The following is a 72,089-nucleotide window of genomic DNA, read 5'->3' on the forward strand; positions in this document are numbered from 1 at the left end:
AGTCTTCTGTTTTCCAGGGCCAGTCATTTTGTTTTGACTTATTTTTAAAGTCCAAACAAGAAATGGGTCTATGTTTTAAAACAAGGTACCATTGTTATTAAATTTCTCTTATTTTCCACATATAGCTTAATGAAACAAAACAAAACAAAAATGTAGGGGAATAGGGTTTTTTAAAAAGATTTTTATTTATTTATTTGACAGAGAGAGAGAGCACAGCAGGGGGAGCGGCAGGCAGAGGGAGAGGGAGAAGCAGGCTTCCTGTTGAGCAAGGAGCCCAATGCAGGGCTCCATCCCAGGACCCTGGGATCATGACCTGAGCTGAAGGCAGATGCTTAACTGACTGAGCCACTCAGGCACCCCAGAGATAACTTTTTATATCAAAAAGACTTTTTTTTTTTTTTTTAAGAGAGAGAGCACGCAATCAGGGGAGGAGCAGAGGGAGAGAGAGAATCCTAAGCAGGCTCCATGCTCAGTGAAGAGCCCCATGTAGGGCTCTATCTCATGACCCTGAGATCATGATCTGATCTGCAATCAAGAGTCGGATGCTTAACTGACTGAGCCACCCAGGCGCCCCATCAAAAAGACTTATCTGCACAGCTTGGCAAACATCTGATCACCAAATGTTTGCTCTTCACATCTTCCTGTCAATTGTCTTCCTCCTCTTTGAAGCCCAGACCCCTACCCCCTTCTCCTTACCTCAAGATGGTATAGAAGCCTCAATTGCTTGACTGCCCAGGAGTTTCATGTCTGTGGGGCTCTTGTACATATGCAATTAAATGTATTTTTCTCCTTTAGTCTATGCTATATCAATATCATTATTAGACTAAACAACCTAGAAGGGACAATTCTTCTGTCCAAACACCCTCCTCCCTACTCTAGCCAAAAGATCTAGACCTCCAAAATGAAAGATGCTCAGTCTTTGAGTATGAGGGAATGGAAGGTGCAATTGATTTCTCTGTGTTCTGCTAAGCTCCATTTTATTTATTTTTATTTTTTTAAGTTTATTTATTTAAATAGTGTCTACATCCAACATGGGGTTCGAACTCACAACCTCAAGATTAAGCATCACATGCTCTTCCAACTGAGCCAGCCAGCCATCCCTGCTAAGCTCCATTTTAGTTCTCATTTTATTTTTTTATTTTTTATTTTTTTATTTTTTTAGTTCTTACTTTAGAGTACCAGTTTGGCCTGGATTTTTTCCAGTCTTATTTGCTCTTTGATATTTTTAAAGTGATGTTTTTAAATTTTTATCCAAAGTTTTGAGTTGTTTTTAGTGGGAAGACTCATCTAAATAATTACAGAATTTTTTTGCATGAAACAAAGGAACTATTAGCTCCTTTTCTGTGGAATTTAAAAACTCATACAAAATATTCTTGATATCCAAGGCTTCTGACCATATGAGGTGGGCCCTTTGTATTGAGGAAATGATTAGAAACAGTATTTCCTGCCAACCCAGAAAACCTCTCCACAAAAGAAGAGAAAGACAATAGTTTTATTATGAATATGCAATAAACCAAACTGCAATGTGTATCACAGGCACCAGCTAAAGTGACTACTAAGACAAAAGCCTTAGCATTTTATGTAGCCAAGCAGATACAATCCATTCTCTCTTGGAAGAGGAGAGAGAACTGGGAGACAGAAAGAGAGTCATTGATAGAGGCACCCCGGGACTCAGTGTTTTAGATGAGGAAGATCTGGCATCAGATTTTGCAGATCTGGCATCAGAGGGCAGACATCATCGTGTCATCATGGGATTGATGACCAAATCAGAGGTATCTCCGCAGAGGCCATTGTGTACAGAAAGTGCTGTGGACAAAATATAAAACCTAATATGGCAATATAAAGTATTCCACTATAGGAGAGGAAGAATAATTTTCCCTCTACCCTTCTATGTTCTTGACTGAGACACCTGTAATACAAGACAGATTAATGGGAGAAAAACAAACAGAAGTTTAATTACATGTATACCTCCTGTATACATTTGAGAGACCCAGGAAAACGGAGTAACTCTCCAAATGGCCCGAGCCATCATCTTAAATACTATCTCCAGTTAAAGACAAAAGATGTTGCTTGGGGGGGTGTGGAGCTAGTTATGGGAGGTTATCAGGAAAGCACATCAATCAAGGGAAAGTTTGTTATGCAGACTTAAGTCCATGCCTTCTCTACTGATAAAAGTTTCTAGAGACTGAGTCATTCTCTTTCTAGTACAGAGAGGGAGACACCGTTACAAATGGAAATTTCCCTTATATATATAAATTTATTTTACAAAAGGATAACTTCTCAGGTTTTAGAACTTTTCCTTTGTCTGTCTCTTAAAAATAATCAGCCTAGGGACGTCTGGATGGCGCGGTCGGTTGGGCGTCTGTCTTTGGCTGGCTCAGGTCATGATCCCGGGGTCCTGGGATTGAGCCCCGTGTGGGGCTCCTTGCTCAGAGGGGAGGCTGCTTCTCCCTCTTCCTGCCACTTCCCCTGCTTGTGCTTTCTCTCTCTCTCTCTCTGATAAATAAATAAAATCTTAAAAAAAAAAATTAGCCTAAAAAAATCCTTATGCCAAAGACGCATATTTTGAGATGGCAAAGCCTGCTCCCCCTTCACCATTCACAGTAAAAGTAACTCAGAGGGAAAAAGATGATAAAAGTGGAAATCCTGAATTTACTTACCAAATAATACTGAGAGAAATCAAGAAGCGGCTGAGTTTACCATAAGTGTTTATTTCCTTTCCTCAGCAAACTGGGAAATGGAAAGTAAAGTTTGCTAAAACGTAACACGTTACATGTTTGTACACGAGATCATGTAGCTTCAGTTAGTGCGGTGCGCTAAGTGGGGTCTCAATCAGAGTTTCCGAAGAATTTTTGTGCAGTGTATAGCTGCCTCAAGGACTAACACTAACCCTGGATGGGAAGGGGAATAAGTCAGCTTGAAGCCACACCTTTGACCTTGTGAGAGAAAGGAGATGGACTCCTAGAAGTCATTGCTGACTTGCAAACAATGGATTGTAATGAGACTGAGAGGCTGAGTGTAAGAATATTGCATAATCCATCATATCCCCTGGGCTGACACAGGAATGTCAGCATAAGGAAAAACAGTTATGGATGGCCATGGAAAAATATGAATGCTTCTATGTGAACTCTGAGCCACTCCTGCAAGTAATAAACTTCTTCTGAGAAAGGAAAAGGCGATTCTAGCTCAGTATAAGTGTGTCTAACAATAAGGGCTTCCTAGGAAGTGGGGGTCCACCCCTGAGCTAAAAAGCCAAATCAGTCGCAGGGTGGGGAATTAAAGGTTCTGGTCACAATCCAATGTGTGGGTGTGTGTCTGCTGGGGGGTTCCCCACACCGACAAGCAATTCTCAGACACCAGCTGAGCATCTTACAATTTAACTCAACTCTGACACTATCTGCCGGGAGCGTGTCAGATCCCACAGGTGAAGGGGTCAGTCTTACAAGATTCCCCACAGTTCACTTCAGATGCCAGTTGCAAGTTCAGGTTGTCACCTGTGATTCTGACTGACCCGTTCTAGACTGGAGCTTCCCACAACCTCCTCGGGTTCATATCATTTGCCAGCGTGGCTCATAGAACTCAGAGAAACATCTTACTTACTAGATCACTGGTTTATTATAGAAGGACAGAATGCAGGAGCAGGCAGATGGAAGAGATGCACAGGGCCAGGTATGTGGGAAGGGTGTGGGGCTTCCATGCCTTCTCCAGGCCCGCCACTCTCCCCACATCTCCACGTGTTTACGCATCTGAAGCCCTCTGAATTCTGTGCTTTTAGGTTTTTATGGAGGCTTCATTGTATAGGTGATTGATTCAATCACTGGCCACTGATGACTGATTTCAACCTCTAGCCGCTCTCCCCACCCTGGGGTCAGTGAGGGGAAAAAGGTCAGTGGGCATGAAAGTTCCAACCCTCTAGTAAGGGGCTGGTTACCAACCAGCTCCTATTCTTAGGTGCTTTCCAAAAGTTGCCTTATTAACATAACAAAAGACACCTTTTATGGGTCTCACCACTTAGAAATTTCCAAGGTTTTTTTTTTTTTTAAGATTTTATTTATTCATTTGACAGAGAGAGACACAGCGAGAGAGGGAACACAAACAGGGGGAGTGGGAAAGGGAGAAGCAGGCTTCCTGCCGAGCAGGGAGCCCGATGCGGGGCTCGATGCGGGGCTCGATCCCAGGACCCTGGGACCATGACCTGAGCTGAAGGCAGCCGCTTAACAACTGAGCCACCCAGGCGCCCCCCTCCCATTTCTAGCATAGAGCTCCTAAAACCTTTGGAAATTTATGGCGTGCCTGGGTGGCTCAGTCGTTAAGCATCTGCCTTAGGCTTAGGTCATGATCTCGGAGTCCTGGGATCGAGCCCCGCATCGAGGCCCGCATTGAGCCCCACATCGGGCTCCCTGTTCGGCAGGAAGCCTGCTTCTCCCTCTCCCGCTCCCCCTGCTTGTGTTCCCTCTCTCGCTGTGTCTCTCTCTGTCAAATGAATAAATAAAATCTTAAAAAAAAAAAAAAGAAATGGAAGACCAAATATATATATATATATTTATTATAAATTACAATATCACAGGAATTAGAGCATTTCCATGACAGCTGAAGCCCTCATTATAGCACAAGAATTCTATTCTGTTTTCTTTAAAAAATTAAAGCAAAACCAAAAAATTATGTAATAAACTATAACCATTAAGAAAACATGGCCAGTAATATGGAAGGTAAGGCAGGATTAGGAGGTTGCTGAGGCCCAAGAGATTTCAAGAGTAGGGTCACCCTATTACTGAGAGAGCCTGAGGGTTGTCCTTACCTATGTTTCTTTGGAGCTAGTTAATGCCAAAAGACAAACCATGACTTTCCTCTAAACAAGAAAGTATGGCCAGAGCTTTGTGTTGTGGAATAGGACCATTTTATGTGCACGTCCCAAACAAAGACAACACTCTATGCTGTTTTTGCAATGTTATTTAAGACCGAGCACTACTATCACCAGAATTAAAATTTCTTTGTGGAGGTAAGAGGAAGACAAAGCAGGCGCAGAGAAGATGCAGACTTCTGGGAGAAATAAATATCTACTCCCAATGGAAGAAGTGGAGAACATATCCTTCAATAGGAGTTGAAAATGGCACCCAGGATCTGGGTTACCTATATGATGGCAGTGAGCAAGAGTGTTACACGGTCTATATTTAAAATTCTACATACACACACCACACAGAGATGTACACCCATATATAACATGCCTATTATTTCTTTTTTTTTTTTTTTATTTGACAGAGACACAGTGAGAGAGGGAAAATAAGCAGGAGGAGTGGGAGAGGGAGAAGCAGGCTTCCGGCTGAGCAGGGAGCCCGATGCGGGGCTTGATCCCAGGACCCTGGGATCATGACCTGAGCCGAAGGCAGACGCTTAACAACTGAGCCACCCAGGCGCCCCAACATGCCTATTATTTCAATAGTTATTTCAAACACTAACTCGGGTCCAGATATCACACTGAAGAACAAGGCACAGTTTAAGCATGGTCGGCGGGCACTCAAGTAGGAAGTCCAGAGATAGCTACTTAAAGTGCTTCTGTTCCTTGTTTTTCAGTCAGGAAACTGCCAGAAATGGATTATTATTGGTGAAATAAGTGTGTTGCCTACAGCAGTGATTTTTGTAAATGGACTCTCAAAGAGAAGTAAAAAGTAGTTAAGGTTTATGGACTGGGTGAACCTAGTGCAAGAGGTACTGCCCACCTCCGCCCAAAGAGGTTTTAAGAATCTAATGAGGTTGGTAGACTTTACCCTTTGGAATGGAGGCCAAGGCGTGATTCCTAAACAGTTGTGTGGCCTGATACTGCTTCAGGAATACAGTTCTTAAACTTGGCTGCACATTAGATGGACTTGGAATGCTTTAGGAAGCTGCAAATGCTCAAGTCACACCTCAGGACAATAAAATGAGAATCCTTGGGGGAGTAGTCAAGGCATTAGTGCTTTTGAAAGCTTTTTAGGTAATTCCAGTGTGCAGCCAAGGTTGAAAACCAATAGTTTGAGAGGATATATAGTGGTAGTTATGATAACCCCTGAATAGGTTTTATGAACTGTTTCAGGTCTGCTTGATAATCAATGTTTGATTAACCTAGGTCTGTGTATGTGTCAGCATTTGTTCTAAGATTTAATTCTTTAATTCTGTCCTGACAGAACAGTTTATAGAGAAATTTCCAACTTTTGGGCAGCACTGTTTATCAAAAATAAACTAAGGATTATGTGAGACCATGTCGGCCTAAGTCAGATAACAGTGGGTGCTATGTATGTAATTTGCTATCCATCAAACCATGAGCAGTTTTGTGTAAGACAGTCACTATTTTAGGATGCTAAATTCTGGAGAGAGACTTAATTACCACATTCATCAAAGGGTAGAGTTATTAGGTAATCTGTAAATAGTTTGTTTCTAATCAGGAGAGCAAAATTGTCCTAGGTTGAGAAATATTTATTGGATACAGGCACCAACCACAGGAGGGCAAACAAGTCCCTATCTTTTGCCTCTGAAACTACATTTTGATCTTGAATTTTCATTTCAGCTCTGTGGTGGAAAATTTAATCTTCCAAATTGAAGGTACATTCAGTAAGTTCTGGTTTGAAATTCAATCTTTTAAAGTAGCACTCTCTTAATTCAGGAATTTCCTGTCACTTTTCTCCTTCTATAGGGGTCCAGGGCAGGCCGCCTCCAAATGTAACACAATGGCATACTGATTATTTTGAATTGAAGATACCTGGGAAACAATCGGTACAAGGACACTCAGATCCTCCTCTGTCTCCTTGAAAGCTGGAAACAAATCTCCCATATGAAAGGCACCCTCCTTTTCCTAAGAAGTAAAAAAGATACCCTCATCACCAGAGATAGGGACTTCAATGTTGAGAAAGGCTGTAGAAATAAACCTTGTTACTTTTTTACTAATCTACTACTTCAGCCCAAATTCTGCTTAGAATTCCTTTACCAATTAAAGCTCCCAAATACTTGTTTTATCTTGTCAAGTCCTCACAAAATTATTATCTCTTTGTCTAGAATGTATAAAACCTGCCTGGGTCATTTCTTTGGGACTCAATTTCATTTTGGGGCCTCCATGTACATGTAATAAAGTTTTGGCTTTTTCTCTTCTTAATCTGTCTCATATTAATTTAATTCCTAACCAGCTAGAAGAACCCTGGGAGGGGAGTGAGGGAATTTCTCCCTCCCCAACACTTCTATTTGTCCTGTTCCGGGAGGATTTACAAATCACTGGCATTTGGGATGGATGGAGAGATGGATGGATGAGACAGATTGATAATGTATAACTTAACATTGGAACCAAGAACCTGTGCTGGCTTTGACTGACATGTATCTTTCCTTTTTTTTAATTAAAAAAAAATGTTTTTAAGGAATCTCTATGCTCAGTGTGGGGCTCTAACTCATGACCCTGAGATCAGGAGTTGCATTCCCCACCCACTGAGCCAGTCAGACTCCCCTGACATGTATAATCTTAACTGATTTTATTGATTGACATCTATTCACTACTTCTGTGGTTCAAATGCCCATGTCCTTTCTGCTCTGTGATGCCCAGTTTATTGCAAACTAATGTGTATCTTCATTTTCCTATCATTTTGAGGTTTTTTTTTTTTTAAAAAAGATTTGAGAGAGAGAGGGAAAGAGAAAGAGAGCACGAGGTAGGCAAGGGCGGAGGGAGAGGGAGAAGCAGACACCCTGCTGAGCAGGGAGCCTGACAGTGGGGCTCCATCCCAGGACCTGAAGATCAGGACCCAAGCTGAAGGCAGATGCTTAACCAACCGAGCCACCCAGTGCCCCTTGAGGGTTCTTTGAGCCTCCAGCCCACTCTGAGTCATTTTTATATCCCTCTGAAGGGAATAGGCCACTTTTGGATGCTCCCCCACCAATCACGTTGAGGGATGTGCACTCACAACTTGCTAATCTAGATTTCAGAGGCCAAAATGGCTTTGGACTTCTCCAGGGGACTTTCACTAATCCTTCTTTATATTTGGGTCCCACTAATCCTGTCTAGATTTCTATCGCACACCAAACCCTAGAACATGATCCTGAGACATTTAATCTACAATTTAACTCCTTTGATCACCTCTGCCAAATATTTTGCTTTCCCTAAAGCAAATACATGGGTTCTTTACATGCCTAGGGTCAGGAAATTGTTCTCACATCCTCATATGGCCTTTTGAGTTAAATGCATATGGCATAAACTCTAGGTTTGCTTTCTTTGAGGTTGAGTTTACTGGAAGCCAGGTTTTTACAACTTTTGTTTGTCCAGGAGTTTAAAAAATCTACTCAGGAACTCATCTGATTTATTTACTCTCAGCTGAGCTAGCCCTCCCCTGACTCAAGGAATACCACTAACCCAATGGATGGAGTGTACAAGATCATCAAAAATAATTGGAGACAGATAAACCTTGGTTATTATCAAAATATTGCCTCCTGCCATACTTGTAACAAGGACTTGTGGCTAATTGGATGGCTGGGCATGGGATAACATTTTATCAGTTTATTTGTATTATCTGTTACAGATGTGAGAAAACCAAAGTTCTCATATGTTAAGTGACACGTCTGAGATCACAGTGCTAATTAATAGGAACTCTGGGTACAGAAAGTGTAGTGTTTTTCTGTTGCTGGAAACTCTAAACTTGATTTGGAGAAATAGAAAGTGGCTTCCCGCTAGCTCAATAGCAATGATTGACAAACAAGGCTGTCCATTAGACTCAACCACAGAGCTTTTGCAAAATACATAGGATTCTCCCATAGCAAGCATGCAGATTCACCAGGCCTTTATTAGGTTCCACGCCTCTGTATTTAATTATACACAGATAATTTCTATGCTTTATAAAATAAACAAAGCTGAAGAGCATGTGTAATGCACATGCAATCAGCCTCAAATGTTGCCTTCCCTGGGCGTCCTTCCAGCAGTTTTCCTGATCTCTTCCAGCCCCCAAAGACCAAATGGGAGGCGGCTAATGCAGGCATCAGCCCTGATGTATGCACAGCTTGAGGCAGTGGTTTTAACATCTCTGTGTGCTTCAGGATCCTCAAGGACACCTGTTAAAAATGTAATTATCAGATGCCACTCCCAAGCTGCATGAATTGCTTTATGAACACTTAAAAAAAGATAATTAATAAATGGATATATGCTAGAATTTGGTCTGAAGCTGGTGTTTATTATAACCTGGAAGTGAGGCATAATTCTTTGACTGCTCTTGTATATCTATCAAAAATAACTTAATAAACACGCGTGACCAAATTGATTTAGATCACAGGGCTTATTTACCTGAGTATTTGCCTTCTAATAGTTGAACCCTCCTTCCGTTGGGGGCTGCAAACAGTCTGTATCCTGGTCCTGCCTTTGCAACACAGCTTGGCAATGAGTAGGAAGTGAGCATATTTGTCTACTGGGGGATTTGGCAGGAAAGCACGTAAAAACATTTCCCAAAGTATTTCTGAGCCTGCCCATAGAAATACCAACATTCTTCCACACCTATAAAATGAGCTGTGATGTTTACTAAGTGTTGAATTTCAAAGTACCAAATTTGTTATAAATACCTGTTAGGAGAACAGAGAATGCCTGCCAGGAACAATCTGCCACCCAATAATTTTCAGGGAACACAGATGGCAAGAGTGTTTGGACCTTAAAAGCTCTGATGACCTAGAGAATTTGTTTCCAGTTTAATTACTTTGCAGGTAAAACAGGGGATAGATGTATCACACTGGATCTAGCAGTAGGATGAACCTAGGTATTGGCCCAAACCATCTCTTCTTGGCTCTTCACATGAATTCCTGGGAGTAGGAAGACAGGTGCGCATGAATCTGTGTGGTGAGCCCCAGCTCCTGGTCCTGGCCCACCAGACAAAGCAGGTGAGAAGGTTTAGGAGAAATGGCCCTGTCAGGATAATATTAGGGCAGCCTCCTTACCACTAGATTGACATATAATGAGAGAAAAGCCTGAGAGAGGGGGGAGAAAAACAGGGGAAATAAAATAGAATAACTGGAAGATGAAGTTGCAAAATTCAGCTTGATCCTGGCAAGACACTAAGGGGATCCTATGTCAGCCAAGGAGAGCCTACCTCCTGATTTGCTTTGCTGTCTGCTCCAGATCCAGAAAAGCCTAAAAAGAGTGTGGTTGTCAGAAAACGTAGAAGTGATACCTGAAGAACGCTGAAAGGAAACAACAGAAAACAGAAAAAAAAAAAACACGCTCTGATGGAAAAAATATCATCCTCATTGTGACTGATTTTATTCACTGAAGTGACAGCGATGTAATTGTCTTTTTTACCCTAATGGCACCCTGCAAACTGTGAACGGAGGCATGATGTGATATTTATTGTTCTGTCCCCGGCACAAAGTGTAACACTTACGAATGGTAGATGTTTAATACACATTTGTTGAAAGAATGAACACAACGAAAATGTCTCTGTTTCAGTGGAAGCGCGGAATGAGGCCAGGAGATGAGATATGAATTCTCCGGGCATATGTAATAACACTCATGTTTCTAAAATTGTATCCCTTTCTTATTTATCGTATCCTTCCTCTCCCCATTACTTCTTTATTTCCTTCCCTTCTCTTCACTTGCCATACTTCTTTCTTCTCCCCTCATTCATTTCCTCCCTCCCTCTCTCCCTTCTTCTCAAGCTGAGAGAGGTGAGGCCAAAAGGACTAGAGATGACCTTTCCAAGTTCCTCTGCTAAGTCGGTGGCAGAGCTGGGTCACAGACAACTTATTTCGTCACCCAAGCCAGGTGTCTTTTCTTTTCTTTTTTTTTTTATGTTGTATGTATTTTATTTTATTTTTTATTAACATATATTATTTGTTTCAGAGGTACAGGTCTGTGATTCATCAGTCTTACACAATTCACAGTGCTCACCATAGCACATACCCTCCCCAATGTCCATCATCCAGCCATCCTATCCCTCCAGCCCCCTCCACTCCAGCAACCGTCAGTTTGTTTCCTGAGATTAAGAGTCTCTTATGGTTTGTCTCACTCTCTGGTTTCTTCTTGTTTCATTTTTCCCTTTCTTCCCCTATGATCCTCTGTCTTGTTTCTCAAATTCTTTTTTTTTTTAAGAATTTATTTATTTATTTGACAGAGAGAGAAACAGCGAGAGAGGGAACATAAGCAGGGGGAGTGGGAGAGGGAGAAGCAGGTTTCCTGCTGAGCAGGGAGCCTGATATGGGGCTTGATCCCAAGACTCTGGGATCGTGACCTGAGCTGAAGGCAGAAGCTTAATGACTGAGCCACCCAGGCACCCCTTGTTTCTCAAATTCTTCATATCAGTGTGATCATAATTGTCTTTCTCTGATTGACTTATTTCGCTTAGCATAACACCCTTTAGTTCCATCCATGTCATTGCAAATGGCAAGATTTCATTTTTTTGATGGCTGAGTAATATTCCATTGTATATATGAACCACATCTTCTTTATCCATTCATCTGTTAACGGACATCTGGGTTCTTTCCATAGTTTGGCTATTGTGGACATTGCTGCTATAAACATTGGGGTGCGGGTGCCCCTTCGGATCACTACATTTGTATCTTTGGGGTAAATACCCAGTAGTGCATATTGCTAGTCATAGGGTAGCTCTCTTTTCAACTTTTTGAGGAACCTCCATACTGTTTTCCAGAGTGGCTGCACCAGCTTGCATTCCCACCAACAGTGTAGGCGGGTTCCCCTTTCTCCACATCCTCACCAACATCTGTCATTTCCTGACTTGTTAATTTTAGCCATTATGACTGGTGTGAGGTGGTATCTCATTGAGGTTTTGATTTATATTTCCCTGACATCACAAACACTCGCCCTAGTTTAGATGTTCGTGCAACGGAAGAGAGCCAAGCTGTCGCCATGACCCCAAATGAAGATCCTCATTATGCTCTATGCATTGCTCTGAAAGTACTACATCTAAAGAAATGAGGGGATCCTTCACACTCTGCCGTGTCTCAGGCGGAGGAAATGCCTGATGGTGATGGCCACTAAAAGGATGAACATGACTGACAGGAAACAAATTCTGCTAATATGTGTCCAAAATTACAGTATGTATGGATTATTTCTAAAGTCGACTGCTCTGCATTTCAGCTATGATCGTGGACTATGTCACACTTCAGCTGTATCTTCACAGCACCCAATTTAGAATGCAAATATGAAAAACCTGTCAGTTCACATTTGCTTGAGTATATCATTCCAGAAATGTGCATATAGTTTCTCCAGATAAATCAGTCTGTTATTTTGCTATCATGTAGACATATCCACAATTATCATTTTGTTTTTTGTATTGCTGAGTGATTATTTCAGCAAGGAGAAGACTGGAATACTCTTAAGACTTTGACAGCCTCTCAGTAACCTGGAAACAAGTTACTTAGCCACGGTCCTACCCGGGAATATTAAAACTAATAATAAATACCTGTAAAGTATTTCACAGAGGTAATGAGGGCAAATTAAGTGACATTCAATGCATAGGGGGAGTTTTTCAAAGACCAATACAAAGCATTATCCATTTAAGTGGAGAGAAATGGCAATATTTGCAAAGGGAATAGGAAGCATTATGAGGAACTGACCAACTCTATTTTCCCTTCTGCATATTCTTACTTTTCTCTAGAACTAATGAGCCCTGACAGTGGCAATAGTGAATAATAATGTCTGAAGTTCTACTCAAATTGTGCTGTATTGCTGATTTTTTTTCTCTTGCATTTGTACCTTTCATTTAAATTTGCTTTCTCATATATGCTGTGTTTATTAGAAATTGTGCTTTAAGGAACCTGTTTTAATTTACTACTTGATGCAATATAAATTTAAAGGATTGGAAGGGAAGAAGCTGTAGGCAGGAAGGGTTAATTTGGAGGCCACTAGTTTGTGAATCAGTTAAGTCCTTGGTGAGTGATAATCAAGAAAGTTATAAATTATAAACAAGAAACAATATTGTTTTTTAAAATTCTGGCCCAGAATTAGTCTTTATTGACTTTCTTTTTAAAGGTTTATTTATTTATTTTAGAGGGGAGGGGCAGTGCGAGGGGGAGAGAATATCAAGCATACTCCCCCACTGAGCACAGACCTGACACAGGGCTCAATCCCAGGACCCGGAGATCATGACCTGAGCCGAAACCAAGAGTCAGACCCTTAACCGACTGAGCCACCCAGGTGCCACTTACTGGCTTTTTAAAAACATCAGTATATTCTAAAACATCAGTGACATTTTCTAAAATATCAGTATTTCCTAACTACTGGAATTTTAGAACAAAAGTTATATCTGACAAAAATATCTGGTCAATGCCCTTCAGTCTTCTCTCCCATCCATAGGAAGTGTTGACCACAAAAACACCACCACAAAAAGAGAAAGCAAAACGAGTAATATAGAAAAAGTAGGTAGCTGAAGACAATTTATTCACATAAACTACCTTAGAAATTGTTCACATGACTTGCAATAAAGAGAATATATAGAAGTTGAATCTTGAGTATCAGGAGAGATACTCCACAGATTGAAAGGTGTTAGAAGACATTCCACGAACTGTGCATCATGGGAAAGTTGAACGAAAGATTAGTGAGAGGTGGATGGAATCAGTTTGTAGGGTTTTGCTGGTTTTCTGGGAGTCTAACATGACCTCCCGGGGGGGGGGGGGGAGCTAATTTGTCATAAATCTCTCTATTTGATTGGATATGGAAAATGACACCTGGAGCACGTCTGGAGGTTTCCTCTGACTAAAGAGATCTAGGGCTTGTTAATACACTTTAATCCAGGATTTCTTAATGTGCATCCAGCATTACTTCAGAGGCAGAACTATAATCCCATGCAGAAACTAGTAGAAACCCATTTCTCTTTGGATGATATACTTGCCAGGTTTAAATCAACTTGAAGCTAAACATTGTTCCTCCTTTAAAGTGAGAACTTCTGAAAATATACTGTACGTGTTATCATACTATGTTATTTAATGCTTTATTAGTTGTGACCTGTTTGGTTTTCTATAATGTTAAGCAATACAATTCGTGTTAACTCTATACTAAATCATCTTTTGGTTTCTGTTTTGCTTGTTTGTTTGTTTTTGACTTTTATCAAATCCTACAGTTTCGTATACCAAAGACTGACGCAACTTGTTAAACCCATAGACCATGGACTTAAATTGCTTTGTAAATCCCTCTCCTACTATTGACTAGAAAGGCACCCTTAGGCCACCTTGTTAAACTCTTTCCATTTTCTTATTTGGTAAATTAGGGGAGAGAAGTGGTATTTGGACTCCTTGTTGATATGGTTGTGAGAATTTCATTACATATCATAATAAGCATAGTGTCAAACTCGTAGTAAGCATTCAAGGTTAGCTACTATAATTATTCAGTATATAAAACTTATTTCTCTTCTCCCAGTGATTTGATCCTTATAAAACATGAATGGAGATTTAGAGGTAAAGTCAGCATGATGGTAGAATAGGAAACCTCAGACCTTATTCCCCACAGAGACACTGACTTAACAACAATATATGGTCCAGAGAGCCTTTGTGAGAATTTCAGAAACCAGTTAAGATGACTCAGCACCCCAGAAAAGGACAAAGCCAAGAAGAGCCTCATTGAAATGGGTAAAAAAAAAAGTTGCTGCATTTCACCCATCATGGGCCTTCCCTGAAGCCAACACAGCTTGTTGTGATTGGAAGAAAACACTCAACTCAGTGCTTCTTTCTTGGAAAGGAAAGAGAAGAAAGGAGCATACAACCAATGTTCCATCAGGGACTGGATCCTGTCACACCTGACTCGGAGGGCTAAAGTGGAACAAGCTGACCTTCCAAGTCTGCGGACCGCTGAGAGCAAAGATGACCTCAGTGGCCTGTTGTAGCGCCAAAGAACCTAGAGAACCGTAACAGACACCAGAAGGAACAAAAAATTCTAAGCTCCTGAAAAAGTACTTGGAAGATCTGTATAGTTGGGAAACTACATGAGCAAACACAGAGAAAACACATCCTCAGAAAATGTTTTAGAGCCCCCAGAATCTCTAGCCAGTCTTGTGTACAAAGCCAGTCCATAAAGACTGGAAGAGGTAGATGTTTTTTCAAATACCCAAATCTCAGCAAAAAAATAACAAGGCATATGAAGACTCAGAAATACAGCTCAAGGAAACAAATCTCCAGAAATTGACCCTGAAGAAACAGACTTCTATGAATTAACTGACAAAGAATCAAAATAATGGTCTTATAGAAGCTCAATGAGTTTCTATCAAAAAAAAAAAAAAGCCAGAAAATAGCATGTGATGGTGAGAATGTAGAGAAATCAGAACCCTTGTACACTATTGGTAGAAATGTAAAATGGGGCAGCTGCTATGGAAAACAGTATGGAGGCCCCTCTAACAACTAAAAACAGAACTATCATATGATCTAGGAATCCCACTTCTAGGTATATATTTAAAAGAATTGAAAACAGGATCTCCAAGAAATATCTGCATACCCATATTCATTGTAGCATTATTCTCAACTGCCATGAGGTGGAAGCAAGCTAAATATCCATCACAAATGAATGGATAAAGAAAATGTGGTATATGCACACAATGAAATATTTACCCTTAAAAAAAAGGTAGAAATCCTGTTATGTGCTACAATATGAATGAAACTTGAAGACGTTAAGTGAAAGAAGCTAATCACAAAATGACAATTAGTGCAAGATTCCACTTATAGGTGGTATCTGAATTAATCTCTGAGAAATAGAAAGCGGAATGGTAGTTGCCAGGAGCCACAGGGATAGAGAAAAGGGGAGTTGCCTTTCAAAGAGTATAGATTTTCAGTTTGCAAAATGAAAATTTTCTAGAGATCTGTTGCATAGCAATGTACTTACAGTTAACACTACTGCACTGTACACTTAAAAATGGTTAAGATTTTAAATTTTTTTGAGATTTATTTATTCAGAGAAAGAGAGTACGTGTACGAGTTGGGGGACAGCAGAGGGAGAGTACTTATACGAGTTGGGGGACAGCAGAGGGAGGAGAAAGAGAATCTCAAGCAGACTTTGTGCTGAGCATGGAGCCCAGTGTGGGGTTCCATCTCACAACCCCAAGTTCATGACTTGAGCTGAAATCAAGAGTTGGATGCTTAAATGACTGAGCCACCCAGGTGCCCCTAGATTTTTAATCTCTTATGTGCTTTTTAACACAACAAAAAAGCATTTCACTTCATATCAGTCTGGCTCTGAAGGCTCTTGTCCTCACAGCTTCACCATCAGAGAGGGGCTGAGCAGAGCTGAAGTCCCAGAGAGGCACTCTCTACACCCGCCATTGTGTCTTGGAAGGTGCACGACTGTGACTGGCAACCTCCACTAGAATCCCTTTGTTCCAGTTGAAGTGCAAATGACTGAACCGTGGGCATATGCTTTGAATAAGTATTTTGTTGGATCAAAATAAATTTCGAAGAAAGTCCGCTCCCCCAGGCCTTGCTAGTTAAGCAAAACAAAAAGGTGTGGATGGATTCTAATATTACTCCATGTGGCATTTCTCACAGTCATTTTTCACCCATGTATTATTTCCTTTCAAAGAGAGAGTTTAAAACAGCCTTGTTTGAAGTAAATACCTAGTTTTCTATCTGGAAGTGATCATTTTTTCCTTGAAACACTATTCATCTATAAGTCCTGGGTTTAAAATTACTGCCTGTACCCTGCCATTTTCTCCTCCTCCTAATCCTCCTTCTAATACATGGCTGAATTTTGCTTGTGATATTTTATGCCTCAGCATCTATTCAGGTAAATTTTGTTAACTTATTTCTCCACAGGAAGGAGAAAACTACATCCCCTCCTGGCACATGGGAGGATTTTATCTCATTTTATAGAATGTTTTATACAGCATTCATTTTAATCTTCCTTCATATGATGGATTGCAGATATCTCTCTTCTTATATAATGTCACTTTGGTGCAAAAGCAAAATGTGAACATTTACAGGTACCGTTTCAAAAGAATTACTTTCTGGGGGCGCCTGGCTGGCTCACTCAGTAGAGCATATGACTCTTGATCTTGGGGTAAATTTGAGTCCCACATTGGGTGTAGAGATTAGTTAAAAATAAAATCTAAAAAAAAAAAAAAAATTTTCCATTCACTCTAAAGCAATTAAAAAATCACTGGAGAATGTAGCAGGAGATGGGAGAAATCTTGATGGTGGGGAAAAATATCCCAGAAATAGCATTTTGGTTTGTTTGACCAGAGGGGGATGATCTGAAATGGTGAGCCGCACAGTGTGCGGAGGGATTTGCATGACAATACTGTGCACTAAAAAAGTAAACCTCCGCATGACAGGTGTTTGACCCAGGTCATCAAAGGCTGATGTAACGTGAGATACTGATTTCTGCATCCTGGAAACATCCTCCAGGAGCTTGTGCTGAGAAAACAATGCCATACAGGTCGAATCTGCAAATGCCTTACGATTTTCAACTCTGCCCTCTCGAAGTATAATCTCCTGCAGCCAAGGGACCCCTTTCTTCTCCCTGGTAATCCTAAGTGGTTTTACCAGTGAGGCTGTAACTTTACCCTTGATTTGCTACAGGTGGTTGTGAAAAGATGAGTCATTTGTGAGTGCCATGAGGAGATAAAGCTCGTGACTTCAGTGCGTGGTTTACTGATCACCACACATCAGGTACGGCAGCCCCCGGTAGCAAATGTCCCGGTGACCTTACGGGGAAACAGAGACAGCCCATTTCCTTCTCAGACTTGTAGATGTGACCCTATCTTCAGCTGCCAACCACCAGGCCGTTGATGCCTGGTTAGGGTGGGAATTGCTTGCTCATAAGAAGCAACTGATAAATGATAAGTCATAAGAACATCTCTGCAAAAACCTCCCCATAAATATGACCAGCAGGTAGGGCTCCCCACTGCTTTTCTTACAAAGAAATTTAACACTCTCTTCCTGGGGAATAAAATGGGATCTGGGCCCATCAATTCTAGCAATTTATGCTTTTGTGTAATCAAGCCTCCCCCACCCCCTTTTTTTTTCTGAAAAGGGTATAGAAGTTTAGTGGACTATCCCAAGCACATTTATTAGTTTCCTGCCGGCTTTTTTCTTCTTGTACTTTCTGTGCCTTCATTCCAGGAGCACTTTGAAGGTTTTCCGTACCCTTCACCCAGAGCCTCTTGTGCAGCATCACGGGGTCACGCCCTCATTTAGTTCCCAGGCAAGACCAGGCACCGAGCAGCCCTGACTTTCACGATGCCCAGCAGACGGAAGAGGACATGTGGAGGAAAACCGGCCATTGCAGTGCTAAATGGTGGCATGAAAACCCAGCATCGCTGAGTCAGCCTGAGGATGGTGAGGATGCCTATGAGGAAGGGTGAGCATCAAGCCAGCTGATTCTTGAGCGACAGGTAAGGATTAGCCAGAAAGATGGGCCTCCAGGCGGAGGAGGAAAAAAAATCCTAACAGGGGGAATAGCATGGCCAAATACTCGGAGGTCTGAGGGCTCTCAGCACTGAAAGAACTGAATACAGACCATGGGTCTGAAGTAAGTGATGTGTGTGCGCGTGCACTCGTGTGCGCATGTTCACACACGTGCAGCAGTGCTGGTGGGGATGACACACTGGAAGGTGAGTCTGCGACCTTATAGGTCACCTGGCTTAATACCGTGTTCAGATGTTTCCAGGGCAAAGGGGATCATTTCACTGCAAACAAGGCACATGAAAACACTTCTTTCTCTCATGAACACGAGTGTCAAACAGGACAAGAACAAAACTGAACCAAGCATGTGATTGCCTTTATATAGGCATAAATCTAGAGACATATGGAACAAGTTGATGACTGAGGTAGAGGGCAGTTTCTAAGCCCCTGTTGTTCCAAATCTTTACAGTCTGGCTTCTTTATTATTATTATTATTATTGAAATTTCTTTGAAGTGCTGCACATTTATAGTGCTGTCTATGTTAACCCCAATACTCAATGAAAAATCCAAATACAGACAGACTCCAACTTAAAAATACATCAAGTCCCCAAACTCCATTTCTAAGTTAGCTGTTTTATTCACAGTGTGTTCACCCATAGAAAGAGTGTTACAAAAGGCAGCAAACAGCATCCCCTCAGTTCATTCACTGCACACATAAAGGCTCTCTCTTTCTACGGCAAGGTTCCATGAGTTTTGACAAATTAAAAATGTGATGTGCCCACCATTAGGTTACCATACAAAAGAGTTTCCTTGCCTCCTCAAATCCCCTTTGCTTCACATATTTAATCCTCACCGCACCCTGAACTACTGGCAATCCTGATCTATTTACCATTTCTACAGTTTTACTTTTTCCAGAGTGCCATATAGACAGAAACAGTCAGCATGTAGCCTTTCAACTGGCTTCTTTCACCTAGCAATGTGCATTTAAGAGGCTTTTATGTCTCTGTATGTCTTGATAGTTAATTCCTTTTATTTTTTATTTATTTATTTTTTAAAGATTTTATTTATTTATTTGACAGAGAGACACAGCCAGAGAGGGAACACAAGCAGGGGGAGTGGGAGATGGAGAAGCAGGCTTCCCACGGAGCAGGGAGCCCGATGCGGGGCTCGATCCCAGGACGCTGGGATCATGACCTGAGCTGAAGGCAGACGCTTAACGACTGAGCCACCCAGGCGCCCCTAATTCCTTTTATTTTTAAAAATTATTAAGAGCAGTTTTAGTTTACAGAAAAATGGAACACAAAAGACAGAAGTTCCCATATATCTCTTCAACCTCCCGCCTCCAAGAGTTTCCCTATTAATGTCTCGCATTAGTATAGTACAGTTTGTACAAATGATGAGCTGGTATTGATGCTTTTTTTTTTTTTTTTTTTTTGGTACTGATACATTTTTAAAAACTGAAGTCCATAGTTTACATCAGGATTCATTTGTTATGTTTTACACTCTATGGGTTTTGAAAAATGCATAATGACATGTATCCAGCATTACAGTACCATACAGAATAATTTCACTGCTCTTAAAAATCTCCTATGCTCTACCTATTAGTCCCCTCTCTCTCTCCCTATGAGCCCCTGGCAACCAGTGATCTTTCTACTGTCTCCATAGTTTCACTATTTTCAGAATGTCATTAGTTGGCATCATTCAGTATGTAGCCTTTTCAGATTGGTTACTTTCACTTAGCAATGTGCATTTAAGTTTCCTCCATTCTTTTGCTGGCTTGATGGCTCATTTCTTTTTTTTTTTTTTTTTTTTTGGTGTGTGCACACGCAAGCATGAGTGGGGGGAGGAGGACAGAGAGAAACAGACTCCTCACTGAGCAGAGATCCTGATGCAGGGCTCAATCCCAGGACCCTGGGATCATGACGTGACCCGAAGACAGACACTTAACTGACTGAGCCACCCAAGCGCCCCTTGATGGCTCATTTCTTTTTAGCAATGATTAATATTCCATTGTGTGGATGTACCACAGTTTATTCACCTGTTGAAGGACATTTTGGTTGCTTCCAAGATTTGGCAGTTATGAATAAAATTGCCATAAACATAAACATTTTGTGTGCACATAAGATTTCAGCTCAATTGGGAAAACACCAAGAAGTATGATCACTAGATCTTATGATTAAACTATGTTTATTTTCGTAAAAATCTTCCAAACTGACGGTACTACTTTGCACTCTCATCAGCAATGAATGAAAATTCCTGTTGCTCCATCTCTTCACCAGTACTTGGTATTGTCAGTGTTTTGGACTTAAGTCATTGTAATAGGTATGTAGTATTTAGCAATTTCCCAAGGACACAATGCTGAGCATATTTTTAAAAACTTTTTTATTGAAGTATAGTTGGCACAAACTTTAAGAGCATATTTTTATAGGATTACTTGCAACTCGTATATCTTCTTTTGATGATGTGTCTGTTCAGATCTTCTGCCTATTTCATTAATTGGGTTGTTTTCTTATTGAGTTTTAAAAGTTCTTTGTATATTTTAGATATTTTATCCATATATATGTTTTGCAAAGATTCCAAGTGTGTGGCTTTCATCTGCTAATAGTGTCTTTCACAGAGCAGTTTTAAATTTTAATGAAGTCCAACTTACTTTTTCTTTCCTGAGTCATGCCTTTGGTATTGTATCTAGAAAGTCCCTGTCAACCCCAAGGTCACCTAGATTTTCTATGTTATTTTGCATTTTAAATTTAGGTCATGATCCATTTTGAATTTTTGAGATTACAAGATTTGTATCTAGATTCAGTTTTTTGCATGTGGATGTCCAGATGTTCCAGAACCATTTGTTGAAAAGATTATCTTTCTCCATTTTATTGCTTTTACCTCTTTGTCAAAGGCCAGTTGACTGTATTTGTGGGTATCTATTTCTGGGCTCTCTATTCTCTTCCATTCCATTGCTCTGTATAGCTGTTCTTTTCCAGTACCATATAGTATCTTGATCATTATAACTTTATGTCAGATCTTGAAATGAAGTAGTGTGAATTCTCCAACTTTGCCCTTTCTCAGTATTATATTGGCTAATCTAGGTGTTTCACCTTTCCACATAAACTTCAGAATCAGTTTGCCAATACCTACAAACTTGCTTGTTGGGATTTTGGGTGGGATTGAACTGAATCTATAGATTGAATTAAGAATAATAGAAATTGTAGCAATACTGACTCTTCTAAATCATGAACATGGGTTAGCTCTCATTTGTATCTTGATTTTTTTTCACAAATGCTAAGTAGTTTTCTGCAAAAATTCCTGTACATATTTTGTTAGATTTCTATGTAAGTATTTATTTATTTGGTGCCATTGTAAACAACGTTTTTTAAAAAAAATTTCAGACTTCAATTTTTCATTGCTTATTGACTTTTGTATACTGACCTGGTATCCTGAAACCTTGCTTTATTTGCCCATGAGTTCCAGGATTTGTTTTTTTTTTCCAAGAGTTTCCCAGAAGACTGAAGATTTTCTAGATAAAGATCTGTGAGGGGTTCCTGGGTGGCTCAGTTTGTTGGGCATCTGCCTTCGGCTCAGGTCGTGATCTCAGGGTCCTGAGATCAAGTCCCACATCAGGCTCCCTGCTCAGCAGGGAGTCTGCTTCTCCCTCTGCCCTCCCCACCCACCCCACCCCCGCTCGCTTGTGCTCTCTCTCCTTCTCTCTCTCTTTCAAATAAATAAAATCTTTAAAAAAAATCTGTGAATAAAGACAGTATTATTTTTTCCTTTATAATCTGAATAGCTTTTTATTTCCTTTGCTTGTCTTTTTGCACTAGCTTGAACTTCCAGAATGATGTTAAAAGGGAGTGGTAAGAGGGGATACCCTTGCTTTGTTCCTTATTATGGGGGGAAGAACCCCATCTCTCACCTATAAACTATAAATTTTGGAGATACTTTTTTTTTAAGATTTTTAAAATTTTTAAGTGATCTCTACACCCAACATGGAGCTTGAATTCACAACCTGGAGATCAAGAGTCACATGCTCTACCAACTGAGCCAGCCAGGCACCCGTATTCTTTTTTTTGTTTGCTTGTTTTTGTTATGTTAATCACCATGTAGATATTCTTTATAAAAGTGAGAAAAGTTCTCCTCTATTCTTAATTTGCTGAGAGTTTTTGTTGTGAATGCATGTCGTATTTTGTCACATGCTTTTTCTGCAGGAACTGATATAACTATACGAGTTTTCTTCCTTAGCCTGTTGATATGGTGATTAAGACTGATGATTTCAAATGTGAACCAGCCCTTCATGCCTGTAATAAATTGCACACGGTTGTTGTTTTCTTTTGTTTTTGTTTTCCTTCTAGTGTTTATCCTGACTCATGTTTTCTAAGCTTCCTAGATTTGTGGTTTGGTGTCTGTCAATAACTTTGGCAAGTTCTAAGCCATGAATACTTGAAATATTTCTTTAGTTCTGTTCTTCTTTCTGCTTTTGACATTCCAATTACACATAATTTATACCTTTTGATATTGTATGTCTGTTCTTGGATGCTGAGTTTTTCTCTTTGCATTTAAGTTTGAGAGGTATCCACTATCTACAGATAAGCCACTGAAGGTTTTCTTCATTTCTTTTTGTTGTTGTTTCTTAAGATTTATTTATTTGAGAGAGTGAGCACGAGCGGGAGGGGCAGCCGGAGAGGGAGAGAGAATCTTAAGCAGACTCTGTGCTGAGCACGGAGCCCGACGTGGGGCTTGATCCCAGGACCCTGAGATCATGACCTGAGCCGAAATCAAGAGTCAGATGCCTGACCGACTGCACCTAGGCAATCCCCCTTTTTTTCTTTTTAAAATTTTATTTAAACTAATCTCTACACCCAACATGGGGTTCAAACTTACAACCTGGAGATCAAGAGTTGCACACTCTTCTGACTGAGCTAGTCAGGTGCCCCTGCAGGTTTTCTTCATTTCTGATACTGTTTTTTTGTTTGTTTCTAGCATTTGTTTTTGATTTTTTCTTAGCATTTTCATCACTTTGCTTACTCTACCCATCTACATCCATTCTTTCATATTGTCATTTTTCCCCCACTACCACTGTTAACATATTAATCAGTTATTTTTAAATTTCCTTTCTAATAATTTCAACATCTGTGTCATATGTAATTCTCATCCTGACACTTGTTTTATTTCTTCAGACTGCTTTCCCTTATCTTTTAGCACGCCTTTTCATTTTGTGTTGAAAGTTGGACATGTTGTATCAGGTAATGGGAAGTAAGGTAAACAGGCATTTTGTGTGTGTGTGTGTGTGTGTGTTTTATTTGCATTTAGTGTTTTTTTTAGGTTAATCTTCCTAGGAGTTCACCTGTGCCTAATGTTTGGTGTAGTTGTAGTTGCCAGACATTTCTAACTCTTATAACGTCTTTACTTTTTTTTCTCCTCTTGAATTTCAGTTTCCCTAAGTATACTTCCTCAGGGGGAGTCTGTCTTGTGGCTCTTTCAACTGTCATCCACTCTTATTATACTGGAGCTCTATTGGGGAAGCAGTAACATATGGGAATGGTAGAATATTCTACAGTTTTTTGGTTAAATCTGTCTTTGAGCAGCCCTGTGTATTGTGGCCTTTGCAAGAGTTTCTCCAGTGGTACAGCTTTTCACTCACCCCCTCAGCTCCATATTGCCTTCCCTGGCTGCATCTGATTTCCTTGAAGTCCTGAATCTTACTGACTGTGCTCTCCTACCACCACCGCCCGCCCCCCCCCCCCCCACCAACTGCCTTCTATGACTCAGGAAGACTGGAGGAGGCTGGGATGGGAGTAATTCCCTCCTCTTAGCTATGATAAGGCTTTGGAAAGTCCCCTTCCCTGTAGAATTTTGTTATGGAGAAGGCTTAGAATAGATTTCACAATGGTTACTCTTCTCTTTTCCTTGCCAGAGCCACGAGGGGATCTTTACTGAATCTCACCATTACAGTCTGATAATGTTCTTGGAGACAAAGCCCATAAAAGTGTAGAGGGTCTCCTAAGACTGTGGCCCTCCAAGAATTTCTCTCTCTCATGCTAATCCACACCCAGCCTCCAGCTGTTCATTGAAGTTGCTATTGACATCTGCCTACCAGTTATGGTTCCCATTAACTTCTTCTCCAGGTAAACAGATCTTGGATGTGTCTCTCTGGATATGCTTGTCTATTCAGATTTTGAGGTAGCAGTTTGCTCTGTGATCTCAGTCCTCTGATGGGCCCAAGAAAAGTCATTAATTTTAAGTTTGTCCAGTTTATTCTTATAAGAATAGGAGCAACAAAGGGCAAACATTTCTATGTATAGACTAGGCTACTTATATCTATGAAAGTCAAATATAAAATATATGTTTTATTCCAGCCTATTCATAAAATTAATATTCAAAGTTAAAATATTTTTAGGAAGAAAGTTTTATGTCTGAGAACATATAAGGCAAAAGTAAAATAAAAGTACATTTGCACTAAATTTATGCCACTATAATTGCATCTGTGTGAATTTGGTTCCAGCAAACATTTATATGCTTTAGACTATGTGTGAAACATGCCACTGTGCTCTACTAATGCAGAGATGCATAAGAGTAAAACCACCAAACTCAGGGAGCTGACATTCAGGTATAGATAGACCAGTGAAGAAAGAATATAGGTTATAAAGAAATATAAGCATAATGTTATAGGAAAAGTAAGGTGATGCTCAATATGAAAATGCAATTTCAGGGTCAGTTTTCCATGCATTCATTTATGTTTCTGTTCTAAGCAATTCGAAATGTTCTCAGTAATGGTGTTTTTCTCCTGCAGACCATGTGACTTTGGAAGATGCCAGGGATATATGTTAGGAGGAGTTCTGCACATAAATTACATTAACATCAGGATTAATCCCCATTTCCCTCATCAACTCTCTGAAAAACATCTCTAATAGTGACATTTCTCTATCATCTTTTCTTATGGTCTAGTTTTTGATAGGAATACACATGTAATTATCAAGAAAAGTACGTAGACTGGGGCGCCTGGCTCAGTCATTAAGCGTCTGCCTTCGGCTCAGGTCATGATCCCAGGGTCCTGGGATCGAGCCCCACATCGGGCTCCCTGCTCCGCGGGAAGCCTGCTTCTCCCTCACCCACTCCCCCTGCTTGTGTTCCCTCTCTCTCTGTGTCTCTCTCTGTCAATAAATAAATAAAAATCTTAAAAAAAAAAAGAAAAGTACGTAGACTGAGATATCACAGCCTTAAAATGGTAAAAAAAACAAACAAAAACTGTTATTGCATCCTTGAAAAACAAAATGCAATTGTCTCAGAAGGCAGAGGTAGGCACTCTATAAAGAATAACAGAGTCACCTGACAGACAGCAGGACATGCACTGCCTAGCGACCTTCTGTGATTTACATTAAGTCAGCAGGCTCCATGGTACCAAGGCATAAGGAGATCTCTGTACTATTCTTCAAAATATTTATTAATTTTTTGGCTTCCGAAGTTTTACTCAGTTATTTCCCTTTGTTTTTATATTGTCCTCCTTGTCTGGGCGGGGGTTGAGATGTGTATGAACCTCCTTTGTATTCTGACAACACAGACAGACCACCTGCTTACAAAAAAAATGCAACAACTCTGAGCTATCTCTCAGGCCACTTAATAAAACTCATTTTTCTTATGCCTCCATTATTTTTCCTTTTCTCATACCCTCACCTCAAAGACTGTATATAACTCACTTATACACCACTACACCAGCTTACTGATTTTTCTGGATAAGTTAACAGTAGTATTTCTTGGTTTTTATAGTCTGTAAAAGGTTAAGGATGACTAGAGCCTAAAAGAAAATACTTAAGTATTACCATAAATTTATTTATTTATTTGTTTGTTTATTTATTTATTTATTTTAATAACAGAAACCTCTTTAATTTTATTTTAGGATTTTATTTGTCAGAGAGAAAGAGAGAGCGCACAAGCAGGTGGAGTGTCAGGCAGAGAGCAGGCTCCCCGCTGAGCAAGGAGCCTGATGCAGGGCTCTATCCCAGGACCCTGGGATCATGACCTGAGCCAAAGGCAGATGCTTAACCGAATGAGCCACCTAGGCGTCCCCTACCATAAATTTTTAAAATACATTTTTACTTATTAAGTAATCTCTACCCCCAATGTGGGGCTTGAACTCATGACCCTGAGATCAAGAGTTGCATGCTCTTCTAACTGAGCCAGCCAGGCACCCCAGTAGTAGCATAATTTGAAATTGAAAACAATACCCCTTTCATGAAGATGGCACTGAAGGTGAAGAAGGAAGCCCTGGCCCCTCCCAAAGCCAAAACCAAAGCAAAGACTTTGAAGGCCAAGAAAGGGATGCTGAAAGGTGTCCACAGTCACAAAAACCAGAAGATCCGCACGTCACCTGTATTCCCACAGCCTGAGACCCTGCATCTCCAAAGGCAGCCCAAATATCCTTGAAAGTGCACCCCAAGGAGAAAAAAGCTTGACCACTATGCCATCATCAAGCCCCCCCACCCCCGACTACCAAGTCAGCCAAGGAGAAAATAGAAGACAACACACTTGTGTTCATTGTGGATGTCAAGACCAACAAGCACCAGATCACACAGACTGTGAAGCTCTATGACCCTGATGTGGCCAAGGTCAACATCCTTATCAGGCCTGATGGAGAGAAGAAGATATATGTTCAACTGGCTGCTGACTATGATGCTTTGGATGTTGCCAACAAAATTGGGATCATCTAAACTGAGACCAGCGGGCTAAATCTAAATTTTTTCACCACAAAAAAAAAAAATAGAAAAATAAAATGGAAAAATAAAATAAAATAAAATAAAAAAATAAAAATAACATCTTCTTTTTATTCTTCAGGGGACTACCATTTGTTCTTTTTCACTAGACCAAAAAAAAAAAAAAAAGATGTGCCCAAGTGGAAGACTTACCAGAGTCCCCTTCAGAGAATAAGCAGTGGTATTGCAGACTCAGCGTTCATGCTAAAGCCTGCTGCCGAACAAGCAGTGTTTCTTTCCTGCCCTCTCTTACTGCTCTCTCATAAAAACTGTGCAAAATTTAAAAGGACCAAAGGTTCTTACAATTCTTAGCACACTGTATTCCTCTCCCCATACATTCGCTCTCTTTAACGGCCTTTAAAATGTCTCTGTATCTCTAGCTTCCCTTTCTAAATGCTACAACATGAAACTTGAATGGTTTCCAAAGCGAGCCCTTAGCCTTGCCCTGCACACACTGGCCCGCTAGCCAGTGTAATTACAGCGGGGCCCGAGGCTGGCCTTTGTGACAGTCACACTTGAGCTCCGTCTCTCCATTGGTAAGCACACTGGAGACAGTAAAAGATGAGAAAATAAAGCTTTACTTGTCAAGTTGCAGAGAGGCAGAGTTCTCTTCCTTTATTAAAGGGACTTGTTTGGTAATTATGAAAATGAAACCCTGTAGTTCTAGGTTTTTATGGCCTTATCAAGTACCTCATGTGTAAGATGAGCTAACCATATCATCTGTTCTTCCCCCGAGAAGTGAGGTCTCCCGAAGTGAGAGCAGACTGGCAGGAGCCTTCCTTTGTGGCAGGTGGAGGCAGTGGACTCGCTCCTCTTCTGTGAGGATCAGAGCTGCCAATATCTATGTCTACACATTCCCCCTAGATCCAGTGGGGCTTATTTGAGATAGATTTGAAGGATGCTTAAGAAACATTAGCCTAAAGCCTTAGAATACATGGTCTCCATCTCGGTGATTTTATCATTAAAAAGTTTTTGGAAGAGGGAGCACGTGAAAAAAACAGAGGCTAAATATACCAAATGTTCTCTGGGTCGTTCTAATATTTTCTTGTGAGAATAAATTAATGAATATGTGGATTATGGGTAACATACTGCTAAAAAACCCCTCTAGTCTTTTGAAAGCCACAAAAAAGGACCAAACGATCCACTTATTTCTTTCATTTAGCATTCATTGATCATCTGAAGCACAATGTCCAACGTGTGATCAGAAATACAAATGTTAAAAACAGCTTCTATATCATATGTTTAAGAAAGACACAGTCAATTGGAAACTGGCATATGTTTGTCATAGCAAATTCCAGATGCTAGTTTAATGTGCTAGTTAATTCCCTGGGATTATTTGATGTCAAGTGCTTTTACATATTTGGCTCTTCACCACTTTATTCCCCATTATTCAGCTTATGTTATTTAAACCTGAAGAAAAAAAATCAAAATAAGTAAAGACATTATGTTCAGTAAGCACCTTGTAAGGATCATAGGCATCAGGAGAACTTGAGGCTTTATCTCTTCCCACAAGTGAGCTACAAACGGAACAATGAGGCAATTCCACACCTATGGAATTCAAATACTGTTTATCTGAAATATCCAACAAATGGAGGCTATGGTATTTTCTTGACTTGAAGTATTCACATGATTTCTTCCACTTTCCATCTGGCTTTGCATAAACAGACCCAACCCCAAATCTGAGAGAGACTTCTTTGTCCCAAAGCATGTCCTCGTGCTCATGGCTTCCACTGTGACTGTTGGAACTCCCAGGGGCTAGAATTGTTGACTGGGGCCATATCAATGAAGGCAGGTTGGCAAAGGGAAATAAACATGGTGGGAGAGTCAGTGAAGAGAATGTTGCTCTGCTGTAGGTAGGTTGAACTTAGACTTAATGGAGGGCTTGAGAAAGGAGGGATAATCCTCTGAGAATGTTAAATAAAACTTACCAGCCTGACTTCTGGTGAGATGAGGGGGTAAAGGATGGAATTTTTTTAAATGGCATCATACTTATGCTTCCAGCCAAGATCATTTAATAAAAACTAAAACAACAACAACAAACCAAAAAACAAACAAGTAAACGAAACCCTCCAACAAAACAAAAAAAACCCAAACCCCCAAATTGGTCAAAATACATGAAAAACTAGTTTTCAAGGCATCATGCAATGAGACTGGGAAAAGAAACTGGTCATTGATGAGATGGATGGGGTAAATAGGATTAGAAAGTGGCAACAGATTTCAAGTGCTGGGAGATGGAATAGGTCACGCACTAGAAAACGAAGCACTTAGACAAGCCAAGACTGTAAAGACAGATGAAGGGTGGTGCTTTAGTTTGGGTTTTACTTTTTTATTTTTGCTTGTTTTGTATCTGTTTTCGCCTAGACACATGCTCCAAATTTAGAGGTAAGATGGAGAGGCCCTAAACACAGTGCAATTTATAGCCCAAAGATCAGGAAATCAGGACCAGGAAAGAGGAATTTTTTTAAAAATCATACATTGACCTGTGGCAGCTGTACTTTAAAGGGGGATAGGAGTTCTGCAAGGGAGTTCAAGTCAAAAGAGTTGAATGCTAAAACTAATGCATTTTCCCTAGAAAGTTGCTGAGCTGTATTTCATTTTATCTTATACCAGATCTTTATAACCCAAACTGCCTTGGAGGAGTGCAAATTGTCCACTGAGTTGAGGTAGTAAATAAGTCAAGCCTGAATCCCAGTACGTCTTCAATTTTTCATAGTAGAGTTGAAAAGCAGATGTCTAAGAAGTAGTTCTCATTTGTCTGTGGAGGATTTTCTTCTTAGCATTATCAGTGACCTCAGTAGGAAATAGATAATTTCACAAGCTAGTAAGTAACATTATTTAAATACACACACACACACACACACACACATACTCCTTTAGTTTTAGCATAAACACATAGGCACTCCCTCCTACTAAATGCTCTCCCATCTTTATGACTTTTGTTTGCTCATTTATAGCTGGGATTTTTGCCAAGCTTCTAGTGAAATAAGGCGTGTTTATGACTAAGACTTACTTTCACAGCTTCAAAAAACCTTTCAACTACATGCTTGAGGAACTTAACAAAATCTTCCTTCCCTAAAGTCACTATAATTCATGGAGATATCAATGTCAGGCGATTTGAACTTCTTGTGGTTGCCAAGAGTTACAATCAGTATTTTATAGTTAGGGGATCTATTAAAAACACCTTTAGCTCTCTCTGGAGTTTGCCTAAAGACTAACTCGATTTCTTTGACCTCCTTTCATACCGTTCATCTTATGGTATCATCCTGTGGGGTTTTATATTATTTCTCCCAATGGAAAATAGAAAAGATTTCCATAGAAAAGAGCCTGATATTTAAAATGTTGAATGCTAGTCATTTACATGGTTTGCAAATATTTTCTCCCATTCTGTAGGTTGCCTTTTCAATTTGTTGATTGTTTCCTTTACTGTGCAGAAACTTTTTAGTTTGATGTAGTTCTGCTGTTCAGTTTTGCTTTTGTTACCTGGATTTTGGTGTCATATTCAAAATTTCATTGCTAAGATCAACATCAAAGAGATTTTCCCTTATGTTTTTTTCTAGGAGTTTTATGGTTTCAGGTCTTAAATTTAAGTCTTTAATACATTCTGAGTTGATTTTTGTATACAGTGTAAGGATCTAACTTCATTCTTTTGCATGTGGATATCCCATTTTTCCAACACCATTTATCAAAGAGATTATCTTTTCCCCATTGTGTATTCTTGGCACACTTGGCAAAGCAAATACTACATAATCTCACTTATATGTGGAATCTGAAAGTCAAACTCATAGAATCAGAGTAGAACAGTGGGTTGCTAGGGGCTGGGGGCTGGTGAGGAAAATGGAGTGATGTTGGTCAAAGAATACAAACTTTCAATTACAAGATGAGTAAGTTCTGGGGATCTGATGTATAGCATGGTGCTTAGAGCTAATAATATATACTGTATATTTGAAATTCAGTAAGAGAGATCTTAAGTGTTTACACCACACATAAAAAATGGTAAGTACGTGAGATGATGGATATGTTAATTAGTTTGATTGTGGTGATTATTTCACAATGTATGGGGATATCAAACCATGTTTTATACCTTAAATATATATGTTTTATTTGTCAATTATATCTCACTAAAACTAGAATAAATTAAGTGTTCAGTGCTTCATAATGTTCCCATTCATTAATGAGAGCCAGGGTTGCAATGTCACTCGTTATGCAATGTATTTGAATTTTAAAATTTGCTTCAACATGCACTGTCAAAACAATTTTGTTTTGATTTTGAACGCGTTACCAGAAGAATATTAATTCCTGGATGACTTAGCTCTAAGTTCAATTCCAGAACTTCTGGAAACACCCAACATGCTCTTATAACAGATTCTTTTTTTAAAGATTTATTAATTTATTTTGAGAGAGAGAGTGTACATGCGAGCATGAACAGGGGGAGAGAATCTTTCATGCAGACTCCCCACTGAGTGAGGAGCCTGAGGCGGGGCTCAATCCCACAACCCTGAGATCATGACCGGAGCCAAAATTAAGAGCTGGATGCTTAACCGATTGAGCCACCCAGGCGCCCCCTTCCAACAGATTCTAATAAAAAACACAAACATAAAGCTCCCGAAACCCTAAGCTTCAAACACTTGGAACTACAAGAAAAAATGGTAGTAAAACAAACACTACTATATTTCCATATGGCTTCTTTACCAGGCCTACAAACTCTTATTTTACAGCCTTAAGATCAGCCAGGACACTCTATTTCCTGATACTTATCATGTATTTTAAAATGCTTTTTTTGTAAAATTGATGATTAGTATAGAAAATTCAGAAAATCTAGAAAACGATAAACAAGTAAAATAACCTAGAGTTCTATACTTTACAGAGAATTTTATTTTTGTGTGTTTACTACAAATATTTTATATCTTTTTGTTTTTGCTATGTTATCATGACCATCTTTTCATATGCTTAAGCATTCTGTAAAATCAATTTTATTGTTTATATAATGTTTTATTGTATTCTAGCAATACATAATTTATTTAACTATCTCGCTATAGTTACGAATCTGTTTTTAACATTTTTAAATATTGTAATGTAGTGCATGTACTGCAACATAATTCTCTGATTCACAGCAGATATATGCTTTATTAATATATTTATCTTTTTAGTCATCTACTATCCTTGTCTTGGCTCACCAACAGTCTCCATCACACTCTCTTAGAAACAGTGATTAGTCAAGAGGTGTTATCATTACCTAAGTAGGTTAATCTAAGACATTTTCTGGGTTGATAGAGAGATGTTAGGAGAATAGGAGAAGAAATGCTCTTTTACCTCTGGAGTTGCTAAAGCAGAGAGGATGGGACTCTGCTGCTGTTGGGGGCCATGTTTTCTTCTTGCGAGGAAACCCATCTGAAGAATGAAGTCAAGTAAAATGATAGATGGAGTCCAGGACAGTCCTGGCATATTCTGGTTATTACTGCCTGACCTTGGGCCCTGGGGGTATTGCAACTCTTCCTTCAATTTTGTGAACTTCCTTGGTATTCTTTCTAACTTTAGGAGCAGCCACATTTCCACTTTTTGCTTGAATTATTTAGGGTTGAGTAATCATCACTTAAAACTGAAAAAAAAAACCTTATTTGGGCATCTCATGATTTTTTTTAAAGATTTTATTTTTAAGTAATCTCTACACTCAACGTGGGGCTCGAACTCACAACCCCGAGATCGAGAGTCACATGCTCTACTGACTGAGCCAGCCAAGTGCCCTTAATGATTTCCTTTTGAAGACTGCTTTTTAGGGGCAGAATTTATGGCTAAAAGAATAATAATATTTCAAAGTTCTTGATATATACTTCAAAACTGAATTCCAGAAAATTAACATCAGTATGTACTCCATTAGTAATGAATGTATGCCACAGACAGGTTTCTGAAAAATCCCCATATGATAATGCATCTGTGGGTTTGAGGCTGTTTATAACTCTGAATCTTCATTTTATTTATTTCATCAATAATTACAGATCAGCTGCAATAGTGTGCCAGGAATTGTCCAAAATTAGAGTATGAAGATGAAGAATACAAAAGCCTAACTTAAAGGAGCTCATGTCCAGTGGGGGAAGAAAAAGACTTCCCATCCAGATATAGCATGAGGTGATCCATGATATAATAAAATAACATGCTTGAGAAGTGAGCAACCAGGAGGCTATCAGCACCCAGCCTGGCTCTGCAGGAGTGATAAAAGGTATAGAATCTTAAGAGTATTTCTAAATAAGAAGTGTGGAGTAGACGTAGCCATAGTAAAGATCTGAGCAAGCCTCAGAATCCCTAACAGAGTTGAAGGAAGGTATTTCTCTTGCAAAGCAGTCAGTAAAATCACCACACAAAATCAGTTGTATTTCTATACACTAAAATATCTGAAAAAAAAAAAAAGAAAACAATCTTAACTATAATAGCATCAAAAACAGTAAAATACATAGGAACAAAGTTAACCAAGGATGTAAAAAAAATCCATACACTGAAAATAAGACACTGAGGAAAGAGATTTAAAAAGATACAAATAAATGGAAAGATAGCCCATGTTCATGATTCAGAAAATTAATATTGTTAAAATGTTCATATTACCTACAGTCATCTACAGATTCAGGGTAATCCCTAACAAAATTCCAAAGGCATTTTTCACAGAAATAGAGGAACAATCCTAATATTCCTATGAAACTACAAAAGACCCTGAATAGCCAGAGCAGTCTTGAGAAAGAACAAAGCTGGATACACTGAACTTCCTGATTTCAAAATATATTACAAAGCTATAGTAATCAAAACAGTGTGGTACTGGCATAAAAAATAGACATGGACTGGGGCGTCTGGCTGGCTCAGTGGGTAAAGCGTCTGATTTCAGCTCAGGTCATGGTCTTGGGGTCCTGGGATCCAGCCCTGAATTGGGCTCTACACTCAGGGGGGAGTCTGCTTGTCCCTCTCTCTCTGCCCCTCCCCCCTACTCAGGCTCGCTCTCTCTCTGTCTCCCTCTTTCTCTCAAGTGAAATAAATAAAATCTTAAAAAAAAAATAGAAACAAGGGTGCCTGGGTAGCTCAGTCATTAAGCATTTGCCTTCAGCTCGGGTCATGATCCCAGGTCCTGGGATCGAGCCTGGCATCGGGCTCCCTGCTCCATGGGAAGCCTGCTTCTCCCTCTCCCACTCACCCTGCTTGTGTTCCCTCTCTTGCTGTGTCTCTTTCTGCCAAATAAATAAATGAAATCTTAAAAAAAAATAGACACAGACTAATGTAACAGAATTGAGAGCCTGGAAATAAACATTTGCAAATATGGTCAGCTAATATTTGACAAAGAAGCCAAGAATACTCAATGGGAAAAGGACAGTCTTTTCAATTAATGGTGCTGGGAAAACTGGATATTCACACATAGTAGAATGAAATTGGACCCATATCTTATACCAGTCACAAAAATTAACTTGAAACGGAATAAAGACTTAAATACAAGACTTGAAACCATAAAACTTCAAGAAGTGAACATAGGGAAAAAGATCCTTGACACTGGTCTTGGCAATGACTTTTTGGATCTGACACAAAAAGTACCAGCAACAAAAGCAAAAACAAACAAGTGGGACCATGTCAAACCAAAAAGCTTCTGCACAGCAAATGAAACAATAGACAAAATGAAAATGGAACCCATGGAATGGAATACTTACAAACCATGTATTAGATAAAGGGTTAAAATACAAGAAACTCCTACAACTTAAAAGGAAAAGCAAAAACAAAACAAAGAACAACAACAAAAAAACACCCAATCTGACTAAAAATGCACAGGGAATCTGAATAGTTATTTTTCCAAAGAAGATATTCAAATGGCCAAGAGGTACATAAAAAGATGCTTAACACCTTTGTAGATATTCCCCTGAAGAATCACGAGATTTAGAAATGGTGGCGTGGCATGTTCCAGTATAAGGGGCAACGACTCTCCTCTTTCCCTCTTAATTGTCCATGGTTCCAAACAGATAACAGAGAGCATTCAAAAGCTCAAGTGGTACCCCAAGAGAACATGCACATTAGTTGAGAGAGAACTTGCTGGCAGATTTGGAGATGTCAAAGCTAGTCCAATGGAATGAAGCAACAAAGGGTGCAGTTTGGACTTGCTTTGGGATTCAGTTGAGTTTGTGAATTTCTCCTTGATGGCAAGGTGAGAGGAAACGAACTTAAAGACCAGACTCCTAAGTTCTAGCACTTTAGATGCCAGCAGGGGACCAACAGAGAACAAGATGGAGAAACAAATGCTGCCTCCCCACCAGTGACACAGTAGCATATGTGTAAGCCAGGAGGGTCAAACATCAATCCCAAAGAGTTGGAGTCCAAATCCTGAATTTGACTTAAAGCTTAAATGACTGAGAAATCACCAAAGCAACTAGGCTTATCTGGAGATGATGGTAAGATCCTATTAATAATAATGTCACCATTATTACATCAGAGAGCACAAGGGAGTGGGATAGAGTACGCTGCGATAGAAATCAATTTGTGGAAAGACAATAAAAGTTACATTTTGTCACCTAATGCCGAAGTTTGTGGTCTATCAAATTTACATCACTAAGTTTTCTTTAACCAAGTCTACTCTAAATAGAATATTGGATAGATGACTTTCTAGATTTTCATGTACTATTATAAATACCTACACAGCACTATAAAAAAATTAAAGATTTCAGGGACGCCTGGGTGGCTCAGACGGTTAAGCGTCTGCCTTCAGCTCAGGTCATGATCCCAGGGTCCTGGAATCGAGTCCCGCATCGGGCTCCCTGCTCAGTGGAGAGTCTGCTTCTCCCTCTCCCTGTGCCTGCCGCTCTCCTTGCTTGTGTTCTCTCTCTTTCTCTATGTCAAATAAATAAATAAAATCTTAAAAAAAAAAATTAAAGATTTCATATATTTTACTAGCTGGAAAAATGTTATGGGTAAAATCTAAATTATGCTTTTTGGGAGTCAAATGATCAATATTCCTTGCTAATCTTCAATATCAAAAAATAAATGGATCACTTGAAGTAATACAGGAATAGGACTTGTTCCTGTTTGTAATATAAACCCCTTCCAATGGTTACTTATGACTACTTGTTCACTCTTTAAGGCAAATCAAGTTACTCTGGGAGACATAACCACAACCCCCCTTGGATCCTACCTTCTGGTCCTTGGTCTTTTTCATAGCAAGCCAACTCAGGACAGGGTCAGTTCTGCCCTCCGGTTTATGCCCTTCCAGGTTATGCACAGCCATTATACCCCTTTCCCTGCTTACTGGTAATTTTTTTCTCCTTTAGCAAAAAGTAGGTTTTCTTCTGGAAAATATCCTGGAGACCTTGGTTTTTAAAGTTTAACGGCTCTTACAAGAACTTGTGATTTAGAACAACAACAACAACAAAACAGCTTCCTAAACCAGCTACATGTTATGCACAATATTAGAACTTGTCCTAGTATTTCAGACAACTATAGAGGAGGAGATAGCCTGTGTTCACTAAAATGATGGGTTCATTGAAAAGGTTTTACACCAATTTGCAAGGGACAAAAGATGCCTTTATTTTGATTTGCTTTTTCATTCTTGTTAAATAAAACTCGAAATAACTCACAAAATATTCATGGTCGCTGCACTCCTTTAAGAAAGAGGTAGTCTGTTAACAATATTTCCATAGATATATGAATAAGCAAAGGCAATTTATAAAGAAAAATGTGTACTATTGTAATAATAATTACTGTTATCATTCATACTACCCTATCACATAATTCTCAATTTAAGTATTTAAGTACATTTCCAGATAAATTTTACACTGCTGTAAGAAAGAAGAAACCTTTATCATGCATCTTAATTTTATCTGGGATACCTACCAAAGGTCTTTTCACATAGTGGGGCTTTCATATACACGTACTGTAGATATATACATGTATATATTCTAAATACGTCATATATGTAAAATATATACACATATATCTCATACACATATCTAATATTTTCATATTTGGTGTGATTCTTATTTTAATAGACTTTTTTTTTTTCACTAGGGAGAGAAAGCCAAATAAAAAGATTTAAAATCTTAGAGACCCACGTTAGACTTTGAAACGTTAATGATACTACGAATTCCTAAAAGGTGTGCTAACCAAACCCGACCAAACGGGTGAGAGCAGAACAGCGGACTGGAGTTGGCAGGAGAGCCCCCCAGTGTGGGCCAGTCCGGTGACATAAGGACACTAGAGCAGGTGTCCTGATGTCTTGTGAAAATTCTCCCCGGGGCAGGATGCAAATCCCTCCCTTTCCATATTCTGAAGCCGTAAATGGGGCGCACCCACCGTAACTGCAGACTTGCCCAGTATTCCTTCACCACGCGGCTGACCCAGACCCTGAAGCTGTGCCATGGGGCGCTCTTCGGCCCGGACAGGCATGATTTGCCCGGATGCGCAAAGGTGCAGGGGCGAAGCCCGGAAGGCCCCCGCACGAATTCCGCAGGCAGGGCCCTAACTAGGTTGCCTGTTGGACCTGCCAACCGAAATCAGCGCGTGAGACGTGCAAGCAGCTGTCCGGCGAGAGCCTGGGACGCCGGCTTCACCGCCGCCCTTATCAAGCATGACTGGGTTTTAATGCCGTGGAAGTAATTCCAGAGGGAAAGATGGGACTGTGGCAACTTGTCTGTTTCCAAGATTAGACTTCGAGACCCGACCGAAAGGCTCGAGCTGGGCCGAGTCCCCCGAGGCTCTGTGCCACGGGCCTGTGGAGAGCGACCCTGGCCCGCTGTGTGCGCGTTTGCACATTCTCAGTTGTGGTTGTCAACCTGTCATCCTCAGCTGTAATTACCTCTTTTCCGGCTTATTTTCTAATCAGCATCACATGCTGCGTAAATCTACTCGCTCGTGCACATCCTCCACCGACCTCTTGGTGACTCCAACACCCAGGATGCTCAACACCCTCAGAGCGCCCGACTGCATTCTCAATGCTTTTGAAGCGGGTTCTCCTGGTTGCCTTTCCCTTCCCTCCTTCCTTCTCATTCCCATGGCTTCATCTATGCAAATAGGGTCCGCCTAAGGCCTAAAACTGCATTGCACTGCACACACTCTGGCCCCTTCAGGATCAAAAGTGAATTATCTTTGCCTTAATTTCCCCCTTTGGTAAGAGGTAGGAGGATTACTATAGGGAAGCCAGGCCGGACAATAAACCAAATTCTTCCACATTTCACATTTTTAAAAAATTGATTACTAAATGCATATTACTAATCACATCGTTTCGTGTATGCAAAAGAAACCGAGAGAGAGAGAATCAAGATGTTATCCACTGCTAATTACAGATTAGAGGATTAAGTTGGAAAGAATCTCACTGTAGGAAAATGGTAAAGGGGAAAAAAACCCCACAAATCAAGAAGCCTAATATTGTTACTATTCAACAGAGACAACAAATAAAGAAAACAGAGTTTAAGCCTTTCTTCAAAGGATTGTAGAAGCAATTTGATGGATTATTACAATCCAATTAGCTGGTCTTTTTTTTTTTTTTTTTTTAACAATCAGAAGTTCAAACTCTACCATCAGTACATTTCTAAAACAAAAGAACTCAGGGAATGGCAGAATCTCCCCAACAAAGACAGAAAAGAAAAGGGGCTCAATAATTTTATAGCAATGGGTTCCTTACCATGAAATTCTTGATTTCGGTCCCAGTTGTGCTACCTTTTGCGGACTATCCTCTAGTCCCTCATAATATCATAAGCTTTACACCTGAGCCATCTAGACAGGGGCACTTTCCCAATATGACTCTGAAACCTTATTAGTCATGTTAAATTAATCTTAGCCTACAAAGTAGAATACATGTTCTTGTGCCTCAGAAATGTATTTGTTCATTTTTTGGTGTTTCGAGGAATAAATTATATCACTGCATAAGGCAACATAACAATTCTATGCCTCATTGTGCTCATTATACTGATTGAACTTGTCCGCCAAGAGAGAGGTTTTGAAAGTTAACAGCTTCAAATCTCCAAACCCAGTGAATTGATACTATCTATCAAACAAACATGGTGTGGCCTGGAGAAGTGACAAGAAAAAATCTGTGCCTTTTGCTGAAAATAAATAGCATTTAAATGTCTGTAAGTCTCCATCATTAAGGAATAAAATGATTCTTTCTTTAATTTAAACAGTTTTGGGGTGCCTGGGTGGCTCAGTCATTGAGCGTCTGCCTTCGGCTCAGGTCATGATCCCAGGGTCCTGGGATCGAGCCCCGCATCGGGCTCCCTGCTCCGCGGGAAGCCTGCTTCTCCGTCTCCCATTCCCCCTGCTTGTGTTCCCTCTCTCACTGTGTCTCTCTCTGTCAAATAAATAAATAAAATCTTAAAAAAAAATTAAGAGTTTTAAGTGGGATAGTAGAAAATAAAATTTTCTTACCATTTTTAAAATTATATTGGCATACCTCATGATTTACTTGATTCATGTCCTATAACATATAATGTAGGTAGCCTGTCTAAAACTTCCACTATTCTTCAGTCAGTATGGAAATATAACTAATCATGAATATTTACAAAAGTGGGAGTAATATTTCTTTAGGTGAGTTATGATCAGCTCAGTTTTGTGGGGAAAGAAGCAGAAACCCTGAAAGCTAATGTGATGTTATTTTTTTCTGCTAATGCAGATAAATCTGCCCCTAATAAAAGGCAGAGGTTTATTGCAAAATGCAGTTACAGATAATAGTTGATTGTGATGTAAATGATACAATTTTATCTCATTGGGAAAGCAAAGGTAATTGAAATCTTTAGATCATTTCCACATTTTAAGTATTCATTTATACTTTTTTCCAAATGAAATATTTTGCTATATCTATCGTGTTGTAACTTTGGAATCTAAATATAGTGATAAAAGAGCGACTTGGATTTAATTTTTAGAGTTGACAGATCATTCAATCATTCATTCCAAAACTATCATGGAGCATCTTCTATATGCCACATGGGGTTAGAACTGTAAGACATTCACAACTGGAGCCCCAATGGAGGTTACAGCTTAGCGGTTTTGAGTTTGCACTATTTCTCTATTTTTCCAAGTCCGACAGTCATCCTAATCTCCTTTGACTAATAGCTGCCTTCATACTAAAGGTGTGACCTGTGGCTGTGGTACAGAATTTTCCCTTTGAGAGGAGATCTCACGGGGTGGGGAGCGAACTTGCCAGTGTTGCCAGCATCTCTACCCCCAGGAACAGTGATGGAGCAGATCAATTGGGCAACTTGGAATCAAAATACCGTAGTTTGGGCTTCATTTTCTCTTTAAGTTGGTTGGCACATCAAGAGGAGCTGCTAACCTTCTAAGAACAACCAAAATTCCTGTTATCTTCCTTCATTCCCTCTCCTTCCATGCCAGTGACCTCCCAGAGGACTCTGCGGCATGGCTGAGTAAGAATATGCTTCAGAGGTGAGAAGACAGAAGTACCGTTTTCTGTTTGTTCTACTTTGGACGTACTATGTAGCATTCTGTTTGTCTTTTCTGGTTTTAATGAGGTGTAACTGGCACACAAGAAACTCATGTGTTTAAAGCAGTTTGAGAAGTTTTGGCACACTTGTCTATCTGTAAAAGCACATCACAGTCCCGGTAATGAACAAATCAACCTAAAAAATGCTTCATGCCCCTCTGTTACTTGGCATTCTAAGCCCCAGGTTTCTCAATTGTAAAACCAGCATGAACATATCAACCTCATAATGTTTTAGTAACAATTTACAAAATTCACAGGAGCACACTAGGTAGCAGGAGATGGGGTTGTGTTAGATCCTTACCCCCACTTTGCATTTAGGGAACATGCAGGAATCATCAAGTTCAGACTGACTGTATCATTTTATGCTTCTCGTCATCTTCCCTCTGATAAGTCAAATCTGTTCTCATGCTTAAAACCAGAAACAAAAGATTCCTGTGTAAGCTCCACATGGGTTTGCTGAGCTGTCTGTGGAGGACAGAACTGGGCATTTTGAACTATCCAGGGAGTGGATGGTAACTATGGACACAATCCCTAGTTCTGGCTGATCGCTAAGCCAAAGTCTGTATGTGAATGTGGAAGGGAAGAGTATATGAAGGGCAGTGATGTTACTACCTGAAGAGAGTGTGATCTTTCATCAACAGCTGACACCAGGGGACGGAGATTCACACAATTCTGTCAACAAGGATGAACAAGGTGATACAGAGGGACCCTTAGCTCCCGGGAGAAAGCTGAGCTTACCTGAGTCCACGTGGAATCAGTCAGTACTTACTTCTGTAGATGTTTAAATGAATATGGTTGAGACATGATACTTCTTTGAGAATAGTTTGTTTTCATGTACCTGTGTAGGGAAAAAAAAGGGGGGAAGAATTGGAAGGGGAGCAGAATCTGCCACCCTAAAATATCCCTTTTGGGCATAAAGATTATTTTAGGCTGATTATTATTTTTTTAAGATTTTATTTATTTATTTGAAAGAGAAAGAGAGAGACGGAGAGAATGAGCAGGACAGAAGGAGAGGGACAAGCGGACTCCCTGCGGACAAGGAGCCCGATTCAGGGCTCTATCCCCGGCCCCCAGGATCCTGACCTGAGCTGAAGGCAGACACTTAACCGACTCAGCCACCCAGGTGTCCCTAGTCTGATTATTTTTAAGAAACAGCAGACATAGCAAAAGCTCTGAAAACCTAGTAGAAGTTACCCTCTTGCAAGAGACATTTACAAGAGAAACCTGCAATTGTAAGGGCATCTCCCTCTCTGTACCAGGAAGGGAAGGACCACTCAAACTCCAGGAACTTCTATCAATGGAGAAGGCAGGGATCTAAATCCCTATAACAACCTTACCCTTGATGACTGTACTTTTCCTGATAGCCTCCCATAACGGACTCCCTACAGCCAACATCTTTTGTCTTTAGCTGGAGATGGTATTTAAGGTGGTGGCTTGGCCCATTTCAGGGAGTTATTCAGTTTTCCTGGGTCTCTCCCATGCATACAGGAGGTATTAAACTTCTGTTTTTTCTCTTGTTAATCTGTCGTTTTATTACTGTGTTTGTGTGTGTGTGTGTGTGTGTGTGTGCATATGCGCGCGCACGTGCGTGCAGGGTCTCAGCCAAGAACCTAGAAGGATAGAGGTAAAATTGTTTTGCCTTTCCCACAAAACTGTCTTAAGGAACCCACTTGCTTGTGAGAAAAGGAAACAGAAACCGGAGCGACGGTCGCCTGCATGCGAACTACAGCCTCCGAGAGGGAAACCCGGTGCGCCGGGGTCACGCTGGTGAACTGCAACCCCCGGGGGTGGAAACCCCAAGCGGTGGAGTCGCGCGCACGCGAATTGGGAGCGGCTGGCGGTTTTAGAAGCACAAAGGGCAGAGACGTGCCCCGACCTGGAGGCAGGACTGGGAGCGCTGCGGAGGGGCGCACAACCCAGGACGCTGCAGTTTATAGCAGCACGGACAGAAACGGAGACAGTGTGGCCTGGAGAGCTCACTGAAGAACAGACTGGGATTTCTCTGCTCTGAGGCAGAGGGTTGGAAACGGTCTCTTCTGCTCTGACTCGCGGAAGAGACGCGGAAAGCCGCCAGGGAAAGGCGCCAGAGAACAAAAGCCCCAAAACCTGATTCCCACTGAGCCCATCCCCCGCCATAGGGGCGCAGGGCAACTCCGCCCAAACAGGGTTGCCTGAGTAACAGTGCGGCAGGCCCCTCCTGCAGAAGACAGGCTGGGAAAACAAGAGGCCAGCAACCCTAAGGTCCCAAGAAAACAGGTGCATCTTACTTGGGTTCTGGTCAATAATTTGGACTCTATATATTCCCTCAAACACCCATCCACAGAATGACTAGGAGGAGGAGCCCCCAAAACAGAAAAGACTCAGAGATTATGACTTATGCTGCAGATTTACAAATGGATGCAGATATTACCAAGATGTCAGAGATGGAATTCAGGCTAGCAATTGTGAAGACAATGGCTAGAATGGAGAAATCAATTAATGGCAACATAGAGTCTCTAAGGGCAGAAATAAAAGGGGAATTGGCAGAACTTAAAAATGCTATCAATGAGATCCAATCCAATCTAGACAATCTAACAGCTAGGGTAACTGAGACAGAAGAGAGAATAAGCGATCTGGAAGACAGCATAATAGATAAAAAGGGAAAAGAGGAGGCCAGGGAAAAACAACTCAGAATCCATGAAAATAAATCAGAGAAATAAGTGACACCATGAAGCGTTCCAATGTCAGAATAATTGGAATCTCGGAGGGAGTGGAGAGAGAGAGAGGGCTAGAAGATGTATTTGAGCAAATCGTAGCTGAGAACTTCCCTAATCTGGGGAATGAAACAAACATTCGCATCCTAGAGGCAGAGAGAACCCCTCCTAAGATCAAGGAAAACAGGCCAACACCCCGGCATGTAATAGTAAAACTTGCAAATCTTAGAACCAAGGAAACCATCTTAAGGGCAGTTAGGGGGAAGAGATTCCTTACGTACCGAGGGAGGAACATCAGAATAACGTCAGACCTATCCACAAAGACCTGGCAAGCCAGAAAGGCCTGGCAAGACATATTCAGGGTACTAAATGAGAAGAACATGCAGCCAAGAATACTTTATCCGGCAAGGCTTTCATTTAGAATGGATGGAGAGATGCAGAGCTTCCACGACCGGCAGAAGTTGAAAGAATATGTGACCACTAAGCCGGCCCTGCAAGAAATATTAAGGGGGGTTCTATAAAAGGAGAAAGACCCCAAGAGTGATCTACAACAGAAATTTACAGGGACAATCTATAAAAACAACATCTTCACAGGCAACATGATGACAATTAATTCATATCTTTCAATAATCACTCTCCACGTGAATGGCTAAATGCTCCCATAAAACGGCACAGGGTTGCAGATTGGATAAAAAGACAGGACCCATCCATATGCTGTCTACAAGAGACTCATTTTGAACCTAAAGATACATCCAGACTGAAAGTGAAGGGATGGAGATCTATCTTCCATGCCAGCAGACCTCAAAAGAAAGCTGGGGTAGCAATTCTTATATCAGACAAATTAGATTTTAAACTAAAGTCTGTAAGTAGAGACACAGAAGGACACTATATCATTCTTAAAGGGTCTATCCAACAAGAAGATCTAACAATTGTAAATATCTATGCCCCCAACATGGGAGCAGCCATCTACATAAGCCAACTGTTAACCAAAATAAAGAGTCATATTGATAACAATACGTTAATTGTAGGAGACCTCAATACTCCACTCTCAGCAATGGACAGATCATCTAAGCAGAAAATCAACAAGGAAACAAGAGCTTTGAATGATACATTGGACCAGATGGACCTCATAGATATTTACAGAACATTCCACCCTAAAACAACAGAATACTCATTCTTCTCGAGCGCACATGGAACTTTCTCCAGAATAGACCATATACTGGGTCACAAATCAGGTCTCAACCGATACCAAAAGATTGAGATTATTCCCTGCATATTCTCAGACCACAATGCTCTAAAACTGGAACTCAATCACAAGAAAAAATTTGGCAGAAATTCAAACACTTGGAAGCTAAAGACCACTCTGCTCAAGAATGTTTGGGTCAACCAGGAAACCAGAGAACTTAAACAATTCATGGAAATCAATGAGAACGAAAACACATCAGTCCAAAACCTATGGGATACTGCAAAGGCGGTCCTAAGGGGGAAATACATAGCCATCCAAACCTCACTCAAAAAAATAGAAAAATCCCGAATTCACCAACTAACTCTACACCTTAAAGAACTAGAGAAAAAGCAACAAACGATGCCTAAGCCACGCATTAGAAGAGAAATAATTAAAATTAGAGCAGAAATCAATGAATTAGAAACCAGAAACACAGTAGATCAGATCAACGAAACTAGAAGTTGGTTCTTTGAAAGAATTAATAAGATCGATAAACCACTGGCCAGACTTATCCAAAAGAAGAGAGTAAGGACCCAAATTAATAAAATTATGAATGAAAGGGGAGAGATCATGACGAACACCAAGGAAATAGAAAGAATTATTAGAAATTATTATCAACAACTATATGCCAATAAACTGAGCAATCTGGATGAAATGGAGGCTTTCCCGGAAACCTATAAGCTGCCAAGACTGAAACAGGAAGAAATTGACAAACTGAATAGGCCAATAACCAGTAACGAGATTGAAGCAGTGATCAAAAACCTCCCAGAAAACAAGAGTGCAGGGCCTGATGGATTCCCTGGGGAATTCTACCAAACATTCAAAGAAGAAATAATACCTATTCGACTGAAGCTGTTTCAAAAAATAGAAACAGAAGGACAACTTCCAAACTCATTCTATGAGGCCAGCATTACCTTAATCCCCAAACCAGGCAAAGACCCCATCAAAAAGGAGAATTTCAGACCAATATCCCTGATGAATATGGATTCCAAAATCCTCAACAAAATCCTAGCTAATAGGATCCAACCATACATTAAAAGGATCATCCACCACGACTAAGTGGGATTTATTCCCGGGATGCAAGGGTGGTTCAACATTCGCCAATCAATCAATGTGATAGAACACATTAATAAGAGGAGGAAGAAGAACCATATGTTCCTCTCAATTGATGCAGAAAAAGCATTTGACAAAATACAACATCCTTTCCTGATTAAAACTCTCCAGAGTATAGGGATAGAGGGAACATTCCTCAAGTTCACAAAATCCATCTATGAAAAACCCACAGCGAATATCATCCTCAATGGGGAAAAGCTGAGAGCCTTTCCCTTAAGATCAGGAACACATCAAGGATGCCCACTCTCGCCACTATTGTTCAACATAGTACTAGAAGTCCTAGCAACAGCAATCAGACAACAAAAAGGAATAAAAGGTATTCAAATTGGCAAAGAAGAAGTCAAACTCTCTCTTTTTGCAGACGACATGATACTTTATGTGGAAAACCCAAAGGACTCCACCCCCAAATTACTAGAACTCATCCAGCAATTCAGTAATGTGGCAGGATACAAAATCAATGCACAGAAATCAGTTGCTTTCTTATACACTAACAACACAACTGTAGAAAGAGAAATTAGAGAAACGATTCCATTTACTATAGCACCAAAAACCATAAGATACCTCAGAATAAACCTAACCAAAGAGGTAAAGGATCTATACTCTAGGAACTACAAAACACTCATGAAAGAAATTGAAGAAGACACAAGAAGATGGAAAAATATTCCATGCTCATGGATCGGAAGAATAAACATTGTTAAAATGTCTATGCTACCCAGAGCAATCTATACCTTCAATGCCATCCTGATCAAAATTCCAATGACATTTTTCAAAGTGCTGGAACAAACAATCCTGAAATTTGTGTGGAATCAGAAAAGACCCCGAATCGCCAAGGAGATGTTGAAAAAGAAAAACAAAGCTGGGGGCATCACTCTGCCTAATTTCAAGCTATATTACAAAGCAGTGATCACCAAGACAGCATGGTACTGGCACAAAAACAGACATATAGACCAATGGAACAGAATAGAGAGCCCAGATATGGACCCTCAACTCTATGGTCAAATAATCTTTGACAAAGCAGGAAAAAACATGCAATGGAAAAAAGACAGTCTCTTCAATAAATGGTGCTGGGAAAATTGGACAGCCACATGCAGAAGAATGAAACTCGACCATTCTCTAACACCATTCACAAAGAAACTCAAAGTGGATGAAAGACCTCAATGTGAAACAGGAATCCATCAAAATCCTAGAGGAGAACATAGGCAGTAACCTCTTTGACATCACCCACAGCAACTTCTTTCAAGATACATCTCCAAAAGCTAGTGAAACAAAAGCAAAAATGAACTTTTGGGACTTCATCAAGATAAAAAGCTTCTGCACAGCAAAGGAAACAGTCAACAAAACAAAGAGGCAACCCACAGAATGGGAGAAGATATTTGCAAATGACACTACAGATAAAGGGCTGGTATCCAAGATCTATAAAGAACTTCTCAAACTCCACACCCAAAAAACAAATAATCAAGTCAAAAAGTGGGCAGAAGAGATGAACAGACACTTCTCTGAAGAAGACATACAAATGGCTAACAGACACATGAAAAAATGTTCATCATCATTAGCCATCAGGGAAATCCAAATCAAAACCACACTGAGATACCACCTTACACCAGTTAGAATGGCAAAAATGGACAGGGCAAGAAAAAACAAATGTTGGAGAGGTTGTGGAGAAAGGGGAACCCTCTTACACTGTTGGTGGGAATGCAAGTTGGTACAGCCACTTTGGAAAACAGTGTGGAGGTTCCTCAAAAATTTAAAAATAGAGCTACCCTATGACGCAGCAATTGCACTACTGGGCATTTACCCCAAAGACACAGATGTAGTGAAAAGAAGGGCCATATGCACCCCAATGTTCATAGCAGCAATGTCCGCAATAGCCAAACAGTGGAAAGAGCTGAGATGCCCTTCAACAGATGAATGGATAAAGAAGATGTGGTCCATATATACAATGGAATATTACTCAGCCATCAGAAAAGATGAATACCCAACTTTTACATCAACATGGATGGGACTGGAGGAGATTATGCTAAGTGAAATAAGTCAAGCAGAGAAAGTCAATTATCATATGGTTTCACTTATTTGTGGAACATAAGGAATAACATGGAGGACATTAGGAGAAGGAAGGGAAAAATGGGCGGGGGGAATTGGAGGGAGAGATGAACCATGAGAGACTATGGACTCTGAGAAACAAACAGGGTTTTAGAGGGGAGGGGGGAGGGGGTATTGGTTAGCCCGGTAATGGGTATTAAGGAGGGCACGTACTGCATGGAGCACTGGGTGTTATATGAAAACAATGGATCGTGGATCACTACATCAAAAACTAATGATGTATTGTATGGTGACTAACATAACATAATAAAATTAAAAACTACAAAAAAAAAAATACCACCAAAAAGAATGAAATACTTAGGAATAAACTTAATCAGATAGGCTAAAGATTTATATACTGAAAAGTACCAAAAATTCTGAAAGAAATTGAAGACGACTTAAATGAATGGGAAGATATTCTATGCCCATGGATTCGAAGATGTATACTGTTGAGATGACAATAGTACCCAAAGAGATCTACAGATTCAATGGTGTCCTTACTGACATCCCCATGATGTTTTTACAAAAACAGAAAAACCCATTCTAAAATGTATATGCAATTTCAAAGGAACATGAATAGCCAAAACAATGCTGAAAAGAAAAAATTTGAAGAACTTAAACTTCCTACTTACAAAACTTAACAAAAAGCTATAGTAATCAAATTAGTATGATACCGTTAGCAAGCCCTTTTGGTTGACTATAGACCCCAACAGTTATTTCTTACCACAGTTTCTTGAGGTGTTGACAATGACTGGAACATTCCAACCACCGGACCAGAAAAGCCCTGATAGCAATGGAATGCCTAGGTCACACCCCACATGTCACCTTCCCTGCCCATGATCACCACTGGACACATACTGACCCTCATCCATGATCATGCACTCTCCACCTGCTCTCTTGCACGTTCCCCCCAAATCCCTGTCTATAAAACTCTAGGTGTCCATCTTGTGGGTAGAGAGGTAGGTTGTTAAGGCTTGAGCCTGCCACCTTCCCTAGCTGTCGGCACTCAAAATAAATTTCTCCCTTTCTTTTTTCCAAACTCTTATCTCTTGAGTTATCGGCTTCTCTTGTGATGAGTTTATTTGAGTTTGTTAGGCAACAGTGTCCAGCCTTCTCAGGATTTCCCGGGATGGAGTAGTTGGCCGCAGCAGTGCACCAGGGCTTACTGGTTCATTTCCTGAGTTCACAGCTGTAATACATCGTTCAGTAACAGTACTGGCATAAAAACAGACATATATATCAATGGAATAGAAAACCCAGAAATAAACCTTCTCATATATGGTCAAATGATTTTTGACAAGGCTGCTAAGACCATTAAATGGGGAAAAGACAATCTTTTAACAAAATGTTGCTGGGAAAACTGGATATTGACATCCAAAAAAAAAAAAAAGTGGGACTCTTATCTTACATCATATATAAAAATGGACTCAAAATGGGTCATAACAGCTAAAACTATAAAACTCTTAGAAGAAAATTTTATGATGCAGGATTTGGTAGAGATTTGCCTGGGTATGACAAAGCACAGGTTTAAAAAAAAAAATAAATTGGACCCAATCAAAATGAACAACTATTATTGTATAGCAAAGGACAGTCTCAAAAGAGTGAAAAGTCATAAAATGGGAGAAAGTATTTGCAAACCATATATCTGATAAGGAATTAATATCTAGAATATAAAAAGAATTCCTACAAGTCAAAAACAAACAAAAAAAAACCGCCTAAATAAAAGCCTGATGAAGGATTTATTTTTTATTTTTTGAAGATTTTATTTATTTATTTGACAGAGAGAGAGAGTGAAAGGGAGAGCACACAAGCAGGGAGAGCGGCAGGCAGAGGGAGAAGGAGAAGCAGGGTCCCCATTGAGCAAGGAGCCCAATGCAGGGCTTGATCCTAGGACCCTGGGATCATGACTTGAGCTGAATGCAGATGCTGAAGCCACCCAGGCACCCCACTGATGAAGGATTTAAACAGACATTTTTCCAAAGAAGATATACAAAGGGCCAATGTGCAGGTGAAAACATGCTCAATAAACATCGGTAGTCATCAGGGAAATGCAAATCAAAACCACAATGAGATACCACTTCACATCCATTTGGATGGCTATTATACAAAAATAAAAAAAAAAGGAAAACTTCAAATGTTGGTGAGATTGTAGAGAAATTAGAAGCCTTGGGCATTGCCGGTGGGACTGTAAAATGATGCAACCACTGTAGAATACAATTTGGCAGCTCCTCAAGGTAAAATAAAAACTTTCTTTTTTTTAAAGATTTTATTTATTTACTTGACAGAGAGCGAGCGAGCACAAGCAGGGGGAGCGGCAGGCAGAGGGAGAGGGAGAGGGAGAAGGAGAAGCAGGATCCCCACTAAGCAGGATCCCCACTAAGCAGGAAGCCTTATGTGGGGCTCGATTCCAGGACCCTGGGATCATGACCTGGGCCGAAGGCAGACACTTAACCGACTGAGCCACCCACGTGTCCCTAAAATAAAAACATTTAAAAAAAATTTTATGATCTTTTGAAAAACAGTTAAAAATAATAATAGCAACAGTGTATTTGACTATGTATGCATATATACACACACACTATTATGTAAGCTTATATATAGGTGAAATGAAATGGCTCCAATTATACAAGGAACTGGAGGGAGGAATTAAGAATATTTCATTTTCCTTCCCATCTTGCAAGGTGGCAGGTGAGAAAGTTGAGAAGTCAGATACCAAGGAGAATAAACCTGAAGCCAAGAAGGCTGACACTGGTGCCAAGGTTAAGAAGGGCAACCTCAAGGCTAAAACGCCAAGAAAGAGCAGCCCCACTGCAGCCAAAACCCAGTCCTAGTCAGAGAGATTAGATATTCCCAATCAGCTATGTATTCCAGAAAGGCTATGTACAAGAGGAAGTATTCAGCTGCTCAATCCAGGATTAATCCAGTTCTTGCTACTGTCACAAAGCCAGTTGGTGGTGACAAGAACAGTGGAACCTGAGTGGTTAAACTTCACAAAATGCCTGGGTTTTATCCTACTCAAGATGTGCCTTGAAAGCTGTTGAATGACAGTAAAAAAACAAAAAAACAAAAAACAAAAAAACAAAACGTTCAGTTAGCATGTGAGGAAACTGGAAATGGCATCACTCCTGGCACCATTCTGATCATCCTCACTGGGCACCACAGAGGCAAGAGGGCAGTCTTCCTGAAGCAGCTGAGCAGTGGTTTGCTACTTGTGACCAGACCTCTGGCCCTCAATCGAGTTCCTCTGTGTGGAACACAACACAAATTTGTCATTGCCACCTCCACCAAAATTATATCAGGGGTGTGAAAATCCCCAAACTTCTCACTGATGTTTCTCACTTCAAGAAGAAGATGCATAAACCCAGACACCAGGAAAGTGAGATCTTTGACACAGAGAAAGAGAAATAAGAGATTACGGAGCAGTGCGAAGTTGATCAGAAATATGTGGACTCGCAAATCCTACCAAAAATCAAAGCTGTTCCTCAGCTCCAGGGCTACCTTGCTCTGTGTTTTCTCTCACAAATGGAGTTTACCCTTACAAATTGGTGTTCTAAATGTCTTACAAGGAACCTAATGAAATAAGTGATCCATTATTTAGAAAGAATTTTTTTTCTTTTTAAAGATTTATTTTAGAGAGAGGGCGTGAGCATGCATGCATGGGGGGAGAGGCAGAGGGAGAGAATCCCAAGCAGACTCTCCACTGAGCATGGAGTCCAACGTGGGGCTTGATGCGGGGCTCGATCTCACAACCCATGAGATCATGACCTAAGCCAAAACCAAGAGTCGACATTTAACTAACTAGCCACCCAGGCGCTCCAAGAATATTTTGTCTTTGTAAGGTACTTGTACTACATGTGAAGCAGGATAGTGTTACTTGAAAATATACCTGTATTAATTGTAAATATATATTACAAACTCTAGGGCAACAGCTAAAGACCGTAAAAAAGTATAATCTACCTGTTAAGAAAGAAGAGAAGATGGAATCACATAAAACACTCAATTAAAATCACAAAAAGCAGAAAAAAGTGGAAGACAAAAAGAAGCCAATAAATAGAAACAGTGACATGATAGATATTAATCCAACTATACACCAATTAAGACAGAGACTGTCAGAGTGGATCAAAAAATAAGACCTAGCTATATGTTGTCTATAAGAAAACCACTTTTCTTTTTTTTTTAAGACTTTATTGTATTTATTTGTTAGAGAGAGAGAGAGCACAAGCAGGGGGAGCAGCAGAGGGAGATGGAGAAGCAGACTCCCCACTGAGGAAGGAGCCCGATGCGGGACTCAATACCAGGACCCTGGGATCATGACCTGAGCTGAAGGCAGATGCTTTAACCGACTGAGCCACCCAGGCGTCCTAAGAAAACCACTTTAAATGTTAAGACACATATAGGTTAAAAGCAAAGGGATGGAAAAAACAATCCAATTAAAAAGTGGACAGAGGACCTGGACAGACATTTTTCCCCAAAGACATACAGATGGTCAGCAGATATATGAAAAGATGCTCAGCATCACTAATCAAATAGTGAAATATGAATCAAAACCACAACAAGGGGGGGCACCTGGGTGGCTCAGTGGGTTAAGCGTCTGCCTTCGGCTCAGGTCATGATCCCGGGGTCCTGGAATCAAGTCCCATATTGGGCTCCCTGCTCAGCGGGAGCTTCTCCCTCTCCCTGCCCCTCTGCCTGCTTGTGCTCACTCTCTCTGTCAAATAAATAAATAAAATCTTAAAATAAAAAACCCGCAATGAGGGATCACCTCAAACCTGTTAGAATGGTTATCAACAAAAAGAAAAGAAATAACAAGTGTTGCCAGGAATATGGAGAAAAGAGAACCATTGAGCACTGTTGGTAGGAATGTAAATTGGTACGGCCACTATGGAAAAGAGTATGGAGGTTCTTCAAAAAATTAAAAATAGAACTACCATATATTCTAGCAATTCCACTTCTGGGTATTTATCTGAGGAAACGAAAACACAATTTGAAAAGATCAATGCACCCACATGTTCATTACAACATTACTTACAATAGCCAAGATACAGAAACAACCTTAGTGTCCATGAGTGGATGAATGGATAAAGCATATGTGATATGTATGTACGTGTGTGTGTGTGTGTGTGTAATGGAATATTATTCAGCCATTAAAAGAGAATAAAATCTTGCCATTTGCAAAGACATGGATGAGCTAGAGAGTATAATGCTAAGTGAAATAAATCAGTCAGAGAAAGACAAATACCACATGATTTCACAATCTGCCAAAACTCACATTGTTGTTAGAAAAAATCTGGATGCTGAATAACTTTTTTACTCTCAGGAAAGCAGTCCACATAAGTTGAAAGCAATACGAATTTACTATAACCTCAACACATAAAAGAGGTAGTGCTCGAGCAGCAATGATAGGAGAGTTTTATTTATTCAGAGTGATTTTCTTCTATTAACAATAGAACTTATGTTGTGAATACTCCATTTATGTGGTGTTCCCTATTATTAGAAAAGCTCCTGGTTCATCAACTCTTCTATGAGGACAGAAGCTGGGATCAAATCTTTACTATCTGTTAGATTTCAGAACCCCAAATGCCAGTGGAATGAGTTTAGCCTGCAGTGTTATATGTCACCATTTCAGTGCAGGGGAGGCATTTTCAAGATGGATACTTGATTGGTAACAGTATGATTCCTCAAGTTAATGTCTCAGGCAAGGGATTAATAACCCTACTGGCAACAATTGCCTTTTTTTGTACACTAGGCAAACATTATAGTTTAAACAAATGCCATGTGAATATTTTGGATCTCCTGTTTATTTTGGAATGGCATAATCCTCTTTGAATTTAGAAATGATCATTTCATTTGCTTCCTCTGTCACTGATCATAGCCATCATGTCCTCCAGCTCAAAGAGACATACGGCATCAGGGGCTATGAAATCCACTGTGAAATAAAGTAATGCCAAGTAAAGAGGTTTAAAATACAGTCGTAAAAAGTTTACCCTCCTCTGCTCCCCTATTTGCACAATCTGAGTATATTTCACCAGCCTGCCTTAATTTTTCAACTAATGTCCTTTGGGTTAAAGTATTATTTTGTAGATGGCCCTGTGGGAATAAATACATGGTACAAAGAGATGATAATATAGAGACTGGAAAACAGCAGGGACCCAATAAATATTTGCTGAATCAATTGTTTTTGAAATGGCAACACTCTTAGGCATGTTATAGTTTGGATTCAGTGTTGAGTTCAAGATCATAAAGAAAAATGCTGGGGCGCCTAGGTGGCTCAGTCGGTTAAGCCTCTGCCTTCGGCTCAGGTCATGATCTCGGGGTCCTGAGATCGAGCCCCGCTTCGGGCTCCCTGCTGAGCAGGGAGCCTGTTTCAACCTCTCCCTCTGTTTCTGCTCCTCCCCCTGCTCATGCTCTCTATCTCTATCTCAAATAAATAAATAAAATCTTAAAAGAAAAGAAAAATCCTATGAAGATGTGACCCAAGAGAGGGATATCAGTAAACTGGGGCAGGATACAGAGCAGGAAGTATGTGAGCACTGAGGACTATGAGCCTCTACTAGAATTAAGCTTCAAAAAATGGAGAGAGCTTGACTGATGTTCTTGAAGACAACCAGTGCCAAGAGCTGTGTTTGGTAACCTACAAGGTGTGTAGTATTTTTCGTATAAGGGAATGAAGTCAAAATTCACTCATATAAAAAATTTGCTTGAAATTATATGTTATCTTTGTGTTGTTAAAAGCATTTTCTTTCCAGATCTAAAATTATTGACCAGCAAGTGCTTCACACATACCCTACCCTGTCCTGTGAACAACTTATTTACAATCCCTAGAACGAAGGCAGCCAGTCAGTCCTCAGCATATTGATTCTCTGATACTTCTAGAGAAGCCAGCATGATATCCAACAAAGAGTTCAGTATTCAGTATCTTTAACATCTATTAGGAAAAAAAGGGATAGAGAAAATATCCCAATCGAAAAATGGGTTTAAAAACGATGGGCAATTCCTGACAGAATAAATGCAAATGCCCAATCAGCATATAAAGATATGTTCAGTCTTAATTATGAAGCATAGAATAATATCACAATTTAATTACATTTGCCTATAAAAACAGCAAATACTTCATTGCTCCCTTTTGGTGGGTGATGAACGAGACAGATGTTACAATCTCTTATTTGTTGATCATTGGTACAATTTCTCTGAAAGGCAATTCAGTGCACTATCAAAAGACTTAAAAAAATATATGTGCCCTTTAAGAAATTTAGAATCTGACAATTTAGTCTCAGTAGATAATTATGAATGTGCACAAACTTTAGCTACAAGGTTGTTCATCATAATAACATTTATGAAGGTAAAACAATCAAACTATTCAACAAAAGGTGACTGGCTAAATAAGAATGAATAGGAATAGTTTTTTTTTAATATATTTTTTAAAATTTTATTTATTTTTGAGAGAGAGAGAATGACAGAGAGAGAATGAGAGGGGTGAGGGTCCGAGGGAGAAGCAGACTCCCTGCTGAGCAGGGAGCCCGATGCGGGACTCGATCCCGGGACTCCAGGATCATGACCTGAGCCAAAGGCAGTCGCTTAACCAACTGAGCCACCCAGGCGCCCAGGAATAGTTTTTTGTTTTTAATATTTATTTATTTGTTTTAGAGAGAGAGAGCAAGCGTGTGAGTGGGGGGAGGGGCAGAGGGGGAGAGAGAATCTCAAGCAGACTCCCCACTGAGTGTGGAGCCTGATGTGGGGCTTGGTCTCACGACCCTGAGCTGAAATCAAGAGTCGGACGCTTAACTGACTGAGCCACCTAGGTGCTCCAATGAACAGATTTTCTTAATACAAAACCAGACTTACGGGAAATTATCAAATAGTATAAAATAAGATGCCAGATAGGGTGTGTGTGCATGTGAGTGTATGATAGAATACAGGAAATGACTAGAGACTAAAAATTGGAGAATGGTCTAAGGGCTTCCCTCTCTGTAAAGAAGTATAAAGAAGAATAGAAGCAGGCAAAATAGTCTGTAAGTGAAGGAAAACAAGGGTGAATAGTGAGAGAAGACAAGATTTTCCTTCTATTCTCTCTTGAGGCTTCAGGTGTTCATTCCTTGCATAGTTTGCCAACTATGCTGTGGAGCACCTTTTTTTTTTAAAGATTTTATTTATTTATTTGTCAGAGAGAGAGAGCACAAGCAGGGGGAGCGGCAGGCAGAGGGAGAAGCAGGCTCCCTGCTGAGCCAGGAGCCCAATGTGGGGCTCGATCCCAGGACCCCGGGATCATGACCTGAGCTGAAGGCAGATGCCCAGCTGACTGAGCCACCCAGGCATCCTGCTGTGGAGCACTTTTGTGCATTATCTCATTTAATCCTAACAACAGCTATGAACTTACATCTGTTATCTATATTTTACAGATGAGGAAAAAAAGAGATTGAAGTTCATACAGCTAATAAGGGACAGAGCTGAGATGCTAGCTTTCAGAGCTTTTGAAGAGACAGAACAGAGTAGAGGACTTGAGGAATTGTATATGTAAATGAGTTCTAGGGAATAGTGATAAATTTAGTGTAGGTAGGCAAGATGGGCCCATGAGCTTCAGGTGGTGCTTTGGCTCTGAGACACAGAGATGCCCTGTGCCCTCAGCACTAACAAGGCAGAGAGGCAGAGGTTTTATAAGAGAATGGCATTTGGGGGCGCCTGGGTGGCTCAGTCGTTAAGCGTCTGCCTTCAGCTCGGGTCATGGTCTCAGGGTCCTGGGATCGAGCCCCGCATCGGGCTCCCTGCTCAGCGGGAAGCCTGCTTCTCCCTCTCCCACTCCCCCTGCTTGTGTTCCCTCTCTCGCTGTGTCTGTCAAATAAATAAATGAAAAATCTTTAAAAAAAAAAAAAAAAAAAGAGAATGGCATTTGGGTAAGCCAAGGTCATGGGGAGAGATTCAGCTTTTGTATACCAGCGCTGCCCGTCTATTGATCACATACTACCTTGTGAAAATTAAAAAATTCAAACGTATCTCTAAGAGAGCTCACTAGGAACAGTGGTATTTGTTGGGTGGCAGGGCAGAGAACAAAATAATGGAAAAGAAGACAATGTATGGGGGGGACATAAATATTCCTAGGAATCCACTGCACAAACTGTTTGCATACTTTGTTTCATTTAATCCTCAGAAATAAAAAAAATAGAGAAAGTTAAAAAAGAATCTTATGAAACCAGGATTAGTATCATTAAGAGTTGAAGAGATTTATTTTGTCTCATAAACATGAAGACATTTTCCCAATGCGAAAGTGCTAATAGATGGCGGAGTCAGCATTGCTCTCTAAAAAATGAACATCAGAATGAATGACAGAACCCAAATGTCCATCAACTGAGGAACGGTTAACAAGTGTGGTCTATCCATATAATGGAGTATTTGACAATTGAAAGGAATGAAGTACTGACACAAGCTACAACATAAATGAACCCTTAAAACATGATGCTAAGGAAGCTAGTCACAAAATACCACGTGGTGTAGGATTCCATCTATGTGAAATGTCCAGAATAGACAAATCTATAGACACAGAGAATAGATTCATGGCTGCCAGGGGCTTCGAGAAGGGGGGACTGGGGAGTGACTGCTAGTGAGTACAGAGTTTCTCACTGGGATGGTGAAAATGTTCTGCAGAACCTGGTAGAAATACACTGAATATAAGAAAAGTTGCTCATTTCTATACTTTAAAATGATGAATTTTATGACCTATGAATTATATTTCAATAATAAAAGGAAGAAGGAATGATGATGAGGTGGTGTTGGGTTGAGGGATTACGAATTTTCTCTTATTTTTTTCCAAATTTTCTGTCATGTGGTTAATTAACTTTCAAAATAAAAAAGAGAAAAGAAAAAAATCAGACATAGGTCTACACAAAACCAGCAGCACCGGCGACAGACACATCATAAATTACCAGATTTGTTCCCAGCTAAAACTAAGGAGAAGGGATCATCATGCCACAGGAAATGAGTTTACAAGCACCTGCTCTCCGTTACCATGGCAACCCAAAGGTCTTCACCTCCCTGAGATGCAGCACCAAGTAAAATCTACTAAATCCATGCTGGAAAATTCCTTCAATCTTCCCCTGTAAAAGAATCAAGGTCAATAGCCTGTTCTCTCTAGAAGACACGTGCCTCACCCCTCTAAGTTGAGGATGAGGAGAAGCATAAGGTGAGACATGTTTTGATTGTGTGAGCTGGACAATGATGGGGCTGTGGACCCTTGAACATTATCTTGGCCCAGCCCTGACCAGCTGTGTGACCTTGAGCAAGTTACCTGACTTCTCTGAACCTTGGTTTTCTTCCCTGTTACCTGTGGCTCAGTTGTCATGAGGACTCGGGGCCACATTAGCATACAAAGTGCTTAGCTCTGTGCCAGGCCCCTAATGAGTGCTTAATAAACATGGCTGTTCCCATTATGGACTTTTATCACTTCTTCTGTTCCTTTGACAAATATGTATTGATTGCCAACTCTGCCGGGCACTGTTTTAAACATGGAATAGAGCAGAAAACTAAACAGATAAAAAATTATGGCACTTACATGCTGGTGGGAATGTACACAGGTAGGATTTTAAATTAATATATGTAGTATATTAAGTAGTGTTAACTGTTAAAGAGAAAAATAAAAGAGGGGGTATTAAGTGTCAGTATGGAGAGTTCAGGTGGCCAGGGAAGGTTTCACTAAGATGGGACTTTTTTTTTAAGATTTTATTTATTTTCAAGAGAAAGAATGAGAGACAGAGAGCATGAGAGGGAGGAGGGTCAGAGGGAGAAGCAGACTCCCTGCCGAGCAGGGAGCCCGATGCGGGACTCGATCCTGGGACTCCAGGATCATGACCTGAGCTGAAGGCAGTCACTTAACCAACTGAGCCACCCAGGCGCCCCTAAGATGGGACTTTTGGTCAAGACATGAAGGAAGAAATGACGGAGCCATGCGGGTATCTGGCAGAACATTTCAGGTAAAGCAAACAGCAAAAGCAAAGGTCCTGAGCTGGGAGGAACAGTAAGGAAGCTGCCTTCTTGAGATCAGACTAAAGGGGACAAGGAAGAAGTGGAGAGCTCTGTTCAGGGACAGGAATTCAGACCAGAGAGGAGCTTGGACCAGGCTGGTGAAGGTGGACGTGCTGAGCAGTGCTCAAATGCTGGATATCTTCTGAAGAGTATGCTGGTGGAACAGCTTAATTGTGAGATATTTAAAGGCCAAGGCTCTATGCTAGTTTGAATCCACCTACTATGGAAATAATGACCCATTCATGGTAGGCGCTTCAGAAATACTTAACATTCTCAAAAGTGGAAGGGGCCTTAAAGCCTGCTAATTAAGCCATGTTGTTACTTCTTGATTTTTCTTATAACCACTATCTGGATTTAATCAAACTACACTTCAGCCAATGCCAGAGAGCTCACTACCTCTTTGGGCAATTCATTCTACCCTTAATCAGTTCTGACCTCAAGTGTAAACTATTTCTCTGTAGCATTAAAAAACAAAAATATGAAGGGCACCTGGCTGGCTCAGGAAGTGGAACATGCAACTCTTGATCTCGGGATCGTGAGTTCAAGCCCCACAGTTGGCATAGAGTTTACTTAAAAACAAAAACAAAAATATGAGCATATGTGGATCCATTTTACCTTTCCAACTACTAAGAATTTTCTTATATTTCCATTCTGCCATTGAACATAGTCTATTTCATACCAATTATTGTGCTGGGTACACGGAAGTAAGAAACGTTTTACGATTTCAACCAAAGTACTGAGATGAAAGAGGGTAGTGCTGAAGACAGTAGTCTGTGGAAATGCCCCAAATCATTTATAAGCAGTATTTAAGCCATGATAAACTAATCAGATACAAAATCACCTAAATACATGATTATTCAGCTTTAGTTTTACTATTCTTTCTTCCCTAAGAGAATAATAGTATATTCTAAGACTTTCTCGAAATCAGATATATTACATATTCTGCATTTCATTAATCTAGTTGTTCTTCCAAAAAATAAATTTGACTTTTTATAATTTATTCTTAGTGAATCTAAGAGCCCTAAGTGATTAGGGCAGACTTTAAAAAGTATATTTTAAAAAAATGACAGTATTTAAAAATCTTATTATTTATCTGTAATAATGGCTGACTCTCTAATGATATCACTCTAACAAGACTGTAGATCATATCACTTTTTCGCTTTCCCAAACTGAAAACTAGAAATGCATGTGTACATATCTAACCTTCTGGCAAATTTCCACATCTTTCTGACTCTTGGGAGAACATTAAAACTTCTTTGATAACCTCATTATATATTATTCCTCTATAGAGCAAAATCTTCTAAAAATAAATTTGGTTTTTCAAACAGTTCTCATACTTTCAAGTCTTTAGGTGCATTTTTTTTGTAAATATTTTTTTAAGATTTTATTTACTTACTAATCTGACAACTTGGCAGGAGAATCCTGGGAGAGGAACAGGCAGGCTGTCCACCCAGATTTCACTTTGCATCAAAGAACCTATATGTGGAAAGATCCATCAAGCACTCTAAAAGCATATTCCTCCTTAACTGGGAACTGTTCTCCTTGAAACACTTCACCAACTTGCAGCCTAGAGTTTCTTTTTAATTCATGTGTTTGTTCTTTAATTTTCTTTTTAATAATCACTCTACTTGATGGGGAAAAAACCCATAAGGAACATGAGATGAGGTGTTTCCTTTCTGTAATCTATTATTATAACATCAGCCCATCTTTTTCCTTATTCTACTTACTGCAAATATAATTCACAAGTGAGTTACTCTTGTCCTTCACATTTCTTTCTCAAGCCTTCATATATTATAGATTTTAATTGACCTGATGCTATTCTTATGGTTGCACTCTTTTCTATTGGCTCTATTTTCTACATATAATCCTAAGATTATGAGTCTTCTTTATATATAACAATAATTTTTTTTTAAGATTTTATTTATTCTAGAGAGTGAGTGTGTGGGGAGGGGCTAAGAGGGAGGGGCAGAGGGTGAGGATGGGGGGGAGGGAGAGGGACAAGCAGACTCCCCCCTGAACGTGGAGCCTGACACAGGGCTTGATCCCAGGACCCTGAGATCCTGACCTGAGCTGAAACCAAGAGTCAGACGCTTAACCAACTGAGCCACCCAGGAGCCCTTGTAAAAATAATTTAAAAAAATTAATCCATACAACCTCTTAACTGATGAGAAATGTAATGGATATTTGGGAAATTTTCTCTTTTCCTCTCAAAATTCATTTCTAGTGTGTATTGGCAATTAAAATTGCTTTAAAACTGATGAAGATTTCCTTCTGTAATTTTAAGATAGGAGTGGCCATGCATATAATCTTCACAGAGCCAACATTCTGAGATTAAATCCCCACCCAATATTAACGACTGATAAAGTCCTTTATGAAATCAGGTTCTGCTATGAAGAAAAAGAAGGGAGAGAACAACACTGCTTAAAATGGCAGAGCACCCAGAAAACAATGTCCTTTATACCCATAAACATCTTTTTCTGACACAACATTCCTTTTTGGGAGCCGGCCACATCACCAAGCCCAGGGCCCCACGGTTCCCTCTATGCAGCCTCCCCTTTCAACCCTGGCCCCAGCCATGCACCATCCTGGAACTCCCAACATCAGCTTTCCCCTCCCCTCCTTCATTTTTTCGTTTTTATATTTCATTTGAGTCTAACTTTTGGCTTAAGATCCTTGAATTTCTATCCTTTCACTCAGGAACTCTCCCATATACCACCCAGCCAATAATTCACTTCAGATCTTTCTTCTTTGGAAAGCAGAGGGCTTGCAAAGGAAAACAGAGAATGACTGTACTTTGATTTTACCTGGTTTAGGGGATTCTCACACTACCTCCCTACCTCATAGGTGGCTTGAAGTATAGGTGCTGGGCTCTCTCTCCCATCATGACAACCTGTCGGTTAAACAAAAGACCCATTTTCTTGTTCTAGGAAATAGATTTCCGAGAGGTTTCAATGGGAGTATCCATAGCAGGGAATTTGGATGTGGACCACAAGAAGACTAAGAGCATAAACATGCGTCACTTCTACGAGAGGTCTTTAGGTGAAGTGACAGCTATGATGAAAAGGAGTCCTCCTCAGATGCTTGTTCAGCCCCAGGGCCCAAAAAATTTAAGGTGCCTTGAAATTAGGGGCTTGGCAGGGGGTGCTGAGGACCCAGTTTCAACAGGGTTCCTGTGCAATTTAACAATGCCTCAATATTGTGGCCATTCACTCCTAACTAGACAGTCGTTCAAGGGCCTACCTGTTCTCCAAAGCTCCACTGATCTCTTTATCATGACTTTTCTTTTTATTACTTATTTTATTCCCCAATCCTGAGGAAGTCCTACAAGCCTGAACGTAGAGCCTCACCACTTCCCAGTCCCTAGCTCTTACACATCTTTCCACTCCCCATGGGTCATTATGAAAATATATTCTCAGCGTTTTTCAAGTGTTTCAACAAATTTAGTGAAGCTGTTTTAATTTAAGGAAACAAACATTTTCTCTTTAGAAAGTCAAAGTTTGTCTTCATGCAAAATGGCACTCTGGTCCTGAAGCAGACTTTTTTTTTTTTTATAACATTTTTATTCATTTATTTGAGAGACAGAGAGACAGAGAGAGAGAGGAGAGAGAGAGAGAGAGCACAAGGGGGAGGGGCAGAGGGAGAGCGAGAGGGAGAAACAGACTCGCTCCTGAGCAGGAGCCCAATGTGGGGCTCTATTGATCCCAGGACTCTGGGATCATGACCTGAGCCGAAGGCAACCACTTAACAGACTGAGCCACCCAGGTGCCCCAGAAACAGACTGACCTGTTTTCTTTTTAGATAAATGATTCTCAATCTGTCTGCTCATAGGAATCACTGGGGGTCTTTAAAAACACTGATGCCTGGGTCTCATCCCCAGACTGATTTAATTGATTTGGAATGGGGCCAGGATTTTAGAGTTTTTAAAAGCCCTAATATGCAGTCAAGATACACACCATTGGCTTAGTCCATTTTCTTTTTTTTTTTTTTTTAAAGATTTTATTTATTCATTTGAGACAGAGAGAATGAGAGAGAGAGAGCACATGAGAGGGGGGGAGGGTCAGAGGGAGAAGCAGGCTCCCTGCCGAGCAGGGAGCCCGATGCGGGACTCGATCCAGGGACTCCAGGATCATGACCTGAGCCGAAGGCAGTCGCCTAACCAACTGAGCCACCCAGGCGCCCAGGCTTAGTCCATTTTCACCTAACACCCTTGAATCATGGAAGTAAAGAACTATTTGCCTCATATGTAGTCTATATTTTAAGACAAATCCAATCCTACAATACAGCTGCTATTGCTTTGATAATTCCAAACAGCAATTTTTCAATGCCTCTTTGATTTCTCACAACAGATATTCAGAGAAATGCTTGAGGGAATCAGATTTGTCTTATGAAAAAAAAAAAAAGGTACATACATGCTTTAGCATCCTTTCCCCCCTCCATGGAACAGAAGGAAGCCAAAAGATAGATATGTCTATTACTTAGATTGTGGTGATGATTTCACGGTATATGCACAGCTCCAAACTTATCAAGTCATAAACATTAAATGTGTAGTTTTGTATACCAATTATACTCAATAAAGCTGTTTTAAAAAAATATTCCAGCTAATCCACCCAGATAGTTTTCCAGAAGGATTTACTTTATGCCTGCATAGCAGAAAAAAAATTGCTGTAGGATGGACCTTTTATAGAGATTCATAATGCAACTGCTAGCTATTTATGAAACACCCATTTAAAAATTTAATTTTCAAATGTTCAAAGAAACTAAGTGGGAAATTATTCTAGCACTCCACTGTAAATCTTTCTAGAACAGTCTTGGTTCTAAACTTCACATTTGTTCTTCTGACAGTCTCCCATGGATATTCAGTAAGAGAATTCCTTACTTTTTTCCTTTTAATCATAGATCTTAAAATGATGTCTTAGATTCAGATAAAATATTACCCCTCCATGTTTGGCTCCCAGTTTGGCAACATAAGTATCTCCTAGAAACATTTTAGAATTTCAAATTCTCAGCATCACCTTAGAACTACTGAATTAGAAACTGTGGATGTGGGATCCAGCAACCTATATTTTAATAGATCCATGATTTAGATACATACTAAAGTTTGAGAATAAATGATACAGAAGATAATAGACATTTATATTTGCTCTCTGGCCCCAGAGAATGTTTCAACTTGATTTGGCCCTGAAAAACACTTTGGAAATTAGTTTATTTTTTGTCCCTAAACCAGGATCCAGACTTGTAGAGAAAACCCTTAAAAGAGTCAAGATCACAAGGCCATTTGCACAATGCTTTTAATACTCTTTGATTTCCTTGATATTTTTTGCTTCTTGGTCACTTCACAATAGCTATGCCATACCTCTGTTTTATCTTAACATGTAACAGTGTTGATTGTAATATAAATATCTGCACAGAATTCTTTTCCTAAAGATCTTCAAGGACAAAAAGGAAGACAGATTCCTGACAGGCTGCTCTCTTCTGAGAATTCAAATTTATTCTCTGTCAACAAGACACTTCGTTTCATATTTCAAATTCATTACCCTTCCGTGCCCCTAAGAAAAACCTCAAGGGAAGCTTAATGCTTAAATCTGGCAATTCCCCTCCTTCATGATGTTCATGCTTCTGTTTTCTTCTTCTGTTTCACGCATCTCATGTTGCCTCATTTCTCTTCGTGATTTTCCTTCCAATTGACCTCCAGTTCCTGCTTATGACAAGAAGTCTCCCTCATCTTCCTAGGATTTCCTCTTATACACAGCCCACTGCATGCATGCACCGAATCATGAAACATCCTTCTCTGAGTCCAAGTTCCTTAGAAAACAATTTCTAACAAAGCTTAAATTCTAATGTTTCATTGCGGATGGGGTAGGAGGAGTGTGAAATCCCAGGGAAGCAAGTGATGTGACAGGGGAGGAACTGAGGCAAAAAGGAAAACATACACATAAAAAGAAAGGAACATAAAGGTAACAGGCTGTATTATCAAGCTGGCCACAGTATTGTAAGAAAATGTAGCTGTTTGCTTGATCTCATGGGCCAGCCCGAGAGGCTACATAAAGCCATTTTACCTCAGAAGAATATGTGTGAGGAAGAAAATCAGTAGGAATTAATGAAATCTTGTTTACTGTATCAACGGATTCAAGCTTGCCACACAGAATGTTAATTTCCCAAACCTCCAGGTTGTGTTACTGAGCTCTTCCAGGCAACCACTAGGAAAGTCACCCCCCACCCATTTCATAATGCAGGATATCACATAAACTACAAAGCGGTGAGATGAACAATAGCTTCTCTAGGTTGTAGCCCTGGGGTGTCTGAGCTGTGGTGGCTCCTGCTCTGGGACCATGGGGACGCCTAGTATCATCCTGAGAGGCTGAGCCAGCCGGCAGTGTGTCCGTGTGTCCATGAAAGTGATGGATGAGACTGTCCACTAAGCAGGTGGGAAAGTCTTTAAGCGGCAGTTGTGGGGTCATATAGGTCCAAGAGAACCTGGGGAAGTGCAAAAAATAGGGTAATCAATTGTACCCCTTCAATCTAGTTGCACCACGAAGGTGAAAATCCAATCCTTGTCAGCTGTAATTTCCTAAAAATACACTTTCATGATTACTGTTGTACCTGGTCTTGAGGCTGTAATAGACATACACCTTCTTTTCTTTCACTGGAACTCGAGATTTCCATCATCATCTTCCAGTACTTATAGCCTCATCTGGGTTGCTTTCCTGGTAGGGTGAACCAAAACTTCATTTCCAAAGGGTCTATGCCCTCAGTAGCCTTTCACTTGTTGAGCTGGTGGATTGTTAATACTGCCCATTTATAGCAATTCTTGGGATGGAAGCAACAAGAAATGCCCCAGTGAAAAACCTGGGTGCAAACTACACTCCCCTTTGCTCCTATCATACAGTAGCATCCTTGCTCTTCATAGTATATATTCCATCACCTACTTCAGTATGGCTTTGCTTGCTTTTCCACTGACATAAGGAGTCCCAAATTGACATGTGGTAGTTTTACCTTTCAATTCAGGGGAGTTCTTCAAGTGTCCCTGTTAGTTTATTCCCCCTCTGGAAACTAGGACTTCTAATCTGGCAGAGTTAAAGATTTCACAAGTAGGTCAGTGAAAGTGATGATGAAACAGGCCAATGCTACTTTCTGTGTATTCTAGCTACTGAGGACAAAGCACTGTATGTTGTTGCTTCAGCACATACATGACTTGGGGACATTGCTGCTATCCATATATGTGATGACTCATCTGTTTTGAGTGGGGTCCATTTTGAGAGAGGGCTTTTCAGCAAGTTCAGTGTGAGGAACAAGTTGCATTAACACTTGGGTCATATGACTTGGATCTGATGATGCTAGAGGTATTCAGTATGGATAATGATACTGTGTCAAGTCTCTGGCAACCCGTGATAGGAAAGTTGCAGAGCAGAGCCCTAGAGTTCTGAAAATACACTATATTCTATATAGCAAAGAACTATTCCTCTAAAATACCCCCCCCCACAAGTGAGCTCCTGGTGTGCTACTAGACCCCTGTAAAGACTGAGCACCTAGATACAAAGTGGCCAAGAGACCTGAGCTGCTCATCATTAATTACATGTTATCAAATCCATTGAGGTGTAAATTGAAACTGATTTTTAAAAAGGCCAGGGAGGCTTATAAACTGGGTACAGAATCAATCATATAAGAGATTGTTACGGACTGAAAATTTATGTCACCCTAAAAATCATATGTTGAAGCCCTAACCCAAAATGTAATGGTACTTGGAGATGGGGCCTTTGGGAGGTAATTAAAGTTAGATGATGGGTCCCTCATGACCTGATTAGTGCCTTTATAAGAACTGACAGCAGAAAGCTTGCTCTCTCTCACTGTGTGTGCACAAAGAATAGGTCATATGAGCACGTTGCCTTCAGGCCAAGAGAAGAGGTCTCAAATCGACTCTACCTTGCCAGTACCCTGACCTTTGGCCTCCCCCAGACTCCACAACTAGGAGAAATAAATTTCTGTTGTTTAAGTAGTCTATGGTATTTTGTTATCACAGCCTGAGTCGACTAACACAGAAACCAAACCAAAACACAAAAACTCACAGGTACAAAACATCAAATGCTAGAGCTAGAAGGGATCTTTGTGAATTTATCAGTTCATTTTATAGGTAACTTGCAGAGTTCCGCAGAGACTACAGAAACTGAGATAAAGACAGAATTCCTGATGTCCCAAGGCCAATAATGACTGAACAGGACTAACTCAAGGTCATCATCTAGTATTCTTTCCATTAAAGCACTTGGCTGCATTTAAAGACAGACAATGTGAATGAGAATCTGGAAAGCTGCATTTCACAGAACGAGCTATTGAAATAGGGCAGTATTCAGACTCATCTTAACACACCAGCCAGTACCTCAAGACTGTTATCAAGGAAGGTTCTAATGATGTCATAAAGTATACAACTTAGGCAAAAATTAATGTCCTTTAATTTATACAATATCTTTGTAGAAAACTTCATAGCTCCTTTTTGCATCTAACATGAATAGAAAGCCAAAAAACAAAAAAAAAAAAAGAGAGAGAGAGAGAGAGAAAAGAAGCTGATTTAGGTATTTTTAAAAAACAACTATATAAAACTTCATCAGTGCTTTGTAAGTATTACACATTTAAGTTTATAACAAACTTATAAAGCTCCATTGTCATCCTCTTTTTACAGATAAGAAAAGTTGTGACCTTGAACAACTCAGATTTTTACGTCTCCGTTTTCTGATGTGAAGTCGATAACTGCATTACAGTCATAGAATCAAATGTCCTTATTCTTAGTAAATTTAGGCAGGACATGAACAATGGGAGATTTCATTTTCATAAGTCATACTGAATGCCATAATTCAAAAGTTTCAAAATGATCATAAATCAGCAAAAATCATCACCAGAGTTCAGCCTTTCATAAGACTCACAAATAATAAAGGAAGGCTAGTGCTCCTGTCATGACATAATTAACTGTTCTCCCTTCATAAAACAACGTTGAAATAAAACTCACATTTTTAGCAACTGAAATGTTAGTAAACCAGTTATAAAAATGTCTGTAGATTCAAAAAAGAACCTTCAAACTGCAGAGAAAATGTTCACATATATTGCAAATGGCCCCTATCTGCAGCAGTAAGAACAGAGTGTTTTTTATTTGAGTTGAATGTGTTAATATCACCACTGAGATTCATTTGGGGGGAAAAAGCTAGAACCTATTTTCCCCAAAGTTCTAACTCTGATGGAAAATCAACTTACAGAGACAATAACAATAATACTGAGAAAGTTTCTCATCTGAGAGACTCAGTAGGGGGAGAAAACCATCCTTCTGGCTGTTGACAGACTGCATTAAGCAGTGGACCATGATATAGAACAATACCCTTCTACTATGTAGTAAACACACCACTCAGGAAATGTCATGCACTGGAAATCCCCAGCAAGCCCATGAGATATCACTAGGATACTTAATGAACAGCAAATTTCCTAAATGGATGTGCAACTGTCATGGCATGTAAAAATGCCCATACATTCTGCACAACATTGTATCTGGCCTCCATCTTCATTCTATGTGATATCTGCCACATGGAAACAATTGGCATGCTGAATGGCCTTGCAGAAGAAGAGAGGCTTTCAAAGATTTCTATCATGACAATCTAGATTGTTCTGCATAGGAAATGGAAGTTAATGTTTTTTTCAACTGATTTGGACCCTTTATCTGTTGCTATTAGTGCTCTATCTCTCTACTTTTGGCATTTACCCCAACATATGAAAGGTTGCCTCCTGCAAACACTTTCTACTCTCTGCCTCAGGGTTTTGTTTGAAGCTAGATCAGTCTCTGTAGTGGGCAGACCAAAGTGCCCAGGAGAGTTAGGACCCCAAGAAGCAGTTCTCAAGCAATGATGGGCAGGCCAGAGGTCTCCAGGGGGTCTAAGCTCTACTTGTTTGCAGAGTAGCTACCTTCCTAATGCACCATTTATGCCTCCTTCCCTTTCTTGTCTCACTTTTCTATCTCCTGAAGAGTTCCAAAGATCAACTTGCAAATAAAATATCTGTCTCAGGTTCTGCCTTTTAGGGAACCCCACACAAACACAGACTTCCAATGAAAACTTTTTGAAGTTCTTTAGATGGGAATAAATATCCCTCTAGGCCATTAAGCTCAGAGTAAACCATATATAACTTTTTATGGATGAAATTATTTTTTTAGTAAACATGAATTATGTCCCTTAAGAATCTCACAAAACAAGTATGCAGCTTAAAAGATTTTTGAAAGGCTGGGGCGCCTGGGTGGCTCAGTCCTTGAGCGTCTGCCTTCGGCTCGGGTCGTGATCCCAGGGTCCTGGGATCGAGCCCCGCATCGGGCTCCCTGCTTCGTGGAGGCCTGCTTCTCCCTCTCCCACTCCCCCTGCTTGTGTTCCCTCTCTCACTGTGTCTCTCTCTGTCAAATAAATAAAATCTTTAAAAAAAAAAGATTTTTGAAAGGCTGAAATTCTACCTGCTTTGGCTTGCTAGCAGGATGGAGTTCATCTCTTATTAGATGCAATATATATTTTTATAGGTGAACCCCAGTATTTTAAGTACCACTTGTAGGAACAATTTTTTTTATTTTCTTGGCCTTTGCCTTTGTACTCCTTGAATAATTTCTTCACTGGATTCATTAATATATACTCAGATAAGACAAGCTCTTTACCAGTCAACATTTCTGAAGCCTTGGGAAAACCCTTGAATGGCTTTCCTTGAGAAGTTGGGAGTAGCATATTCAGGGAAGAGGTGTGAGCCAAGAGCAAAGGAATGAATACAAATTTGTGGGAGAGGCAACATTCCCAATGCAACATTCCCAATGTTTAGATTCTTCAGGTTTTGCTGACATACTTCTTCCTCTCCACCTAACATTATTGCCATTGATGAATTTTAAGCCTTTTAGATTTGCATCGGTGCTTTGCAGAAAAAATCCCATGGGGGCTTTGTTCAAAGTCATGCCTTTATCATTCTGATAAATATGTCTCTAGCACTTCTTGGTGGCCAGGCAGTCCCAGACAAAATTCTAAAACAGAAAAAGTATGTGCTGGAGCCCGTGACCTCTTTTTCTTTGACAATTCATGATCCCCTCAATCAAGTACCATCTTTCTTTCCTACTTTATCTTTATTTGGACCCAGTGTCAGGAGGTATCTTGACTTCAATTCAATTACTTATAAATCAGTTGCACTAGCTCTCCTAAGAGAATTCTCTTAATTATGAGAATTCTCCTTAATTATGTAATGCAAAGTTCTTAATTCTTTGAATTCTCCTTAATTATGTAATGGAAAGTTTTGTATCTCATTAATGATATTTTGAACACAAGTAAGTAGGTGAGTAATGAGTCTAGAAGTGGGGAATCTGCTACTTAGGATTAACTCACAATTGCCTGTTTATCAGGCATCTCTTGTATTTCCCACAGCCATTTCTCCATAGAACTTATTTTTTATGGACCTTAAGTAAAAACATTCCATCTGTAATTTTGGTTCAGAGAATCACTATTTATCTGACTACATGGCAAGCTACATTGGTTCAGTGTGTATTCACTGAACTGATGGAAATAAAAAATGTGGTGAGGATAGTTAATTTCTTTAAAATTTGCAACCTGATTCGTCATGGTCTTTTAAAACTAATTTTATTTGAGGGTTCAAATGTTGCTTTCCTGAGCAATAAAAAGCTTAGTGTGAAGTCAGCCTGGCCCTTTAAAGGAGAGGACTAAATGGGGTCAGTAGGTCTTCAGGGAAAGCATGTAGGAAAGCCTAGTAATGCATGCCCATCCCACACCATTTTATTGAAAACAGAGGGCTGCTTTGACCCCATTTCTACCATATGAGGCTTGATGCTCCCTTAATCTCTACTCAATTTAAGGTAAAAATTTAGAGGCAGAGGTAAAAGCTAGCAGTAGGGAAGATCTGTTCTCTTCCTTGCAATTGTGTAGCATGTATGGTTATTACTTGATATTCTTTCTAACATATTAGACTATGAGAGCACATTATTCTTTTTAAATAATGCTAGTTACAGTTGTATTAGTGTATGAAGGTGCTTTCTTAATAGTTAATGTAAAGATAAACATTTAAAAGTCAATAATGGTAAAAAAAATGAATAACGGTGGCATAAGTTTGTTCAGGGTTCATTCCTGTTGGAAAAAACACAAATCAAATTTTGGGTTTGTTTTTTTTTTTTTGAAAGATTTTTATATTTCTGTAAAAAAATGCCATAGGAATTTTGATTGGGATTGCATCAAATCTGTAGATTGCTTTAGGTAGTATGATCATTTTAACAATATTGATTCTTCTGATCCAAGAATAAAAGATATTTTTCCCATTTGTTTCTGTCTCCTTCAATTTCTTTTATCAGTGTGTTAGCTTTCAATGTACAGGTCTTTCATCAACTTGGTTAAATTTATTCCTAAGTATTTTACTGTATTTGATGCTATTGTCATTGAGATTGCTTTCTTAATTTCTCTTGCAGATAGTTTGTTGTTACTGTATAGAATTTCGGTGGATTTTTACATGTTAATTTTGTATCATGCAAGTTTACTACATTTCTTTATCAGTTCCAACAATGTTTTGGTGGAGCCTTGAGGGTTTTTTATATATAAAATCCTATTATCTGCAAACAGAGACAATTTTACTTCTTCATTTCCAATTTGTATGACTTTTCTTTCTTTTCTTGCCTAACTTCTTTGGTTAGGACTTCCAGTTACTATGTTGAAGGAAAGTAGAGAGAATGGTCATCCTTTTTTTGTTTAGCTTAGAGAAAAAGCTTTTATCTTTTCATCTTGAGGTATAAGGTTATCTGTGGACTTGTCCTACATGGCCTTTATTTTGTTCAGGTACATTCCTGCTATCCCTGATTTTTGAGAGTTTTTATCATGAAAACATGCTGTATTTTGTCAAATCCTTTACCTACATCTATTGAGATGATGATTTTTATCCTGCATTCTGTTAATGTGGTGTTCCACATTTAAATTGCATTTATTGAACCATTCTTGTACCTTAGGGATAAATCCCACTTGGTCGGGGTGTACGATCCTTTTAACATGCTGTTTAATTAGGTTTGCTAGTATATATTATTGAAGATTTTTGCATTTATGTTCATCAGGGATATTGGCCTTTAATTTTCTTCTCTCCTATTATCCTCACCTGGATTTGGTATCAGGGTAACACTGGCCTTGCAAAATGAGGTTGGAAGTGTTCTCTCCTCTTCAAATTTTTGGAAGAGTTTGAGAAGGACTGTTGTTAATTCTTCTTTAAATGTTTGGTAGAATTCACCAATGAAGTCATCTGGTCCTGGACTTTTCTTTCTTGGAAAGTTTTGATTACTGATTCAATCTCTTTATTAGTTATGAAACTACTCAATTTTCTATTTTCAGGATTTAGTCTTATTAGGTTGTATGTTTCTAGGAATTTATCCATTTCCTCTAGCTTATATAATTTGTTGGTGAAGAATTGTTCATAGTAGTCTCTAT

At 39.9% G+C, this 72,089-nt stretch overlaps 2 pseudogenes; both read left to right on the forward strand.

The window, feature by feature from the left end:
- The first annotated feature begins 26,544 nt into the window (after positions 1–26,544).
- LOC144380472 (large ribosomal subunit protein uL23 pseudogene) lies at positions 26,545–27,307 on the forward strand (annotated as a pseudogene).
- Positions 27,308–50,222: 22,915 nt separating this feature from the next.
- On the forward strand, positions 50,223–51,170 carry LOC118537717 (large ribosomal subunit protein eL6 pseudogene; annotated as a pseudogene).
- The last annotated feature ends 20,919 nt before the right edge of the window (positions 51,171–72,089 follow it).

This window comes from Halichoerus grypus, chromosome X, assembly GCF_964656455.1.
Source record: "Halichoerus grypus chromosome X, mHalGry1.hap1.1, whole genome shotgun sequence".
NCBI classification, from domain to species: domain Eukaryota; kingdom Metazoa; phylum Chordata; class Mammalia; order Carnivora; family Phocidae; genus Halichoerus; species Halichoerus grypus.